Source organism: Oryx dammah, unplaced genomic scaffold (assembly GCF_014754425.2).
Source record: "Oryx dammah isolate SB20612 unplaced genomic scaffold, SCBI_Odam_1.1 HiC_scaffold_27, whole genome shotgun sequence".
In the NCBI taxonomy this organism is placed as follows: domain Eukaryota; kingdom Metazoa; phylum Chordata; class Mammalia; order Artiodactyla; family Bovidae; genus Oryx; species Oryx dammah.
This window is the reverse complement of record NW_024070211.1, coordinates 72,483,397-72,555,485: the sequence shown is the minus strand read 5'-3', so window position 1 is coordinate 72,555,485 and position 72,089 is coordinate 72,483,397. Positions and strand designations below refer to the sequence as shown.

Genomic DNA, 72,089 nt, shown 5'->3' with positions numbered 1-72,089 from the left:
TAAAGCTGAAACTCCAATACTTTGTCCACCTCATGTGAAGAGTTGACTCATTGGAAAAGACTCTCATGCTGGGAGGGATTGGGGGCAGGAGGAGAAGGGGTTGACAGAGGATGAGACGGCTGGATGGCATCACTGACTCGATGGATGTGAGTCTGAGTGAACTCCAGGAGTTGGTGATGCACTGGGGGGCCTGGGCTGCTGTGATTCATGGGGTTGCAAAGAGTTTGACTCGACTGAGCAACTGAACTGAACTGAACTAAAGAATGAGTAGCATAGAAGTCATTAAGAGGGATAAAATGAACACCCAGGAGCCCACCATATAACTTAAACAGGAGAATATCCCTACAACTCTGAGCCTCCTAAGTGCCCTTTCCTAATTAGATCATCTTGCCTCATCCCTATGCTCTTGTGATACCACAATCCTGAGTTTCTGTTTATCATTCTCTTACAATATGCATAGTTTTACCATGCATGTGTATATTAATAAACATTGAATCATTTGGCTTGCTCATAGAAGTTAGTAGACATGGTATTATGCTGCATATGTTTTCTGTGACTTGCTTTTATGCTTGGCATGTGTCTCTGAGATCCAACTATGTTGACACATGCAATTGTTCTTTTGTTTTTCAGGGATATATGGTCTTCCCATGTAGACATATGACTCTCTCTGGTGGGCTGCCGTCTATGGGGTCACACAGAGTCAGACACGACTGAAGTGGCTTAGCAGCAGCAGCAGCAGCAGTCAATTGATATTTGGCTAAATTGCCAAGGAGATGGGTTTGGAGAAGGATGTCTATCTCTCTTGACAGGTGCTTCAGACTCTAGATGGGAGATGGGAGTCCCACCCCAACCTAAGCTATTTGCTCCCAGGCCACTTAGAGGTTTCCCAGCACTAAACAGACTGACCCAGATAATACACATCCCAGGGCTAATGTGGAGGAGACACTTATAAGCACAGAGGAGAAAAAGGAGGGTTGGTGGTTCAAGGCTATAGATAGAAGACAGTATGGATGTCATAGGTAGATTGCAAATATGGCATTGAGGGAAAACATTTTCCCATAAGAATAAATGGCTGGAGATGTAGTACTGAGTAAGTTAAGACTACTCTGCCTAAGAAAAAGCGTGGAAAATGTCATGCAGTTTAAAACAAGCTATGTGGGCTGAGTGTGTGGGTAACTGACACTCTCTAACATTGCTAACAAGAGGATAAATTAGCAAAACCTTCACGGAAGATAATTTGGCCAAATTTACAAAAATGTAGATCTAAAATGTACCAAAAATGTACCTTTGAGCCAATGATTAAATTTCTAGGAATTTATCTTACAGATGAGTAAAATTATATATGTAATTAGTTACTTACTGCAGCATTATTTATGATAATAAAACATTGAAACAATTTAAATGTCTTTCTATAGAGAATTAGATAAATTACATTCGTTCCATCCAATGGAAAAAACGTAGCTGTTACAGAGGATGAGGTATTCTCTGAGGTACTAGTAGGGTGCAATCTCCAAGCTTTATGAATTGAAAAGGCAGAGTGTAGTGGTTTAAAAAAGAAACTGTGTTGTGTGTATTTTCTATTAATAGAATATCCTTGGTGGTTGCTTCCGTGAATCTGGATTATAGGGAATAAAGATGGGAGAAATACATTATGGCTGCCTTTTGTGCCTTTACAATTTTGTACCATATAAATGTATCACAGAGCCAAAGAGTAATAAACATAATTAGAGGTGAGAAGCTGCAGTCAAAGTGAGGGAAGCAGAGGAGTGAAGAAGATGCAAGTATAAGCTGGAGCTTTGAGGAAAAGCAGAGGGGTTTGTCCTGAAGGAGACTGTCAGAAGATATGGTGTTAAAGAGGATTTCTGAGACGTTTTGCAGACTGCTGGAGTAGTATACCATTGTTTTGCCAAGATGCCCTTTGCCTGAGGAAATCTTTATTCTTAATGCAGTTTGTGAAGTTGGATTCTTTTTCTTTTATTATTTCCATTTTGTTTTTCACCTTTAAAGTGAAAGTTGTAACAGTGGTAATAACAATAATAGTAAAATAGTGATAATACTAATATCAACAATGAAGATTGGTTACTATTTTGGCATTTAGAATTTGACAGCCATTGACTAAGACTTCACATGCTTGATCTAATTTAATTCTTGTATCAACTGTAGGAAGTCAGTGGCACTATAATTCCTGCTTCATAGATGAGGAAACTGAGGCACAAAAATATTAAGTAACATATATTAAGATTACATAGATAGGAAGTGATAGCACTGAAAAGTGAGCTCACTTTGGTCTACCTTCAAAGGCTGTGCTTCTATCCATTTTGCTGTATTCTTTTCCTAATAAATGAGAAATCCATTAGAAAGTATAGTAGCCTGAAAGCTTACATACACACACACACACACACACACACCCCTCATCTAACTTCAGATGTTAACTGCTTACAAATATCTATGGGCCAACTTTCAGGTAGAGGTGGGATAAGAATAGGGAATTGATGTTATAATCTTGTTCACCCAAGAAAAATCTAGCGATATTAGGACAATAGGCAGGGTAGTCATTTGGGGAGTGTTAGGAGGAAAGATGACTGTAAATCAACAGCCAAGCAGGTGTTGCTACCATTACTATTAGGCTACTGGGGATTCTCAGAATGTAAGGCTGAGGAGGAAATCAAATAAATACTTTGCTGACTCCACTAACTTGCAAAATATTTTCAAAATTCCAAGCAGATTATTGCCCACTGTTCAGGGATTCTCTGACTCTTGGTGATATTTCAGAGACAATGTGTTAAGCCAAAAGCTCTCACAAATCACCCCAGAGCTAAGATGAGCCAAGCTACTTCAGCTCACACGGGGCACGAAGGAGCCACTATTTTCCCTGAAAGACTAGTTCTTTCTTCTTTTCCCTTATTGTTCCAACAAAGCTGATTATTTCAGTAAGTTTTGGAGAATAATTCAAGGCCTATTTTCTCCAAAGGGAGCTGAAGTAACATTAGTATCTTTGTTACCACCAAAGGAGAAGTGTATTTCCATATTGTTCCCCACCTTAAGCTTTGATTTATTTGGACAGAAAGTTTCTAATCAGGTACTCATATTCCCATCAACACCAACACTCTTAAACTCTGGTTTAAAAAGACTAGAGTAGATTTGTGCTATTGGGGGCTATAGTCCCGATGGCTCAGTGGGTAAAGAATCTGCCTGCAATGCAGGAGACACAGGAGATGCAGGTTTTGGTCACTGTGTTGGAAAGATACCCTGGAGGAGGAAATGGCAGCCCACTCCAGTATTCTTGCCTGAAAAATCCCATGGACAAAAGAGCCTGGTGGGCTACAACTCAAAGCGTTGCAAAGAGTCAGACATGACTGAGCAACTAAGTCCACACATACACACATATATGCTGTAGTCACTAGTCTATGTGGCTACTGAGCACTTCAAATGTAGCTACTCTAATCTGAGCAGTTTTGTAAGTGTGAGATACATATCGTGGTTTGAAGACTTTGTATGAAAAAAAGAATGCAATATATTCCAAACTTTTACGTTGAATATTGAAATGATAATATAGGCAGTCCTTGTTTTACAGACAGTGCAAAACCACAAAAGTGACTTAGTAAGCCAAAACTACACTTAGTAAGCCAAAATGACTGCAATAATCAATGGAGGGAAGTTATGATTATTACATGACCTTTAGTGCTCACTTTGGCAGCACATACACTAAAACTGGAATGATGCAGAGAAGATCAGCATGGTCCCTGTGCAGGGATGACACACAAGTTCACGAAGCCTTCTGTATTTTTAGCACGAGAAAGGAAACATTCACTCAAGTCCGCTTGAAATATTCAGTGAGAGTCCCATATAGGATTACTCCAAGGAGGAACCCATCGAGACACATATTAATAAAACTGACAAAAGTTAAATACAAAAATATTAAAACCAACAAGGGAAAATCAACAAATGATATACAAGGGAACTCCTAAAAGGTTATCAGCTGATTTTTCAGCAGAAACTCTGCAGGCCCGAAGGGAGTGGCATGATAACAGGGAAATACCTACAACCAAGAATACCCCACCCAGCAAGGCTTTCATTCAGATTCGATGGAGAAATCAAAAGCTTTACAGTTAAGCAAACATAGAGAATTCAGCACCACCAATCTAGCTTTATAACAAACATTAAGGAATTTCTCTAGGCAGAAGGAAAAAAAAGAGACCACAACTAGAAACAAGAAAATCATAAACGGGAAAGCTCACCAATAAAAGAAAACATACAGTAAAAATAGGAAAGCATCCACACTCAAATATGAAATCAAAACCAGCAAACACAAGAAGAGGAAAATACAAATGTAGGAAGTGGAAGGTGAAATTAAAGAGACAAGCAACTTAAAACAACCTTGTATATAAATAGACTGCTATATCAAAACCACTGAAAACTGCAAACCAAAAAACTATAATAGACACACACACAAAGAAAAAGCAATCCAAACACAATAATAGTCATCAAATCACAAAAGAACTATGGAGGAAGGGAAGAGAAAAGCCCTACAAAAACAAATCCAAAACAATTAAGAAAATAGCAATAAGAACATATAAATTGATAACTACCTTAAATGTAAACAGATTAAATGCTCCATTCAAAAGACATGGACTGGCTGAATGAATACAAAATCAAGACTCATATATATGCTGTCTATAAAAAGACTCACTGCAGACTACAGACTAACAGTAAGGGGATGAAGAAAGATATTTCATGCGAATGAAATCCAAAAGAAAGCAAGAGTAGCAATACACGTATCAGACAAAACAGACTTTAAAATAAAGATTGTCACAAGAGATAAGGAAGGACACCATATAATGATCAAGGAATCAATTCAAGAAGATATGACAACTGTAAATATATAAGTACCCAATGTAGGAGCACCTCAGTATATAAGGCAAATGCTAACAGTCACAAAAAGAAGAAATCAACAGTAACACAGTAATAGTTGGAGACTTTAACACCCACTTATACCAATGGACAGATCACCCAGACAGAAAATTTTCCTTTTTGTCACAACCACGTTCCTCATTTCTGTCAATAAGTTTACCTTCACTAAGTTTCTGAGGCTGTTCATCTAGTCTTTTGAATAGTAGAATTGTCAGACCCCACAATTGTTCATCATCACATCTGCTTTCACTTCCAACAGTATCTTTTAAAAATGTCTTTGCTGATCTCTCACTTTATCAGGCAACTCCCTAAATGATTATGCATTTTTATAAAGTGTTATGTGGGCTTAACACTGAGCTATAAGAAGGCAACACAACTATATGCTTTACTGTCTATGCATGAATTGAATGACAGGTGTGCAGTGAACAATTACCAACAGACTTTGAAAGAAAAAAATGTTTTGATTGGTCACTGATAATGACGCTCACTTGTTGTTCAGGTAGTTGTTTGTGGACTGAAAGTCTAGTAGTGAAGTTTGTACTTTATGCAACTACTCACAGTTGTTATATCAGAATAATAGAGATTCAGATCATGTTATTGGATGACTACTTTTATTAAACTAAATGGTGATAACTGAAATTAATGCATTCCAGAACCATGCAAAGTAAAATTTGCCTGTATTTTGGATATGGCGTCAAATAAATTATATGATTAAAATTAATTATGCCTGTTTATTTTTACTTTCTGTGGCTAATAGAACATTTTAAATCACATATGTGGCTTGCATTAAATTTCTACTAGACAGTGCTGCTGTATACTGTATATTAACAAAAATGTTACAAGAACAAAAAGAAATACTCAGCTAGGAAAGAATCAAACACTGTCACAGTTTCCAAGTGAGAAGAGTAGTCACAAGCAAAGGAACAGATTCAAATCTACATAAACTGAACATAAGTGTATGGTGAAAAACAGCAAAGCTAAAACTAAAAGATAATAAATTGGGAAAACATTTGGAACAAATATGAGCCAAGGGTGAATTGCTGACATTATAAAATTACCCATTCAAATTTATTCTAAAAGTATCAAGATCTCAGTAGGTTGTAAAACAGATGAATAGGCAATTTATATGAGAGGAAATTGAAGTAGTAAGTAAACACCTAGAAAAGTATTATCTTGTCTAGTTATCAAAGATATGAAAATTATTGGAACTTTGAGTTACAATTTAGTATCCACTTTATTAACAAAACAATTACAACACCCAACACCGTGGGGAAATTTGTGAATTCATGCATGATAACTGGCATTATAATTAGATATAGTACTTTTAGTAACCAGCAATGTATAAACAGGAAGAGCCATAGAGATAGTCCCAATCCTTTGACCTCATAATGCCACCCTGAGAATGACCTGAAGGAAGTAATTCAACAAGAAGAAAAAGTTATATATATAGTAAGATACATACTGTATCTGTATCATTGCTTATAATAGCAAAAACCTGGAGATATTCTAAAAATTTAATGCAGAAAACTGCATTCAACAATGACAGGATACACAGTATTTTTCAAATGCATATCAAACATTTACTAGAATTTACTGTATGCTGTGTCATAAAGCAACCTGCAATATATTTCAAAGGATTGAAATAATTCAGAGTGTGCTCTCTAAGCATAGTGGAATTTCTCTCAACACCCATGACAAAAGCTAATTAGAAGAGTACCAACTGCTTTTAAAATTGAGCAATAAAATTCCAATCAATCCATGAATCAAATAAGGAAATACATAGAAATTAGAAAATATTGAGCTAAATGACACTGAAAATATGGCATATTGAAACATCTGGAAGATAGTTACACGATGATCAAGAAAATAACTACCAACCTGTAATTCTATAATCATCAAAAGTATCCTTTAACTTTATCTTCAGGTTAACAAAAACTGAGAGAATTTATGCAGTTCGTAGAGGAAAATTTATATTCTTAAGTGTATGTATTAGAGAGAAAATAGAATGCTATTCATCAGTTATTCAATTTTCTATCTCAAAACAAAAAGAATGGCACATACAATTAATTAGTAGAGAGAAAGTAGAAGGAAAGAAACAATAAAAAATAAAAGCAGAAATAAGAGAAACAGAAAACAAAATACAATAAAGAAAATCAACAAAATGAAAACTTTGTTCCTTGAGAAAAATTAATCAAATTGATAAAACCCTGGAAAGACTGATGTAAAAAGAGAGAGAAACAATATACTAATATCACTAATGAATAAAGAGACATTCGTATAGGTCCTATAGATATTTTAAAAATAAGACTGCAAATAACTTTATGCCAATTTAAATGAAATAAATTCCTTAAAGAATATAATGTACTGAAACTGACACAAAAAGAAAGAATAAATAGAATATCATATATCTACTAAAGAAATTAAATGTTTTATTTTAACCTCGCCACAAAGTATTCTCCTAGCCCAGATGGTTACTTTGGTGAATTCTAGCAAATAGTAAAGAAAGTAGAAACTTCAGTTTTATATATACTCTTCCAGGAAATAGAAAAAGAAGCTACTTTTCCAATATTTCTATGGTATCAGCATAATCTTGATAGCTAAATTGTAACAAAAATTAAAAGAAAGGAAAATTACAGATCAATATGCAGCAGGAACATACACATATAAAAATTTAATAGATTAGAAAAGGGAATTTAGTAATATATAAAATGGATAATGCATCACAATTAAATGAAGTTTATTCTAGGAATGCTAATAATCAGTTCAGTTCAGTTCAGTTGCTCAGCCGTGTCCAACTCTGCGAAACCATGAATCCCAACACACCAGGCCTCCCTGTCCATCACCAACTCCTGGAGTTCACTCAGATTCACGTCCATCGAGTCAGTGATGCCATCCAGCCATCTCATCCTCGGTCGTCCCCTTCTCCTCCTGCCCCCAATCCCTTCTAGCATCAGAGTCTTTTCCAATGAGTCAACTCTTCGCATGAGGTGGCCAAAGTACTGGAGCTTCAGCTTTAGCATCATTCCTTCCAGATTCATGTCAATCTATGCCAAAACCAATACAGAATTGTAAAGTAAAAATTAAAAATAAATAAATAAATTTAATAAAAAAAAAAAAAAAAAGAAATCCCAGGACTGATCTCCTTTAGGATGGACTGGTTGGATCTCCTTGTAGTCCAAGGGACTCTCAAGAGTCTTCTCCAACACCACAGTTTAAAAGCATCAATTCTTCGGCGCTCAGCTTTCTTCACAGTCCTACTCTCACATCCACACATGAGTTTACCATTAGTAGGACTTCTGGTAAAGAATCTGCCTGCCATTACAGGAGATGAAAGAGAATGAGTTCAATCCCTGGTTCGGGAAGATTCCCTTGAGTAGGAAATAGCAATCCACTCTGGTATTTTTGCCTAGAAAATTCCATGGACAGAGGAGCCTGGTGGGCTGTAGTTCATGAAGTTACAAAGAGTTGGAAACAAGTGAGTGATTGAACACACACACACAATAGTCAATATAATTCAACACATTCACAGAAAAATGGAGACAAATAAAATGATGATCTTAATAACTAGAGAAAAACTTTTGATAAAATACTGATTTATGATGAAGACTCTTAGAAAATCAAAAAGAGAAGTTAATTTAATGGCAAATTACTGAAACTTTCTTCCTGAGATTAGGAACACTAGATGGATTCTACTAACACTATTTCCATTAAAAGAAAAAAATAAGCTCTTAACCAATGCAATGAGGCAATAAAAAGAAACAAAAATCATAATATTTAGGAAAAGAAAAAATAAAACTCTCATTACTCACAGAAAATATAATTGTATATAGAGAAAAATCTTTTTAAAAATCTAGAGATAAATATCTAGAATTAACATTTATTATTCAGGTTGTTGGATCTAAGTTCAATGTATGAAATCAATTGCATTTTTACATATCAGCAACAAAAAGTTTGGAAAAGAAATTAAAGTGATAACACTTATAGCAGCATAAAACCCATTAAGTCCAAAAATGTATTTGATGATAGATGATCAGGACCTCTACACTGAAAATTGTAACACTTTGTCAAAAGAAATGGATAAAGGCATAATAAATAGATAAATTATTTTCCCTCATTTCCATGTACTGGAAGAATTTAAAACTGTTAGAATGTAAATTTTTCCTAAATTAATTTTTAGATTAAAAACACAATTCTGATTAAAATCCCAATACATCTGTGTAGAAATTGACAAGCTGATTTTAAAATTCATATAAGAATGGAAGAGGGCAAAAACTATCAAGGTGATCATTAATAAATAGAAACAAGCTGGAGGACTTATACAGCGAGGTGTCACAACAATGAAAAAGCTATTAAAATTAATATAGATTGAAGTTAGTATAAGAATAGACTAAAAAAAAAAAAACAATAGAAAAGAGTTCCACATCTCAGGGCTACCTCATATTGGCAGAGGTGGCACTGTGGTGTAGTGTAGAAATATTGCTCTTTTTAACAAATGGTGCTAGGCTATTTGGATTCCCAAATAAGAATAGTTACTCTTTACTGTCACCCTTCACAAATCAATTCTACGTGGATTATAGACTTAGATATGCAAAAGTTAAGCAAAGGCTTTTAGAAAAAAATTGGACAATATTTTTGTTAATTCAAGTAGACAAAGTTTTCTTTAATAAGATACAGAATATTCTAATCATAAAACATTAACTTAAACTATATAACTTCCCTGGTGGCTCAGATGGCAAGAATCTGCCTGCAATCCAGGAGACCTGGGTTTGATTCCTGGTGGGAAGATGCCCTGGAGGAGGCATACCCACTCCAGTATTCTTGCCTGGAGAATCCCCATGGACAGAGGAACCTGGTAGGCTACAGTCCACGGGGCCGCAAAGAGTCGAACACGGCGGAGCAACTGAGCACATATTAAAATTAGGACCTTCTTCCTCAGATGACACCATTCAGTTCAGTTCAGTTCACTTCACTTCAGTCGCTCAGTCGTGTCCGAATACATGAACGCAGCACGCCAGTCCTCCCTGTCCATCACCAACTCCCGGAGTCCACCCAAACTCATGTCCACCGAGTCGGTGATGCCATCCAACCATCTCATCCTCTGTCGTCCCCGTCTCCTCCTGCCCTCAATCCTTCCCAGCATTAGGTCTTTTCAAACGAGTCAACTCTTTGCATCAGGTGGCCAAAGAAGAGAATCAAAACTCAAGCCACACAACATTGAATATATTGGTAATTCATATAAAAAAGACTCATATGCAGGATATATAAACAACTAAACATTCAATATAAAATAGGACAAATGACTTAAACAGTCAAAGAGGATAGCCAAATGGCCAATAAACATATGAGACATGTTTAACTTCATCAATCATCAAGAAATGCAACTTAAAATGGCAAAGTAATATCACCACACATTTAGTGGAATAGCCAAAACAAAGTCAGACACTACCAAATTTTAGCAAGGGAGTAGAAGAACTGAACTCTCATTCACTGCTGCCAATTTAAGTGTAAATTCATACAACCACTTTGGAAAAATGTTTGACAGTCTCTTCTAAAGCTGAACGTATATATTTTGTATGAGCCAGTAATTTCTCTCCTAGGTATTCATTCAATAGAAATACAAACACAGGGCATCCCAAAACTTACAAGGAAGTTTATTGTACTATTTGAAATAGCTCTGAACTGAAATGATATGTATTTGCCAATAGCTGAATGTATACTTTTTGTATGTTTATACAATAAATACAAATGGTAATAATGACCCACTACTACATGCAACAAAGAGTGAATCTCTAGGAGTGACATGTGCATCATGGAAGCATAAGCTACCCCTCTTTCTCCTTTTTAAACAACTAATTAGACATCTATGCCTGAACAAAAGTGCTTGCATACATTACACCAAGGCACTCAGCAGGTTTCTAGCACACCTGTGCATTTGAAAAACAAATGAGCCGAGCCTGGGAAAGAGCTGCGGATTCAAAGGCATCAGCAAGCCTGTCCCACCCCACTCGTCATGATGGGAAGAAAGGAAACCTGAAGATTGCACATGTAGGCAGATGCCCATGGATGAGAGAGGATTTGTGGAAGTGCAACCTGCCTAAGGGGGAGAGTCTAGCATAACACTGGAAGGGAGAGGGATGAGTTTGAATGCAGCGGAGAGGGAGGAACTTGCCAAGGTGACAGCCCTCACAAGGGTGACCTTGCAAAGGGTTGGACTTTTGGTGGCAGAGAGACGTGTCCAGCAAAGGAGGAGAAGAGCATGACTTTTCCTATAGAGCAGGTGGAGAGCAAAACTGATGAGTAACTGCCCGGCCACCCCAGTTAATGAACAGAAGGAGCTCTTTACCAAAGAGAGTGAAATTAAAACAAACAAACAAACAGAAATTCTGGATCTGAGTAATTCAATGATGAGATGAATAATACAATAGAGGTCACTGGTAATAGGGCAGGCTGCATGGAAGAGAGGATAAACGACTTGTAGGATAGAGACACAAGTAATTCATTAGAAGAGGAAAGAGCTCTAAGATTTTTTTTAAGTGAAGAAACCCTACAAAATCTATTGGATTTGATAAGAAAGGTAAATATAAGAATAACTAGCTTATAAGACGGAGAAGGCAATGGCACCCCACTCCAGTACTCTTGCCTGGGAAATCCCATGGATGGAGGAGCCTCGTAGGCTGCAGTCCACGGGGTCGCTAAGAGTCGGACATGACTGAGCGACTTCCCTTTCACTTTTCACTTTCATGTGTTGGAGAAGGAAATGGCAACCCACTCCAGTGTTCTTGCCTGGAGAATCCCAGGGACGAGGGAGCCTGGTGGGCTGCCGTCTATGGGGTCGCAGAGTCGGACACGACTGACGCGACTTAGCAGCAGTAGCAGCAGCAGCTTATAAGAAGAAGGGAGGAAGAAAAGAAACAGAGTATATTTAAAGAAATAATAGCAAGAATTTCCCAAACCTGGGGAAAGACTTGGACATAAAATTCCATGAAGCTAATAGAATACCTTATTGTTTCAATGCAAAAAGATCTCCAAGACACATTATGGTGAAACTGTTAAAAACTATAATAAAATATCTTAATGGTAGCCAAACGGATAAAAGAAAGTAACCTACAAAGGAAGCCCTGTTTGGATATCAGTAGATCTCTTAGCTGAAACCCTACAGGATAGTAGAAAGCACAGTGATATGTTTGAAGTGTTGAAAGATGAATTTGTCAGGCAAGAATAATTTCAGCAAAGTTATCCTTCAGTTATGAAAGAAAAATGAAGATTGAAAAAAAAACTAACAAAATTCTGAAAAATTAGAAAAGAAACAACCAAAAGACTGAGGGAGCACACCACCACCAGACCTGCCTTGCAAGAAATAGTGAAAAAAGTTCTTCAAGCTGAAATGTAAAGAGAGTAACTGGCAACATGAGAATATATGAAGGGATACAACACACACTGGTGTAGGCAAAAGCAGATAGAATTTTAAAAATGTAATTCTGTATTGAAATGGTGTGTTAACCACTTAACCAGAGTATAAAGATTAAAGGAAAGGAATATTAAAAATAACTATAGGTACAATAATTTGTTGGGCTTCCCTGGTAGCTCAGCTGGTAAAGAATCACCTGCAATGCAGAAGACCCCTGTTCGACTCCTAGGTCAGGAAGATGCCCTGGAAAAGGGACAGGCTACCCACAGCAGTATTCATGGACCTCCCAGGTGGCTCCAATGGTAAAGAATCTGCCTGCAATGTGGGAGACCTGGGCTCAATCCCTAGTTGGGAAGATCCCCTGGAGGAGGGCAAGGCAACTCACTCCAGTATTCTTGCCTGGAGAATGCCATGGATAGAGGAGCCTGGTGGGCTACAGTCCATGGAGTCACAATGAGTCAGACATGACTGAGTGACTAAGCACAGCATAGCACTATAATTTGTTAATAAATATACAACGTAAAAAGAGATAAATTGTGACATCAAAGGTATGAAAGGGGATGAGTATAAGAGTGGAGACTTTATAGGTGAATGAAGATAAGTTGCTATCAGTATAAAACCGAATGTTTTATCTGTAAGATGTTTTATATAAGCCTCAAAATAGCTACAAAACAAAACTCTATAATAGATTCGTGAAACATAAAATAGGGCAACAGAGCTTACCAGAAGGAAAAAACAAAACAATGGAGATACCCAACAAACAGGAGGCAAACAATACCACGGCAGTAGTAAGTCCTTGTTGCTGTTGTTCAGTTGCTAAGTTGTGTCTGACTCTTTGCAACCGCATGAACTGCAGCATGCCAGGCTTCCCTGTCGTTCACTACCTCCCTGAGTTTGCTCAAACTCATGTCCATTGAATCAGTGATGCCATCCGATCATCTCATCCTCTGTCACCCCCTTTTCCTCTTGCCCTCAGTCTTTCCCAGCATCAGGGTCTTTTCCAGTGAGTTGGCTCTTCACATCAGGTGGCCAGTGTGAAAGTCCTTACACATCACTAATCACTTTAAATGTAAATGGATTAAATTTACCAATCAAAAGGCACAGAAAGGATGGATAGATAAAAAGTAAGACAACTATGTGTTGCCTATAGGAGACTCATTTCAGCTCTAAGGACCCACATAGAAACAAAGTGAATAAGATGAAAGAAGATATTTTATGCAAGAGGAAACCAAATGGAAGCAGAGATACTCGTATTTATATGACACAGATTAGACCTTTTAGGCCAAAAATGGTAACAAGAGGCAAAGAAGGTCACCATGGTTAGAGAACAGGATGCTTGGTTAAAAAAAAGGTCACGTGGAATCAATTATTTCTCTATGAAATTGTCATTATCTTCACTTTATGGATGTGGCTTAGAACTATTAAATAACCTATGACTATACAATCTAGTAATTCACTGGGGTAAGATCTGAACATGGATCTATCCCACTCTAAAGCTTATTTCTTTCATAAAATGTAGCCCATAGCTGTTCACTGTACAAGCAATTCAGTTACAGGAACTCACACAGCAGAGGGAACACTGCAGGCTGGGTTGATCTGGAAGCTGTGTGGAGGAGGGGGATACCCTTTCAGATTGGATTTAAACAGGAAACCCTTGGAGAGGAAAGAATCCTGGGTTGAGGGTGGAGGTGGTCAGGAAAGTCCTGGGAGTTTCAGTGGTCAGTAAGCAACTTGTTTGATTGAAGAAGGGGATTTTTAAGTTCCCTGAAGTCAGGGATTGTGTCTGTTGTGAGAACTGAGTTATCCCCAGAGCTTGACACATTTTAAATGCTTAATTAATATCTGTTAAATGAATGAAAGGGTAAATGAATAAAGGTTTTGTATCAAAATTGGTTTGAAGCAACCTAAATGTCCATTGACAGAGGCTTGGATAAGGAAGATGTAGCATATACAATGGAATATTACTCAGCCATTAAAAAGAAAAAGATAATGCCATTTGCAGCAACATGGATAGATCTAGATTGTCATACTGAGTGAAGTTAGAGAAACACAAATATTGTATGAAATCCCTTATATGTAGTATCTAAAAAGAAATGATACAAATGAACTTATTTAAAAAAAACAGAAACAGACTCACAGACTTAGAGAATGAACTCATGGTTACCAGGGTTGGGGGTGGGGGGAGGGATAGATAGGGAGTTGGAGCTCAACATGTATACACTGCTATATTTAAAATGAATAACCTATAAAGACCTACTGTATAGCACAGGGAACTCTGATTAGTGTTATGTGGCAGCCTGGATGGAGGAGAATGGAAACTTATGTATGTATGGCTATCTGCTCTGTACCTGAAACTATCACAATATTGTTAACTGGCTATACTCCAATATAAAACAAAAAGTTTTTAAAAATTCCGCTAAAGGTAACTGTTTATAGATGGCATAGTTCATTTACTCCATGAATAACACAATTTGACACACCAGTTAAAAAGTACCCAGAAAATAAGACGGTATCAGCCAAATTTATTGAGACAATATTCAGGGAAATTGAGCTTTCCAAGCATGACTTTGCATTTAGGTGCTGGGGGTATCTTAGAGCACAGGGTGGAGGTGGCTTGGATTAGGGCCAGCACATGGATATGTTACCCAAGGCATCTGCCTCAGCCCTTCCATCTGGGGCTTTAGAACCTTTGTCCTTCCTGTCAGAACTGCATTTCTTGGAAATTTCTTTCTGAGTTCTCTTTACACTAGAAATACAATTTGTTGAGATAATGATCTATACAATGCTACAAAATATTTCAGGCGCCACCTCTGCTTTTAGGGGGAAGATTGGCATTTCAGGTCACTGTTAAAGAATTTCTCTTTTTTGGTGTTGCAGGAACACTGCTTCTCAAACAGTTTCCTCCTGGGGGAGGAGGAGATGATGAATCTCCTAACCTCAGTGTCTCTGACATTTACATCTGTGGGCTTCAGGTAAGACTCATTTCCAAGATATCATGGTTGGTTAGTTACAAAAGGTATTGATTAATGGACCCAAGTCAACCTTGAAAAATGTTTCTAATGGATTGCAACAAGGTTCTGTGACTCTATCCATTTCATTATCTACTCATGAATATATGAAATCCAGACTTTAGACAGACAATTGGAATACATTAGTAATATATGTTGGATGAGAAATTCCAGTAAAAATTTCAGGCTTTAAAGATGTGCTGAAATTCAATCAGTACAAATGACGTCATAGGTTCACAATATCACAAATACAGCATGGGACACATGGAACTATACATCAATTAAAATATAAATGGAAAAGATAGTTTAATTAACTGCTAGTCAAAAAAAGAAACCTAAAACATTGTATTCTCTAGTAAACACTTGCATGCCCACTTGTACCACGACAAGACCTGGTTCCCTGCCCATAGTTAAGGGGTCCAGGAGTGAGCATGTGACTCAAAAATGAGATACCATTGCTTAGTTTTGATTTAATAATTATTAAGTTCATAGTAATTTTAAAAATATGATTATTTTGATATAGAGAATGGTAAGCCAGCCTCCCCCTGAAACCCTAGGTTCTGAAAGGCAAAGCTCTGGATTTGTAGGCAGCCATGTTTTCACCACTGGGGCAACAGAGGAATCTGCCATGGAGAGAACATCAGATGAGAGATGAAAAAAGAAACTTCTGTTGAAATTTGGGTTCCTTGGGTCAGTTGTGCCTGTGACTCAGCTCCATTCCTCCTTTCTTGACATCATTCTATTCTAATAGCCTAATGTGTGTGTGTGTGTGTGTGCGTGCACATGTGTGCACATGTGTCTGACTCTTTGCAAACTCATGGACTGTAGTCCGCCAAGCTCCTCTGTCCATGGCATTTTCCAGGCAAAGATACTGAAGTGGGTTGCCATTTCCTTCTCCGGGGGATCTTCTCGACCCAGGGATCAAACCCTTGTCTCTTGTGTCTCTTGAACTGGCAGACAGACTTTTTACCACTAGTACCACCTATAACTGAGCAGAACCTGAGAAATTACTTTTTAACTCAAGTTATTTAAGTTTCTGTTATTTATAATACAAAGTGTTGTAAGTAACAATACACAAACTTAAGCTCCAACTCTAGTGTCTGGAATAATGGTGGGCTAAAGTTATGACCAACCTAGATAGCATATTGAAAAGCAGAGACATTACTTTGCCAACAAAGGTCCATCTAGTCAAGGCTATGATTTTTCCAGTGGTCAAGTATGGATGTGACAGTTGGACTGTGAAGAAGGCTGAGTACCAAAGAATTGATGCTTTTGAACTGTGGTGTTGGAGAAGACTCTTGAGAGTCCCTTGGACTGCAAGGAGATCCAGCCAGTCCATTCTAAAGATCAGCCCTGGGTGTTCTTGGGAAGGAATGATGCTAAAGCTGAAACTCCAGTACTTTGGCTACCTCATGCAAAGAGTTGACTCACTGGAAAAGACTCTGATGCTGAGAAAGATTGAGGGCAGGAGGAGAAGGGGACGACAGAGGATGAGATGGCTGGATGGCATCACTGACTTGATGGACGTGAGTCTGAGTGAACTCCGGGAGTTGGTGATGGACAGGGAGTCCTGGTGTGCTGCGATTCATGGGGTCGCAAAGAGTTGGACACGATTGAGCGACTGAACCGAACTGAATTGAATCATTAAATACTAAATCTCTAGGTAGCTATAATCTGAAGCTCTGTCCTGGCCACTCTAGTATGGACTGTTGTGGTCATTTCTGGGTTCAACTTTCTACAAATGCCTGTCAAAAGGGAGAAGTTTTAGAGGAGGAGGATGCAGCTATGTAGAAAAGTCTAAAGGGCTGCCATATGGAAGGCAGAGTAGATGTTCTATTTGAGTCAATGGACAAAACTGATCCCAAGAGTAGGAAGTTAGAATGAAGATTTGGACTCAACATAAAGATAGCCTTTTATAAATGGAGACAGTAGCATGGATGCATATACACTAACATATGCAAGTAAATAACCAATGGGAATTTTCCTTATGACAGGGAACTCAAATGGGGGCTCTGTAATAACATAGAGGGTTGGGAATAGGCGGGAGGTGGAAGGGAGACTCAAGAGGAAGGGGACATATGTACACTTATGATTAATTCATGTTGATGTATGAAAGAAATCAAATCAATATTGTAAACCAATCAATCAATTAAAACTAAGTAAATATTAAAAAAATAAAGGTGGCCTTTCTAAACCTTAGAGCTATCCAACAATGCAATGGATGACCTAATGAATGATAAAGGTCTCCATCAATGGGAAGGTTGGCTCTGAACATGGACAGTCACTTATTTGGTAATTTGACAAATAGGTAGCAACTAATAGCTATAATCTGTTGAAGCCTTCCTGTATGTAAAGTGCGGTGGTTAATATACGCTTTATATAAATTTACTCATTTAGTCTTTATAACAATGAGTGACTATCACACACTAACAATTTTGCAGTACTCTTAGGACTTCCCTGGTGGCCCAGATGGTAAAGAATCTGCCTGCAATGCAGGAGACCTCAGTTCAATCCCAATCGGGAAGATTCTCTGGAGAAGGGGATAGCTCCCCACTTCAGTATTCTTGCCTGGAGAATTCCGTGGACAGAGGAACCTGGTGGGCTATAGTCCATGGGGTCGCAAAGAGTTGGACATGACTGAGTGGCTAATAAGACAGACAAGACTCATTTAATCTCTATGACAATCAAGCAAAACAGACATTTCATATCCATTTTTTAAAAAGTTACTAAATATTGTACATAGGGCAATATTTCAACAATATTTAAAGGTAAAAAATAATGTATAGAATTATACTACAGGTAGTGTCAATCTTTGTCATAAATACTTGTAATTTTACTATTTCATGGTTATTTAAGTTGATAAATAGTTCTCAACTCACTTCTACAGCAAATGGTATCCTATAAGATTTTTAAATATGGACAAGATAAAGCACTTTCATCCCCATCATGATTAATTCAATATGTTTGTCCAACAGCCTCCCTGTAGTGTCTTCAGGACCTAGTGGATAATGGCTTTTCATTTATTCCATAGTAGGAAAATTGACCTTTGTTGTCCTAATATTCACTAGTTGTGAAGCTCAAACACTTTCTTTCATAAGTGGGTAAGATAAGGAGTTAAACTGCCTGCTTTACTATTGCTCATCAACTCCAAATCTTTAATATTATCTGCTACATGAAAATTCCAAAAACCACCACTGCTTAACATCAGCCTAGAAATGAATCATTTCTTTTGGAGGATAACCTAAATTTGATAACTAACCCAACCTACCATACTCTTTATATTATAAGGAAATCTTATCCATCACACTAACTTCTAAAATATATTTTTGAGTTTTAAAATATTTCCTATAGCCATCTATTCAATTTTGCATTTACTTTTTTTTTTTTTACCAAGTACTGTAACAATTTTGCAATGATACATCAGTGTTGTTTGCCCTTATCTCTTTTCTTAGTTTGCCCCACATTCTTTTTCTTTATAAAATGTCTGTAAAAAGACTAAACATAAACATACTATGAGCCCAGCTAAGCCAGATGCAGAGAGACTGACAGTTAATGCCAGATGCTGGAGGTTCTCTTCAAATTAAATATTCAGCACCAGGTGTTTGAGTTGGCCTAACAAAGGAACATGTGCTTACGAGGGATACAAAGATGGAATTAGAGGGACCAATTCTCATTTGGATAAATTATTTAATCAAAGTATGTAAAGAGGGTTTGAAATCAGAGTAAAAATGAGATTAACTTAAATCATTTATTCACAGCTATACAAAAGGGAAATATTGCAATTTGTAAAATTTCTTTTCAAAACTCATACTTAGGACAAATGCTGATATTTATAATACAGCTAAAGGAAAAACCTCTTTAATTTGCTTTAGTGACAGCATAATATTGTCTGTTTCCAACTCCCTACAGATTGGTAATATTTAAAATAATCAATTTTTTTCATCTGACTTAAAGTAGAAATGGAATTTCTCTCAAAAATATATTTCTTTACTGAAAGATCTCACAGCTGAAATTCAGGTTGATGCCTTTACAATTGGCTACAGTAAGCGAACTGACCACACAGTATGACTTCACACAGAAACTAGTGACCTTAGCAGCATTTACTTAACACAAGTAAAGCAAGTCATCCCAAATACACTATGAAATGTGTTTAAGATAGATGTTTACACATATATGGATGATGCAGGCAGGTGAATATTGCTATTGCCAAAGCTGCCACTGTTTCAGAAAGCTATCATGAAGGCAGGATGCTAATTTTACCATAAGATGTATTTATCAAGGTAGCACTGTCATCACTTACATTTATTTCATAAAAGTTACTTTTTAAGAATATAATATAGATGAATGAGAAAGTAGCCTCTTAAAAATATTTCAGACGATATTACAAACAGCAACTGCAAATGCACAGCTGTATTGTCAACACACAGGAGTCTCCTTTCTTCTTTGCCAACCATCACCTTGCAGAAATAAGCTGAATACACAAAAGAATTGTACAAAAAATATCTTCACGACCCAGATAATCATGATGGTGTGATCACTCACACTTACCTAGAGCCAGACATCCTGGAATGTGAAGTCAAGTGGGCCTTAGAAAGCATCACTATGAACAAAGCTAGTGGAGGTGATGGAACTCCAGTTGAGCTATTTCAAATCCTGAAAGATGATGCTGTGAAAGTGCTGCCCTCAATATGTCAGCAAATTTGGAAAACTCATCAGAGGCCATAGGACTGGAAAAGGTCAGTTTTCATTCCAATCCCAAAGAAAGGCAATGCCAAAAAATGCTCAAACTATTGCACAATTGCACTCATCTCACACGCTAGTAAAGTAATGCTCAAAATTCTCCAAGCCAGGCTTCAGCAATACGTGAACTGTGAACTTCCAGACATTCGAGCTGGTTTTAGAAAAGGCAGAGGAACCAACCAAATTGCCAACATCCACTGGATCATGGAAAAAGCAAGAGAGTTCCAGAAAAACATCTCTTTCTGCTTTATTGACTATGCCAAAGCCTTTGACTGTGTGAATCACAATAAACTGTGGAAAATTCTGAAAGACATGGGAATACCAGACCACCTGACCTGCCTCTTGAGAAACCTGTATGCAGGTCAGGAAGCACCAGTTAGAACTGGACATGGAACAACAGACTGGTTCCAAATAGGAAAAGGAGTACATCAAGGCTGTATATTGTCACCCTGCTTATTTAACTTACAGGCAGAGTATATCATGAGAAACGCTGGGCTGGAAGAAGCACAAGCTGGAATCAAGATTGCCGGGAGAAATATCAATAACCTCAGATATGCAGATGACACCACCCTTATGGCAGAAAGTGAAGAAGAACTAAAAAGCCTCTTGATGAAAGTGAAAGAGGAGAGTGAAAAAGTTGGCTTAAAGCTCAACATTCAGAAAATGAAGATCATGGCATCCGGTCCCATCACTTCTTGGGAAATAGAGGGGGAAACAGTGGGAACAGTGGCTGACTTTATTTTTTTGGGCTCCAAAATCACTGTAGATGGTGATTGCAGTCATGAAATTAAAAGATGCTTACTCCTTGGAAGGAAAGTTATACCCAACCTAGACAGCATATTAAAAAGCAGAGACATTACTTTGTCAACAAAGGTTGGTCTAGTCAAGGCTATGGTTTTTCCAGTGGTCATGTATGGATGTGAGAGTTGGACTATAGAGAAAGCTGAGTGCAGAAGAATTGATGCACTCCAACTGTGGTGTTGGAGAAGACTCTTGAGAGTCCCTTGGACTGCAAGGAGATCCAACCAGTCCATTCTGAAGGAGATCAGTCCTGGGTGTTCATTGGTAGGACTGATACTGAAGCTGAAACTCCAATACTTTGGCCACCTGATGCAAAGACCTGACCCATTTGAAAAGACTCTGATGCTGGGAAAGATTGAGGGCAGGAGGAGAAGGGGATGACAGAGGATGAGATGGCTGGATGGCATCACCGACTCGATGGACGTGAGTCTGAGTGAACTCCGGCAGTTGGTGATGGACAGGGAGGCCTGGCGTGCTGTGGTTCATGGGGTCACAAAGAGTCGAATACGACTGAGCAGCTGAACTAAACTGAACTGAGAGCTTATCATTCTGGAATGGATTCTTTCAAGTTTTCAAAGAGCAGATTATTTTTATATTAAAAAAGGTAGGAAAAAAGCAAATTTCATGTCTGTTACTGATACATTGTTGGACATCCTATGGTTTACAACAAGATACACTTTAATATGATTTAAACTGGCTCTAAAATCCATCTTTTATGTCGAAAACCTTTAGAACACTGAGTCCAGCGTTCTCATGTTAGTCATTATCATTAGAGGCTGAACATGGCAGGAATCAAGAGAACATAGGATACCCCATTAGTCAAATGATAGAACTGTAAATGAAATACCATCTCTGTCATGTAAACATCATATATTTCATGATTTCACAAATATGATGATTCAAATGTGTACACTTTAAGCATACAACACTGAATATTTAAATGATATGGGATATGCTTAAAATAAAATGAAAAATACAATAATATTAGAATAATGTAAATAATAATCTTGTTTGTTACAGAATGGCTGGATAGTAACTGGTTAATTCAGTTGTAATATTATGGTAAAATATTGATCTTGCAGTCCATGGGGCTCTCAAGAGTCTTCTCCAACACCACAGTTCAAAAGCACCAATTCTTCGGCTCTCAGCTTTCTTCATGGTCCAACTCTCACATCCATGCATGCCTAATGGATAAATCATGGATTCATGGACCTTTCTCGGCAAAGTAATGTCTCTGCTTTTTATAAGCTGTCTAGGTTGGTCATAGCTTTTCTTCTAAGGAGCATACCTATGGCATACCAAGCGGTTTTCACTACCTGTGGCATACCAAGTCGACTATGTCAAAATCTAAGAAACTTAATATTTTTTAGTATTTTTACCATAATATTACCTCATTTTAAAGGTTACATGCATTTTTTAAAAAATAAGACTTGCCATAAAAACATTCAGACCCTTCATCTATGCTAACCCACCACCAACTCCCTCTCCCCTTAAGTTCAGTTCAGTTCAGTTGCTCGGTCGTGTCCGACTCTTTGCAACCCTACGAATCTCAGCACACCAGGCCTCCCTGTTCATCACCATCTCCCGGAGTTCACTCAGACTCACGTCCATCGAGTCCGTGATGCCATCCAGCCATCTCATCCTCTGTCATCCCCTTCTCCGCCTGCCCCCAATCCCTCCCAGCATCAGAGTCTTTTCCAATGAGTCAACTCTTCTCATGAGGTGGCCAAAGTACTGGAGTTTCAGCTTCAGCATCATTCCTTCAAAAGAAATCCCAGGGTTGATCTCCTTCAGAATGGACTGGTTGGATCTCCTTGCAGTCCAAGGGACTCTCAAGAGTCTTCTCCAACACCACAGCTCAAAAGCATCAATTCTTCGGCACTCAGCCTTCTTCACAGTCCAACTCTGACATCCATACACGACCACAGGAAAAACCATAGCCTTGACTAGACAGACCTTAGTCGGCAAAGTAATGTCTCTGCCTTTGAATATACTATCCAAGTTGGTCATCACTTTTCTTCCAAGGAGTAAGCGTCTTTTACTTTCATGGCTGCAATCACCATCTGCATACAGATTTCTCAAGAGGCAGTTTAGGTGGTCTGGTAGTCCCATCTCTTGAAGAATTTTCCACAGTTTATTGTGATCCACACAGTCAAAGGCTTTGGCATAGTCAATAAAGCAGAAATCGATGTTTTTCTGGAACTCTCTTGCTTTTTCGATGATCCAGCGGATGTTGGCAATTTGATCTCTGGTTCCTCTGCCTTTTCTAAAACCAGCTTGAACATCAGGGAGTTCACAGTTCACGTATTGCTGAAGACTGGCTTGGAGAATTTTAAGCATTACTTTACTAGCATGTGAGATGAGTACAATTGTGCGGTAGTTTGAGCATTCTTTTGCATTTCCTTTCTTTGGGATTGGAATGAAAACTGACCTTTTCCAGTCCTGTGGCCACTGCTGAGTTTTCCAAATTTGCTGGCATATTGAGTGCAGCACTTTCACACCATCATCTTTCAGGATTTGAAACAGCTCTACTGGAATTCCATCACCTCCACTAGCTTTGTTCGTAGTGATGCTTTCTAAGGCCCACTTGACTTCACTTTCCAAGATGTCTGGCTCTAGATTAGTGATCACATCATCATGATTATCTGGGTCGTGAAGATCTTTTATGTTTAATTTTTCTAGCTATTTCTTCTGGAATTTATTCTGAGTTGGGTTTGTGTATGTGTGTGTGTTCAGGGGTGGTGGTTAGTATGGATAGTTTTTATTTTTGTTTTGCTTTTTGGCTGTGCCATATGACTTGTGGGATCTTAGTTTGCTGACCAGGGATTGAACCCAGCCCCATAGAAGGGAGAGCGCCAAGTCCTAACCACTGGATCACCAAGGAATTCCCTCTGTATTTTGAAATAACATGTGTGTGCTATACTTATTGCTTCCTGAGAGGATGATTTAGTTTTCTGTTGTTTGTGTAACAAATGACCACAAACTTCGTGGCTTAAAAAGCACAGACTTACTATCTTACAATTCTGCAGAAGAGAAGTCCAACACTGGCCAAACTGGGCTAACATTGAGCTGTCAGCTCTGTTTTCTCCTGGGTGCCTTAGAGCAACATCCACTTCCTTACCTTTTCCATCTTCTAGAGGCCACTCACATTCATTGGCTCATGGCCCCATTCATCTGTCTTCAAAGCCAGCAACATTTTATCACTTTTCTTCTGTAGTCACATCTTCCTTTGAGAGATCCTCTGCCTCCCTCTTTCATTTTTAAGGATGCTTATGATTTTCTGGGGCTCAGTGAACCATCTAGGATAATCTTCCTGTTGTAAGGTCGGATTATTAGCAATCTTAATTCCATCCAGTAGCTTAATTCCTCTTTACCATGCAGTGTAACATATTCACAGGTTCTGAGGATTAGGATGTGGATATTTTGTGGGGAGGAGTAGGTATTTGTTTCAATTAACAAAGGCGTCATGCGGATGTCACCATCCAAAAAGAAGAGTTTTGCTCAATTTCCTTGTTTTTACTGCAACAGTCTATCTTGTCTGTTCCTGGTGTCTCTGAGTCCCTTGGTTCAATTTCTCATCTAGTCTTGGTTGCTGTGAAGGAAGATCTGACAACATGCAGCTAGAAAGGGAACATAGGATTTTATCTGCTTCCTCCACCTTCCCCCATCCCCTTCTCCCACTCTCAGCCAGGTAAGAATACTGGAGTGGGTTGCCATATCCTACTCCAGGGTATCTTCCTGACCCAGGGATTGAACCTACATCTCTTGTGTCTCCTGCATTGGCAGGAGAATTTTTTTATGCTATACCAGTAGGAAAGCCCTCCACAGTGTTATGTCCCCTCCAAATCTTGAAACTCTCTGAGGTTCTTTGTGTTGTGAATTGACTTCTTTCCCTGAAAGAAATTGGCTTCTTTCTGCTTATAAGCATTTTTGCCCATTTCCCCCTCTCTGTCTCTCATTTCTTGTGGGTAAAAAATTCTTTGCTGCAATTTATGAGAGTTTACAGAGAGAGTGGAGACAAACATGTGTGTTCCATCAGCCATGTCCAACCAGAAATTTAGGGTACTCATTTTACAGAAGAAAAACAAAGTCCCAAAGCTATCAAATAACTTGCCTATGCTCACAAAGCCAGTTAATTTGGAGCCAGAATTCCTGTCTAGGCTTTTCTGATTCTTGCATTGGGAAGAAGATAAAATGAGATTAACTTTAAGTTCTCTCCTAATCTAAGACTTTATGGATACAATTAACCACAGTGATTCTCAAGATTTATTGCCTCTCTGACCAGAAAGGCAATTTAAATTTATATACATGCCATATAATATCTATAAGATGATAATTACCTTGAGAATTTTATATATTTTTTTAACTCATGTGTGTCATAAACATAATGGTCACCTGATAAAAGAATTAAATAATAAAAAATTTTTATTTGAGAACAGATTTGATCTTCAGGGTCTCCTAATCTATAAGTCTAGAAATGGTTAGTGTCAGAGCTAGAGCTCAAATCCAGCCCTTGATATAATGTGAGGGTTACTCTATAGTAGGATTTCTGTGCTTTGTGAGTCAGCAGTCTGCTCATGTGGTGTTTCCAAGGCTCTTTCAAAAGCACATGTAAGACAAGAGGCTGTGGACATCTATATGGATTATTAGCACTTGGTATATATTGGCACAGGATCAAAATTTTGGATAATTTTTCTTGTTGACACTTTTGGTATTTGGGGCTGGAAGACATCAGTGTTAGCAATAAAGTTCTTGTAGTTTCCTATTACCAGACAGAATGGAGATGGTATTAAGCCTGGGCTATAACTTTAAAGGATTTGAGAATTGTAAAATTTATAGTGTCCAGAGAATGAGAAGATAAACCACAGAGTTGGAGAAAATATTGTCAAAATACACATCTGATAAAGAATTGTAATCCAACATATACAAAAAATTAAAACTCAACAGTATGAAAACAAACCAACTAAAACGGGGAAAAGACCTTAGCAGATACTTCACCAAAGAATATATACAGATGGCAAACAAACATATGAAAAGATATACCACATCTTGTCATTGGGGAATGCAAATTAGCACAACAATGAGTTACCACTACACATCTATCAGAATTGCCAAAATCCAGAACACTGACAATACCAAACGCTGACAAGGATGTGGAATAACAGGAACTCATTCATTGCTGATGGGAGTGTGAAGTGATACAGTCAGTTTGGAAGATAGTCTGATGATTTCTTACAAAACTAAACATACTCTTACCGTACAGTTCAGCAATCATAGAGTCTAACTGTGCAAACTGAGGCAAGTTGTGTTATTTCTCCCAACCTCAGATGCTTCAGTAACATTTGCTTTAAAATACCAACCCCTTAACACATACATACTACTATACATAAAATAGAAAACCAAAAAGGATCTATTGTATAGCACAGGGAACTATACTCAATATTTTGTAAAAACTTATAAAGGAAAAGAATCTGAAAAAAATAAATATATATGTATGTATAACTGAATCAGTTTGCCGTACACCCAACACAATATTTTAAATCAACTTTATTTCAATAAAAAAAGAAAAAAATTTTAACAAACTCATTTAAAAACTTATTTCATCTTCTATTTGTTTTTTTCTACCTGTGCAAATACATGTGTTTAAATGAATAAAATACATACTTTCTACAGATGTTTACTTAAAAAATAAAATACCAATCCCTTAGAAGGAATGTGAGGGAGAAATGGAAAAATACATTAGGAGTTAGTGCCTGCCAATAAGTATCAGTTCCATTCCCTTCTTTCCCATTATAAATAAGGGGATTCTGGTGACAATAATGCAGTACATTTTACTGTAATTTAAAAACTACAAAGCAGGTTCGTATACATTCATAGAATGATCAAATATTAGTGTTTGAAGATAATTTAAAAATTATCTCATTCTTTATTCCTATCCATGAATAAACTGGGGTTAAGAGACTCTATGTAAAATGTATCCAAGGTCACTCAGTTAGATAAGGGCAAGATTAAGATGAAAAACCTGGGTGACACTCTGTTCCTAAACACACATTTGAGTGCATTTTATCTTTATGGATGATGTAGACTAATATAATGGTAGCTATTATTTATAATCACTTACATACAGAAATCAAAGTGATTACATTCTTTGTAGCCAAAGATGCAGAAGTTATATACAGTCAGCAAAAACAAGCCTGGAGCTGACTGTGGCTCAGATCGTCAGCTCCTCATAGCAAAATTCAGGCTTAAACTAAACTGGGAAAAGCACTAGGCCAGCCAGGTATGACTTAAATCAAATCCCATATGAATTCACAGTGGAAGTAACAAATAGATTCCAGGGACTAGATCTAGTCAACAGTGTGCCTGAGGAACTATGGGCAAGGGTCTGTAATACTGTACAGGAGGCAGTGAACAAAACCATCCCAAAGAAAAAGAAAAGCAAGAAGGCAAAGTGGTTATATGAGGAGGCTTTACAAATAGCAGAAGAATGAAGAGAAGTGAAAAACAAGGGAGAGAGGGAAAGGTACATCCAATCAAATGCAGAGTTTCAAAGGAGAGCTAGGAGAGACAAGCAGGGCTTCTTCAATGAACAGTGTTTTGTTTTGTTTTTTTAATTTTTATTTTTTTATTTATTTTTTATTTTACTTTACAATTCTGTATTGGTTTTGCCATATGAACCGTGTTTAATAATAGAAGAAAACAACAAAAGGGGAAAGACTAGAGAGCTCTTCAGGAAAATTGAAAACATCAAGGGAACATTCCACCCAAAGATGGGCACAATAAAGGATAAAAATGGTAGAGACCTAGTATATGCTGAAGAGATCAAGAAGAGATTGGAAGAAAACATGGACGAACTGTATAAAAAAGATCTTAATGAACCAGATTACTATGATGGTGCAGTTAGTCACCCAGAGCCAGACACTGGAGTGCAAAGTCATGTGGACTTTAAGAAGCACTGCTGTTAATAAAGCTAGTGGATGAGATGAAATTCCAGGAGAATTATTCAAATCCCTAAAGGAGAATGAAATCAAGGTTTTGCATTCATTATGTCACCAAATCTGGAAGACCGAGCAGTGGCCACAGGACTGAAAAATGTCAGTCCTCATCCCAGTTCCCAAGAAGGGTAGTACCAAAGAATATGCTAACCATCGGACAATTGGACTCATCTCCCATGCTAATAAAGTCATGCTAGGTTTCAGCATTATGTGAACCAAGAACTTCCAGATGTCCAAGCTGGGTTTAGAAAGGGAAGAGGAACTAGAGATCAAATTGCCAACATTTGCTAGATTATACAGAAAGCAACGGTATTTCCAAAAAACATCTATCTCTGTTTCATTGACTGCACTAAAGCTTTTGACTGTGTGGATCATGACAAATTGTGGAAAGCTCTTAGAGAGATGGGAATATCTTACCTGTCTCCTGAGAAACCTGTGTGCGGGTCATGAAGCAACAGCTAGAACCCTGTATGGAACAACTGATTGGTTCAAGAACAAGAAAGAAGTACAACAGGGCTGTCTGCTGTCTCCCTGTTTGTTTAATCTGTATGCTGAGCACATCATGAGAAATGCCAGGCTGGATAAGCTGGAATGAAGACAGGTGGAAGAAACAGCAGCAACCTCAGATATGTGGGTGATACCACTCTAATGGCAGAAGGCGAAGAGGAACTAAAGAGCCTCTTGATGAGGGTGAAGGAGGAGAGTGAAAGAGCCAGCTTAAGACTAAATATTAAAAGGAAACTAAGATTATGGCATCTGGCCCCATTACTGTATGGCAAATAGAAGGGGCAAAGGTGGAAGTAGTGACAGATTTCCTCTTCTTGGGCTCCAAAATCCCTGCAACAGTGACTGCAGCCGTGAAATCAGAAGGCGTTTGCTTCTTGGCAGGAAAGCAATGACAAACCTACACAGTGTGTTGAAAAGCAGAGACATTAGGTCCATATAGTCAACAAAGGTCCATATAGTCAAGGTTATGGTCTTACCTGTGGTCAGGTAAGGTTGTGAGACCTGGACCACATGCCTTTAAACTGTGGTGCTGGAGAAGACTCCTCAGAGTGCCCTGGACTGCAAGGAGATCAAACCAGTCAATCGTAAGGGAGATCAACCCTGAATATTCAGTGAAAGGACTGATGCTGAAGCTGAAGTTCCAGTATTATGGTCATATGATGTGAACGGATGACTCATTGAAAAAGTCCCTGATGCTGGGAAAGGTTGAGAGCAGGAGGACAAGAGGGCATCAGAGGATGAGATGGCTGGATGGCATCACCAATGCAATTAACATGAACTTGGGTGAACTCTGGGATATGGTAAGGGACAGAGAGGCCTGGCATGCTGCAGTCCATGGGGGTTGCCAAGAGTCAGATATGACTGGGCGACTGAACAACAACAATTATCATTTATCAAATTCTAAGATTTTCCCAATACTTTCTCATCTAATTTCTACAACAATATTCCAAGGTGGGTACTATTATTTCCCAAGGAATTAGGAGTGGAGGCTCAGAGAGGTTGAGGAACATTTACAAGTTCACTCAGCCAACAAGAGACAGTGTAGGAATGGGTCTGACAAATTCCACAGAAGTGTTGTCAAATGGGGTTGTTAAAGGACAGTTTGGGTGGAATTAGTTGCACTGTTCAAACCACCTGTATGAGTAACTCCCTAAAACTGGTATTTATTGCTAGGAAACATGGTAGTGAAAAGTCTGTCTGCTTTGGAGTTAGGCAGACCTGGGTTGGAGTTGGAACTTCAGAGGAGATTTTTTGAGTGGAGTGGTTGAGTATGGTCTCTGGTGTCTATCTGACCCATGTTCCAGGCCTGGAACTGCCACTGACCAATTATGTGACTTCCAATTATGTGCTACTTGTCCTCTCTAACCTCTTTCTCCCCTCTGTGAAATAGGCATAATAATAGTATCTACCTTGCTGGGCTGTTGTCAAGAAGAAATGAGACCAAGAATGTTTAAGGAAACAGTAGAGACACAGCATTTTGTACCATGCTTGTTACCTAGAGGGTGCTTACTGAATGCTAACTCTCATTATTATTGTTTTCAATAATTTCCTGACCTCTCTGAGTCTTGGTTTATCAGTAAAATGGGAAAATGATATCTGTATTATAGTATAATCATTAAAGAAATGTATGCAAAGTACCTGGCACCAAATAAATGGCAACTCACAAGTCCAGAGTGCCCTAGAGACTTTTATCACTGAGTCTCTGCAGATAAATACTAAGCATTCAGAAAAGTGTAGATAAGTAGTCTCAATGCTAGTAATGCTGTCCCAGATGGGAAGTTGCTTCCTTATACTCATGTTCTTGGAGAAGGAAATGGCAGCCTACTCTAGTATTCTTGCTTGGGAAATCCAGAATGGACAGAGGTTCCTGATGGGCTACAGTCCATGGGGTCACAAGAGTCAGACACAACTTAGTGACTAAATCACTACCACGGCCCATGTTCTATTTTGTAACACCAACTATCAGAAGTAAATGAAAAGCTACAGATTAGGAAAGATGTCAGCCTTGCCTGGGACTCATTTTTTTTAAATGGCTGAAATGCTCTCAACCCCAAGGTTGAAAAGAAAAATCTGTTGTTCTTTTGCCTTTCTCCAACATTCACTGACAGCTGAGTTTGCTGAGACATTAGACTTAGCTTATAAGAAAAATGATTTAAACTAGTTAAAATAGCAATAGTTCCCGAGGGCTCTTGAGGAGGGAATAAAATGGTGGGAGTTTCATGGCTTTGCAAAGAGTGTTGAGTGTGATGCCTTTTCTCAAGCATGCATTTTGTGCCGCGTGATTCACGCTATGTGGTGAGGTACTGCTCATATCACACCCAAGTGGCTGAGTCTTCTCCTCATGCTTCTTGGCAGGCAGAGAAACAAGTGGTTTTCTGAAGCTAGCGTCTGCCTGGGGATGGGGAGGGGCTGCAAATAGCATGGTGGGTTGGGAGCAGGGGTCCTGGATCGGAAGTTCCCTTGAGTGCACAATGGGTAGGAAAAACTGTACATCCCCAAGATGCTGTCATGGGTTGTAAGCAGAGAGACCACTCAGGAGAGCCCTGATGGGAATGTAAACTTGCTGGGTGCCTCTGCCTTTAGCCACAGCGCCCTGAGGTCTCCCTACCTAAAGCCTAAGGAAGGCTTAGTGGGGGTGGTTCCTGACATCATGGTAGCCCTTCTCCTTCAGATTCCCCCAGAGAGGATAGGGTGCACAGGGATAGAGTGGGATGTCAGAAACCACTGGGAAACAGAGAGGGCATAAGGCAACCCCCAGCTCAGTTTTTTATCAGCTGGGGACCCTGGGTTAGTAAATAAATCAACACCCCTATGTTGCTCCCTGACTCAACCATCTGTAAAATAAGAACTGTGAAAATGAAACGCAGAAATGTGTTTGCTATGATGTATTGTGGGTGCACCAAAAATGTCTAAAAATCATTAATGTTAAATGTTGGAGAAATAGAGAATATATCATAAACAGCAACAACAAAAACAAAACAAAACCCCTGAGCCAAAACCAAACTTGAGCTTTCCATGCCTCTTGTTCAAAGCATGAAATAACACCCAGTGGATTGTTTTGATGATTGCCTCAAGTCTAAATTGGTAGTACTGTTTAAAAAATAACCATTGATTTAGATTTTACTGGCTTAAAACTCCCTTGAAAGACGTTTTCATCAGTGACATACTCTTTCTAAATTAATTTGAGAGATTAAGTCATAGGGCTGTTTGAAGTAACTTAAAAACAATTCTTCTTGAACACTTGTTATCTCAATAAATAAATGAATTTCTAACTTTGGTATTTCAAATTAAGTAATCATCTATTGTCTAGAAAAAAGTCTTTCATGTTTCTGAAAAGCTTCCTACTATCATCTTAATTATGACAAAGTATTTAATTTTGTAGGAATATTGCCCTTTTCACAGCTCACATGATTACACAAAGATCAATTAATGGATTCAGAATCCCTGATTTACATAGTTTAAGGCCATAACTACAAAGACTCAGAATATTCTTTTTTATAAGTTAGCTCATTTCCAACTCCAGTACTCTTGCCTGGAAAATCCCATGGATGGAGGAGCCTGGAAAGCTGCAGTCCATGGGGTCGCTGAGAGTCAGACACAACTGAGCAACTTCACTTTCACTTTTCACTTTCCTGCATTGGAGAAGGAAATGGCAACCCACTCCAGTGTTCTTGCCTGGAGAATCCCAGGGATAGGGGAGCCTGGTGGGCTGCCATCTATGGGGTTGCACAGAGTCAGACACGACTGAAGTGACGTAGCAGCAGTAGCAGCTCATTTCCAAAGAGCAGCCAAAACTGGATCCCCTGACTATTCCAACCTTTTCTTATAGGAAATAAAGGTACAACAAATACATTTCCCCAAATAGAATTTGTAGGTTTCCATATAGAAAGGCAAAATCTGCACCTCCCCAAAATAATAGTGCCCAAGAAGGAGAGGAAATAGTATTTATTGAGCATCTGCTTTGGAATCTAAAAGCATTAGATGCTTGATCTCATTATACTTTCACAGAATCCATTTCGTTTTAATCCTTACAGCAACATTATGACATAGACATTACTTCCATTTTTCCGCATCCTGCTTCCCAAACCTGTCTCTCTCCCCATTCATCCTCCCTGCTTCAACTTCAGGTAGACATTACTTCCCAGCATTTTCATATCGTGGCATTTGTATGGCTCATTGAAACAAACAGCAGAGTCCTCTGAGGCACTTCAGATAAGTCTTGGTGAAATATACATATATAAAATAAGAAAAATAAAATACATATATTATAGAAGATATTAAACATGGAATTTGTACTATCCTTACAAATTAAAATTTTTTGAGAAACTTAAAGCCTACTTTTGCAAACAATACTTCATTTTTTATTGGAAAAGTTTTATTGAGGCTTAACATTCAGTGAAATATACTGATTTTAATACACTTTTGATCATTTTTGACAAGTGAACAAATACTTACCTCTCAATTGAGATACAGAACATTTTTTCACCCTAAAAAGTTTTTTTGTACTAGCAATCAGTCAATGGCTCTAGAAGCAGCCCCTTTATCTGGTATCTATTACTGTGGAAAGGACTTCATACAAATGGAATAAATCAGTGTATACTCTTTAGTGTCTGACTCCTTTTATTAAGCTTAATATTTTAAAGATTCATTCAGTTTGTTGCATGTATTGGTAATTTGTTACAGGCATACCTCATTTTATTGTGTTTCATTTTATTATGCTTTGGAAATACTGCTCTTTTTATTCCCACAAATTAAAGACTTGTGGCAACCTTGTGTTGAGCAATATTGGCACCATTTACCATTTTTTCAACAGCATTTGCTTACTTCAGATCTCTGTGTCACATTTTGCTAATTCTCGTAGTAGTTGAAACTTTTTCATTATTGTTATAGTTGTTATGGTGATCTGTGATCACTGATCTTTGATGTTACAATTGAAATTTTTTGAGGCTCCGTGAACCATGCTCATATAAGACAGTGAACTTAATAGATAAATTCTGTATGTGTTCTGACTGTTCCATGGATCAGGCTGTTCCCTCATCTTTCTCCCTCTCTTTGGGCTTCCTTACTCGCTGAGATACAATATTGATATTAAGCCAATTAATAACTCTATTCTGTCAAAGGAAGAATCACATGTCTTTCAATTTAAATCAAACCTAGAAATGATTAAGCTTAGTGAGGTGGGTGGTGGTGGTTCTCGCTAAGTCGTGTCCAACTCTTGTGACCCCATGGACTGTAGCCCACCATGTCCCTCTGTCCATGAAATTTCCTAGGCAAGAATCCTGGAGTGGGTTGCCATTTCCTTCTCCAGGGTATCTTCCTGACCCAGGAATTGAACCTGGGTTTCCTGCATTGCAGGCAGTCTTCTGCACTGCAGGCGATTCTTTTCTGCTGATCCACCAGGGAAGCCCAAGCTTAATGAGGAAGGCATGTCAAAGCTGAGATAGATCAAAAGCTAAGTGAATGTATGGCAAAAACCACTACAATATTGTTAAGTAATTAGCCTCCAATTAAAATAAATTAATTAATTTACAAAAAAAAAAAAGCTAGGTCTTTTTCACCAAACAGTTAGCCAACTTGTGACTGCAAAGGAAAAGTTCTTTGAAATTAAAAGTGCTAGTCCAGTGAATACATGAATGACAAAAAAGTAAAACAGCCTTATTGCTGATATGGAGGAAGTTTTAGTGATCTGGACAGAAAAGCAAATTAACCACAACATCCCCTTAGGCAAAAGACTAACCCAGAAGAAGACCCTAACTCTCTTCAGTTCTATGAAGGCTGAAAGAGGTGAGGGAATTGCAGATGAAAAGTTTGAAGCTAGCGGAGTTTGGTTTATAAGGTTTAAGGAAAAAAGGCATCTCTGCAATATGAAAGTGCAAGGTGAAGCAGCAAGTGCTGATGTAGAAGTTGCCTATAAGATCTAGCTAAGGTAGCTATGGAAGGTAGCTACACTAAACAACAGATATTCGTTGTAAACAAAACAGTCTTGTGTTAGAAGAAGATGCCATCTAGGACCTCCATGGCTAGAGAGGAGAAGTCAATGCCTGTGTCCAAAGTTTCAAATGACAGTGTGATTCTCTTGTTAGGGGCTAATACAACTGGTGACGTTAAATTGAAACAAGTGCTCATTTATCATTCTGAAAACCCTAGGACCCTTCAGAATAGTGCTAAGTCTACTCTGCCTATGCTGTATACATGGACCAACAAAGCCTAGATGATAGCACGTCTAGGCTATCCAGTTTACTGGATATTTTAAACCCTCTGTGAGACCTACTGCTCAGAAAAATGGTTCCTTTAAAAATGTTACAGCTCACTGACAATGTACCTGGCCACTAAAGGTCTCTGATAGAGATGTACAAAATTCATGTTGCTTTCATGCCTCCTAACACATCTATTCTAGAACCCATGATCAAGGAGTAATTTTGACTTTCAAGTCTTATTATTTAAGAAATACATTTTGTAAGGTTATCATTGCCATAGAGAGTAATGGATTTGGGCAAAGTAAATTTTAAAACTTCCGGAAAGGATTCACAATTCTTGATGCCATTAAGAAAATTTGTGATTCATGAGAAGAAGGCAAAATATCAACATTAGCAAGAGTTTGAAAGAAGTTGACTCTAGCCCTCATGAATGATTTTAAGGGGTTCAGGACTTCACAGGAAGAATTAACTGCAGATGTCATAGAAACAGTCAGAAAACTAAAATTACTAAGTGGAGCCTGAAGATATGAAGATGATAAAACATCAATGGATTCAGTTCAGTTCAGTCGCTCAGTCGTGTCCAACTCTTTGCGACCCCATGAACCGCAGCACGCCAGGCCTCCCTATCCATCACCAACTCCTGGAGTTCACCCAAACTCATGTCCATCGAGTTGGTGATGCCATCAGCCATCTTATCCTCTGTCATCCCCTTCTCTTCCTGCTCCCAATCCCTCCCAGCATCAGGGACTTTTCCAATGAGTCAACTCTTCTCATGAGGTGCCCAAAGTATTAGAATTTCAGCTTCAACATCAGTCCTTCCAATGAACACTGATCTCCTTTAGGATGGACTGGTTGGATCTCCTTGCAGTCCAAGGGACTCGCAAGAGTCTTCTCCAACACCACAGTTCAAAAGCATCAATTCTTCAGCACTCAGCTTTCTTCACAGTCCAACTCTCACATCCATACATGACCACTGGAAAAACCATAGCCTTGACTAGATGGACCTTTGTTGGCAAAGTAATGTCTCTGCTTTTGAATATGCTATCTAGGTTGGTCATAACTTTTCTTCCAAGGAGTAAGCATCATTTAATTTCATGGCTGCAATCACCATCTGCAGTGATTTTGGAGCCCCCAAAAATAAACTCTGACACTGTTTCCACTATTTCCCCATCTGTTTGCCATGAAGTGATGGGACCAGATGCCATGATCTTCGTTTTCTGAACATTGAGCTTTAAATCAACTTTTTCACTCTCTTCTTTCACTTTCATCAAGAGACTCTTTAGTTCCTCTGCACTTTCTGCCATAAGGGTGGTGTCATCTCCATATCTGAGGTTATTGATATTTCTCCAGGCAATCTTGATTCCAGCTTGTGCTTCTTCCAGCCCAGCATTTCTCATGATGTACTCTACATATAAGTTAAATAAGCAGGGTGACAGTATACAGCCTTGATGTACTCCTTTTCCTATTTGGAACCAGTCTATTGTTCCATGTCCAGTTCTAACTGCTGCTTCCTGACCTGCATATAGGTTTCTCAAGAGGCAGGTCAGGTGGTCTGGTATGCCCATGTCTTTCAGAATTTTCCACAGTTTATTGTGATCCACACAGTCAAAGGCTTTGGCATAGTCAATAAAGCAGAAATAGATGTTTTTCTGGAACTCTCTTGCTTTTTTGATGATCCAGCGGATGTTGGCAATTTGATCTCTGGTTCCTCTGCCCTTTCTAAAACCAGCTTGAACATCTGGAAGTTCATGGTTCATGTATTGCTGAAGTCTGGCTTGGAGAATTTTGAGCATTACTTTACTAGTGTGTGAGTTTTGCCAAGAGAATGCATTGGTCATAGCAAACAGCCTCTTCCAACAACATAAGAGAAGATGGACATGGACATCACCAGATGGTCAACACCAAAATCAGATTGATTATATTCTTTGCAGTCAAAGAGGGAGAAGCTCTATACAGTCAGCAAAAACAAGACTGGGAGCTGACTGTGTCTCAGATCATGAACTCCTTATTGCCAAATTCTGACTTAAACTGAAGAAAGTAGGGAAAACCACTCAGAGAAGGCAATGACACCCCACTCCAGTACTCTTGCCTGGAAAATCCCATGGATGGAGGAGCCTGGTAGGCTGCAGTCCATGGGGTCGCTAAGAGTCAGATGCGACTGAGCATCTTCACTTTCACTTTTCACTTTCATGCATTGGAGAAGGCAATGGCAACCCACTCCGGTCTTCTTGCCTGGAGAATCCCAGAGACAGGGGAGCCTGGTGGGCTGCCGTCTAAGGGGTCGCACAAAGTCGGACACGACTGAAGTGACTTAGCAGCAGCAGCAACAGCAGGGAAAACCACTAGACCATTCAGGTATGACCTAAATCAAATCCCTTATGATTAATGGATTAGGAGTTGCTTTCTTATGAATGAGCAAAGAAGTGGTTTCTTGAGATGGAATCTACTGGTGAAGATGCTATAGGGTTATTGAAATGACAACCAAAAATTTAGAATATGACATAAATTTAGATGATAAAGCAGCATCAGGGTTTGAGAGGATTGACTCCAGTTTTGAAAGACATTCTATTAATACTGTGTGTAAAATGCTATCAACCAGCATTTCACGCTACAGGGAAATTATCCATGACAGGAAGATGTGGCTTTGCCACAGTCATCCCAAACTTCAACAGCCACGGTTAGCAGCCACAAATATCGGGGCAAGACTAAAACCACCAACAAAAGAAATTCCCTCAACATTCAGATGTTGGTTAGTTTTTTTTTTTTTTTTAGCAATTAAGTATTTTTAAACTGGGATAATAAACTGTTATTTTCAGACATGATGATATTGCACACTTATCATGTAGTGGACTACAGTCTAGTATGAGCATAACTTTCATAGGCACTAGGAAACAAAAAATATTGCATGACTTACTTTATTGCAGTATTGTGATCTTTACTTTACTGAATGATCTGGAACCAAACCTGCAATATCTCTAAGGTTTGCCTGTATATAGATATCCAGTTGTACATCCATCGCACTTTAATGATACTTTCCTTTTCTCTTTGAATTTCTTAGGTACCCTTGTCGAAAAATCATTTCACTATGTATGTGTGGGTTGCTCTGTTTTGTTCCAAGAATCTATTTGCCTATCTTTTTAGCGGGTGGCTCATAGGTTAAAGCATCTGCCTTGCAATGCAGGAGACCTGGGTTCAATCCCTGGGTCGGGAAGATCCCCTGGAGAAGGAAATGGCAACCCACTCCAGTATTCTTGCCTGGAGAATCCCATGGACAGAGGAGCCTGGTGGGCTACAGTCCATGGGATCGCAAAGAGTCGGACATGACTGAGTGAATTCACTTTCACTTTCACTTTAAAAAATATCACACTGTTATGATTAATGTAGCTTTTAAGCAAGTACTGAAACGAAGCTAAGTCCTCCAAGCTTATTCATCCTTTTTGAAAATTTGACTCTTGTAGATCCTTCTTGTTTATGTAAGTTATATATGTATAATTTTTTTCCCTTTGGCTGCATCTCATGGCACGAGGAACTTCCCCAACCAGGCATCAAATCTGCACTCCCTGCAGTGGAAACGGAGTCTTAACCGCTAGGCCGCCAGGGAAGCCCTTTGTTGAAGTTTTAGAATCAACTTGTCAATTTCCACTCATAGTCTGCTGTTATTTTGACTGGGTAGCACTGACTCTAGAGCATTTGAGTAGAATTCCCATAGTAACACACTGAATCTTCCCACTCAAGAACATGGAATTTTTTCCATTTATGTCTTTAATTTCTCTTAGCAATGATGTTTAGTTTTCAGTATAAAAGTGTATCTTTTGTTAAATTGATCCTTAAGTGTTCTATGTTTTGGGGTGCTTTTATAGGATGGTATTTTAATTTATATTTTCAGCTGTTTATTGTTAGTATATAGAAAAATCATTTGATTTTGTATATTTTTTTATACTTTGTATTCTGTTGTTGTTGTTGTTTAGTTGATAAATCGTGTCCAACTCTTTTGCAATCCCATGGACTATTACCCACCAGACTCCTCTGTCCATGGGATTTTCTAGGCAAGAATACTGAAGTCAGTTGACATTTCCCTCTTTAGAGGATCTTCTCTTGACCCAGGGATTGAACCTTCATCTCATGGTTGGCAGGTGGATTCTTTATCACTGGGCAATCAGGGAAGCCCCTTGTATTCTGTACCTCTGTTAAATTTTACTTATTAGTTCTGATAGAGTTTTTGTACATTCCTTAGTATATTCTATACACAAAATTATTCCACCTATGGGAAAAACTGCTACTTATTCTTTTACAAACTTTATTCATTTTTTGAAAATAAACTTTATTTTTGATGATCATATTGTGCTGGGTAGGGCCTCTAGTAAAATCTGTGATAAAAGATAAAGTAGTAAACAAAACATTCTTATCTTGTTTCCAATCTTAGGAGGAAAGCATTTAATAGGTCATTGATATTAGTAATAGGTTAATCATAGATGACTTTTATTACATTGGGAATTTTACTTTGATTCCCAGGTTAAGATATTTTTGGTTTATGCGAAATAGTGTTGAATTTTGTCAAATGATTTTCTGAATTCATCAGGAGAATCATATGATTTTTTCCCTTTAATCTGTTAATGTGGTTAACTACATTGATTTTCCAAGGCTTAAACAGACTGGTTCCAAATAGGAAAAGGAGTACGTCAAGGCTGTATATTGTCACCCTGCTTATTTAACTTATATGCAGAGTACATCATGAGAAACGCTGGGCTGGAGGAAGCACAAGCTGGAATCAAGATTGCCCGGAGAAATATCAGTAACCTCAGATATGCAGATGACACCACCCTTATGGCAAAAAGTGCAGAGGAACTAAAGAGCCTCTTGATGAAAGTGAAAGAGGAGAGTGAAAAGGTTGGCTTAAAGCTCAACATTCAGAAAACGAAGATCATGGCATCTGGTCCCATCACTTCATGGGAAATAGATGGGGAAACAGTGTAAACAGTGTCAGAGTTTATTTTGGGGGGCTCCAAAATCACTGCAGATGGTGATTGCAGCCATGAAATTAAAAGACACTTACTCCTTGGAAGGAAAGTATGACCAACCTAGATAGCGTATTCAAAAGCAGAGACATTACTTTGTCAACAAAAGTTGGTCTAGTCAAGGCTATGGTTTTTCCAGTGGTCATGTATGTATGTGAGAGTTGGACTGTGAAGAAAGCTGAGCGCCAAAGAATTGATGCTTTTGAACTGTGTTGTTGGAGAAGACTCTTGCAAGTCCCTTGGACTGCAAAGAGATCCAACCAGTCCATTCTAAAGGAGATCAGTCCTGGGTGTTCATTGGAAGGACTGATGCTAAAGCTGAAACTCCAATACTTTGGCCACCTCATGCGAAGAGTTGACTCATTGGAAAAGACCCTGATGCTGGGAGGGACTGGGAGTAGGAAGAGAAGGGGATGACAGAGGATGAGATGGCGGGATGGCATCACCAACTTGATGGGCATGAGTTTGGGTGAACTCCAGGAGTTGGTGATGGACAGGGAGGCCTAGCGTGCTGCAATTCTTGGGGTTGCAAAGAGTTGGACATGACTGAGAGACTGAACTGAACTGAACTGAAACAATCTTATATTCTTCCAATAGACTCCACTAGTTCAGAATGCATTATTCTTTATGTTATACATATATGTATATTTCATATTTTTATATGTATCTTTATATTTTATATATACCTGAGTTCAATTTGCCAATATTTTGTTAAGAATTTTTGCATTTACATTCATGAGGACTGGGGTTCTTGTAGGGAAATTTTAATTGACAAATTCAATTTATTTAACGGAGCTAGGAATTTTCTCTTTTTTGTTGTGTTAAAAATGCTTTTCAGAAATATGTTTGTATCATTTGAGTTATCAAATTATTAGAATGAAGCTTCTCCTGATGTTCTTTTATTATCATTTTAATGCCTGGAGGATATAACCTGCTTCCTTCATTATTGATATGGGTATGTGTGCTTTTTACGTTATGGTAGTCGTTTATCACTCTTTTCAAAGACTCTACATTTACTTGTTGATTTTTCTCTATTGTTTCTTTTCTATTTTTTTGGCTTTGTTGTAATCTTTTCCTTTTATTTATGTAATTTGAATTAACTACGCTACCTTTTTTAGCTTCTTAAAGTGGAAGACTGGATCACTGATTTTAGATTTTTACTCTTTCTTAATATAGACATTTATTTTTTTATTAATTTATTTATTTTTTATTTTACTTTACAATATAGACATTTAAAACTATGAAATTTCCTCTAAAAACTTTTATCTGTGTTTCATAAAATTTGAAATTATGTGTTTCACTATGATTCTGTGAAAAATATCTTCTAGTTTATCATGCTGACTTAAAAAAAACCATGTGTCATTAGAAATGTATTGTTTAATTTCCAAATATATGAACATTTTTTACTTTTCTACATTTTTACTATCCAGTACAGTAATCACTAGCCATATGTGTGTATTTAAATTTTTATTAATGAAAAGGATTAAAATTAAAAATTCAGCTGCTAAGTCACTCTAGTCAAATTTATAGTGCTTAACAGTTACACATGGAAAGTGATCACCTTATTGAGCAATACAGATACATAATATTTTTATCATTACAGAAAAATCTATTATAATATTTTATTGTTATAAATTTCTAATTTAACACATTGCAGCCAGAGAATACTGTATATGATTTTGACTTTTTGAAATTTATTAAGATGTGTTTTATGGCCCAGAAAACAGTCTATCTTGGTGAATTTTTCATGTGCACTTGAGAAGATTATACAGTCCTTTTCTATCATTGGGAGTATCTGTCAGTTAAGTTGGGTTACATCTTCCATGTCTTGGGTACTTATTCTTTTTGTCTAGTTGTCCTATCCATTGCTTAGAGAAAAGTGTTAAATTCTTCAATAATTGTATATCTATATATACTTTTATTTAGCTCTGTTTCATTTAAACCTGTTGTAGTCTTTTTTTCTTCGATGTGGACCATTTTTAAGTCTTTATTGAATTTGTTACAATATTGCTTCTGTTTTATGTTTGGTTTCTTGGCTACGAGGCATGTGGGATATTAGGTCCAGGGATCGCTGCATTTAAAGGCGAAGTCTTAACCACTGGACCACCAGGGAAGTCCCCTGTTACAGCCTCTTGATCACCTATACCCTTTATCATTGTGAAATGCCTCTCTATCCCAGGAACACTCTTTACCTTGATGTCTGCTTTGTTACTAAGTAATGGTCGATTTTTAGTGATTAGTATTTGCACAGTGTATCCTTTTTCATGTTCCACTATTTTACTTTCAAATTTTCCCTGTCTCTATGTGTCAAGTGTGTTTCTTGTCAACAGATGCACTTTGGTCTTGTTTATTTTTAGCCAGTCTGACCATCTCTGACTTTCAGTTTGGCTCTTTAGTCCATATTGCAGCTGTTGGTGTGTGTGTGTTTGTGTGTGTGTGTGTTGAGTAGCTTCAGTTGTGTCTGACTCTTTGTGACCTTATGGACTGTAGCCCCCCAGGCTCCTCTATCCATGGGATTCTCTAGGCAAGAGTACTGGAGTGGGCTGCCATGCCCTCCTCCAGGGATCTTCCCGACCCAGGGATTGAACCCACAGCTCTCCCATCTCCTGCACTGGCAGGCGGGCTCTTCACCACTAGCCCCACCTGGGAAGCCCAAGTTATGTGAATTTTAATCTACCGTAGTGATCATAGTGATCTTTGATTTATATTGTTCCATCTGTTTTTTTCTTTGATTCCTCCTCTTCTGCCTTTGTGTGTGTGTGATTTAATTATTTTTAAGTATTCATTTTATTTTTATTTTCCATGCTAGTTATTATCAAGTTATGTCTCTCTTTGTTAAAATTTTAATGGTTGATCTAGAGATTATCATAGACATTTCTAACATGCCACATCTACAATGAAAAGTTGTTTACTACTTTACAATGTAACAATCTCAAAATAACATGCTTTAATTATTATCCTCTCACTCTTTGTCCTCTTGTTATATATTTTACTTCTAAATATGCCAGAACCTCACACTACAATGTCATTATCTTTACTTTAAAAGATTAATAGTCTTTTTAAAATGTGTATTTTTGTGTATGTGGCTTCTAATGTCCTTTATATTTACTGACATGTTTTCTCTTCCTTCTCAAAGAACTAGTTCTCTATCAGGTACTGTTTTTATTCAGCTAAAATAATTTTTTGCATTCCTTATAGTAGAGGTCTCTATGCCACAGTTTCCTTCACGTTTGTCTGTTTGAAAATATCTTTATTTTGCCTTTTTAATTTAACAATGTCTTTATTTATTATTGGAGGACCCCAGTATTGCTCCTAAGTCTCTTTATCTATTTTGGGTAATCCCCAAGAAATGTCTCCATAAGCTCACAAAACTGACACTAGCCAATTTTCTTATCTCCTGCTTCAATGCTGAGATCTCAGAAACTCTCAAAAAATTTGCCAAGGCATTAATTTCCCGAATTCCCAGAAAAAGGCCTCCAGCTACAGCCAAGGTTGTTGCCTCCTGTGTCTGCTTTTTCCGAGTCTCTTGTGCCAGCCCTAAGAATCTGCTCTGATGCAGAACCATGTGTGTGCGCTCAGTCCCTCAGTCATATCTGACTCTTTGTGACTCCGTGGACTTTACCCTGCAAGTCTCCTCTGTCCACGGGATTCTCCAGGCAAGAATACTGGAGTGGGTTGCCTTTTCCTACTCCAGAGCATCTTCCTGACCCAGGGATCAAACCCATGTCTCCTGCATACATATATTTCCTCTTTTTTTGATTTCCTTCCCATTTCGGTCACCACACAACATTGAGTAGAGTTCCCTGTGCTAGTCAGTAAGCTCTTGTTAGTTATCTATTTTATATGTAGTCGTGTATATATGTCAATCCCAGTCTCACAATTTGTCCCACCCTATTTCACTTTTCTTAATTTTTAGGAAATAATTCCACTAGACCTAGAATTCTAGATTGATTTCTTTTCTCCTTTCCTTAAAGATGTCATTCCATTGTTTTCTCCATTGTTGAGAAGCTATGATTTCTATTGTTGTTCCCCTAGATGAAATGTGTCTTATTTCTTCTGGCAGCTTTCAAGATTTTCTCTTTATGCTTGTTTTTCAGCAGTTTGGTTACAATGCTCTAAAGGTGCTTTTATCATTATTTCTTTGTATTTATCTTTCTTTGGATTTGCTGAACCTATTGAATCATGGGTTGATGTCTTTCATACATTTTAGAAAGTTCCAGGCCATTCAAATAGTTCTCCAGGAACTCAAATTACATGTTTATTTGGGCATTATATATATCCCAGGTATGTGTGTGTGTGCTAATATATACTTTAGTGCAAACAGAATTCAAAAGTGAACTATTTTCAATTTTACCAATTCCTTCTGCTGTGTCCGGTCTGCTAATAAACTCGTTGAAATGAATCTTTATCTCTGGTACATTTTTTATGTCTAGCATTTCCACTTGGATATGAAATTGTTCATCTGTTCAAACATGTTCACATTTTCTGTGTTATCATTTTATATATGTATTGTTATATAAAAATGCCTGATCATTCCAGCAGCAATGCTATTATTTACTAGGTCTGGTTCTATTTACTGTTTTCTGTTTAAGGGAAGAGTCATTTTTCCATGTGCCTTGTAACTTGATTTTGACTGAATTCAGACATGATAAATGATCAATGAATAGTAGAGTCTGAAGAAATCAATAGACAAAGGTAGACCTTTTTTTTTTCTTTTCTGACAGACCATTAGGGAGAATGTTTGATACAATCCAGTCTGCCCTTGATTCAGGTCTGGAAGTTTTGCTGCTGGAGTTAGATTTAGTTCACCATATACTTCACGTTAATGAGAACCTTTCCTGTAGCAGGGCTTGGAATATGAGTGCTTGAGGGTATGTTATCAGCACTTTGCCTTGTGCTCATTGCCGCATCTGGGGGTTTCTCTCAATAGCCCTGTTCTGCCCCTGGATTCTAGCTGGCCCTATGCACTTATGTTCAGAGCAAGGTGTCTTCCTCAGCTCACCAGCTCCTCCCCTGGCAGGGAGAAGGATGGAATCTGGTAAGGTAAGGTCCTTTAGTGTCTGTGGAATTTCTCTCCCCTTTCCTTGGACTCCAGCAGGCTTCACCCAGCTGCATGTGGGGAAGCTTTCCTCAGCTCTCCAGTTTCTCCCCCAGGAGTAGGCAGTTACTCCTCAAAATCTGCACCAGGATCTTAGAGCTGAGGGAGGTCCCTAAGTTCTCTTGTGCAGACTTCTGCAGTCTCTACACGCCTGTGCACTGGGGGTCTCTCAGCAATCTTACCATACCCTAGTCTGTCCTGAATACACTCCGTGAAGGCTTGTAGAAAGAGTTGGTGGGGAGGGGCAGACCCCTCTGTGTCTGAGCTCCTGAGGCTTTAAACACTTTTGAAATTGCACTAAATACATGCACCTCAGTATTCATAGCAGCACTGTTTACAAAAGCCAAGATACAGAAGCAATCTAAATGTCCACTGACAGATGAATGATTAAAGATGTGGCACACCTGTATGTTTTCTTTGGAGAAATGTCTGTTTAGATCTTCTTCCCGTTTTTGATTGTTTTTTTTTTTAAATTGATCTGTATGAGAAGTTTGTATAGTTTGGAGATTAATCCCTTGTTGGTTACTTCATTAGCAAATATTTTCTCCAATTCTGTGGGTTGTCTTTTGGTTTTGTTTATGACTTCCTTTGCTATGCAAAAGCTTTAAGTTTAATGAGATGTTTAACAAAGATGCTCATTTGTTTATTTTTGACCAAAAAACACATGAAAAGATGCTCAACATTACTAATTATTACAGAAATGCCAATTAAAACCACAATGAGATATTCTCTCATATTACATATAGATATCTCATATTATGAGATATTACACCAGTCAGGATGGTCATCATCTAAAAATCTGTGAAAACAATAAGTGCTGGAGAGTATGGAGAAAGGTGAACACTCCTATACAGTTGGTGGTAATGTAAATTGGTACAGCCACTTTCTTTCTCATGAAATTTCCTTAAAAACTAAAAATAGAGCTACCATATGATCTAACAATCAGATTTCTGGGCATATATCCAGAGAAAACCATAATTCAGAAAGATACATGCTCCCCAATGTTCATTGCAGAACAATTTACAATAGCCAGGAAATGGAAGCAACCTACTTGTCTATTGGCAGATGAATGGATAAAAAAGATATGATAACATATATACCATGGAATATTACTCAGCTATAAAAAGAATGAAATAATGCCATTTGCAGTGACATGGATGCACCTTGAGATCGTCATAGTGAATAAACTATGTCAGACAGAGAAATACAATTATCAATGATATAGCTTATATGTGGAATCTTAAAAATGGTACAAATGAACCTATTTACAAAACATAAATAGAGTCACAGTTGTAGAAAACAAACTTACGGTTATCAAAGAGGAAAGGTGGGGTGGGGGCAGGTAAATTGGGAGATTGGGATTGACATATACACACTACTGTATATAAAATACATAACTTATAAGGGCTTACTAGATAGCACAGAGGAGAAGGAAATGGCAACCCACTCCAGTACTCTTGCCTGGAAAATCCCATGGATGGAGGAGCCTGGTAGGCTGCAGTCCACGGGATCACTAAGGATTGGATACAACTGAGCAACTTCACTTTCACTTTTCACCTTCATGCATTGGAGAAGGAAATGGCAACCCACTCCAGTGTTCTTGCCTGGAGAATCCCAGGGACGGGGGAGCCTGGTGGGCTGCTGTCTATGGGGTCACACAGAGTAGGACATGACTGAAGCGACTTAGCAGCAGCAGATAACACAGGGAACTTGACTCAGTACTTTGTTATGACCTGTATGGGAAAAGAATCTAAAAAAGGGTGGACATATGTATATGCATAACCAATTAACTTCGCTGTACAACAGAAAGCAACATTGTAAATCAACTATATTCCAATAAAAAGTAAAAAAGATAGATAATGGAATATTGCTTAACCACAAAAAGAGAATGAAATAATGCCATTCATAGCAACATGGATGGACCTAGAGATTATCATACTAAGTGTCAATAAGTCAGACAGAGAAAGACAAATATCTTATGCAGTCACTTATATATGGAATCTAAAAAAATAAAAGAAATGAATTTATTTACAAAACATACTTATGGTTACCAAAGTGGGGAGCAGGGGAGGGAGGGATAAATTAGGAATTTGGGATTAGCAGATACAAACCACTTTACACAAACAACAAGGTGCTACTAAATAGCACAGGGAACTACACTCAATATCTTGTAATCACCTGTATGGGAGAAGAATCTGAAAAAATATATATGTGCGTGTGTGTGTATATATATATGAATCATTTTGTTGTGCTCTTGAAATTAATAGAACATTGTAAATCAACTGTACTTCAATAAGAAACATTGCCCTCAAGATTCAGCTTTTTTCTCATCAGCTTCCTCTCACATTGACAGTGCTGCCAAGGATAGAAGAAGCTCTCAAGAAGGATGTTGTTACTTTTTGGACTTGGGTTCATTAGGTTTCTTTATACTCATACCAGCTTTCAAAAATTATGACTTTGTAGATTATCTTGCTTGTTCTTATTGTTAGGGTGAGAACAATGTTCTCCTGTGACTTTCCATATCTCAATAGAAAGGGAAGTCAACACAGCTTTTTCTATTAAGTTTTATGTTGCAGTCATTATAAGCAAATCCTAATAGGCTTTTTAATGTGTTCTTGTCAAATCCTCATCATCACCATTGAAAACAGAGTTTCATGTAGAGATGATAAAACAGTTGAAAACATGTTTTACAATCATTCAAACAGTTGCAAGAGTTAAAGCTCCTTTAAAAACTTTAATAGTGCTTCCCTGTATGGTATGGACAAAGTTATGTTAAATTTTGTTTTGTAATAATGCAACCAGAGTTCAAATGCAAACTATCTTTGGCATATCAAGAATTTGAAAATAATAATGAGGTTTTAATTTACAGAACATACATAGCAAAGCCTTTACCAGGAAAATATTTGGATTGCTCGTAAGAATACTTCAGCCACAAAGCAACACTTTCTAGACTGTGTGAAAGAGGTTTGGAACTACACTATCCAGTCTCCTAGGGCCCCGGCCAACAAGTTGCCCCTTGGCCTATAAGCCCTGTTCTGTGGGCATGTGGAATACCCCTGGCCACCTTCACTGCAACAAGCTATACCTTGACCTATGACCCCTGTTATGTGGGCACTTAGAATATGAACCTTAGTGGGTCCATGGGTTCCGTGGCTGTGATGGGCAGCTGAGTGCTTTACAACTGGCTGCTGATATAGAGGGCCACCTGGAACAACCTGGATGCTACCTGAGGAAACCAGGGGCCCACCATTAGACCTCATCATGCCTTCATCACCCTTCAAAAAGCCCTGGAAGAGACTTCTATGGCTACAAGTGCCTGGCCTTGTGTTCACCTTCACCCACTGGCACGTACCAATTAGGGAACTCAGGGGTAGAAGTGGCCTCGCACTGCTTCCAGGCCTCCCGGCCTCCCTTGCTCTTCTCCACTTAACCCTGTGTTCTGAGCTTGGTTCTCACTTGTAAGGTCGCCAAGTAAAATGCTGGAAAAAAAATCAGGTAAACATAGATAACATTTCCCTATGTCTCAAACATTGCAGGAAACATACTTTTACTTAACATAACATTATTTTCTATCTGAAATTCTAATTTTACTGGGAGTCCTATATTTTTATTTGCTAAATCTGGAAAGGCTACTCACTTGGAGATTGCCCTATTATTGGCTATCTCTTGCAGATAGCCAGTAATAAGGCAATGTCCTGGTTATTTTAGTCTTTGATTAGCTATAATGAGTTGGCCAACACACTCAACCTCTGTATCCTAATTAGCTACACCATTGAACAGAGTTGGGTAAGATTCAAATGAGATAACACATGTGAGTGCTGTTGGTGTATTATGAACTTCTCTACAGAAGCAAGGCAGCATAAAGATTACAGAAATGACAAAATCTAGTTAAATGACTAATTGTAACAGAGAACAAACCTGACGCCATAGTGGATCTATTAGCTCTGACCCTTGTGCTTTGTTGCCTGTGCTTAGTCATGCTGGCCCTGCACTTTTGTAAAAGAATATTGCCCATAGCTTGAAATATCTCAGTGCTCTGCCTTTAAAGGTATAACAATTCAGTCTTAGCCTTTAAAGGTATAACAATTTTCCATTCTTACAGAGACAAAAAATCACAGAACAGAAATAACAATTGTTTTGGAAGCTTATAGGAACGTTGTGACCAGACTTAGCAGGACAGTTGCAAGAACAAAGGATTCCAGCACCAAGAAATTTGCAACAACTAGCCACACCTCCTCCCCTGTCTGCAGAAAAGAAGCCTGAATTCTAATTCTGGTAATATAGTTCTCTGGGACACTAGTCTACCATCTTCTCAGACTGCTGGTTTTCTGAACAAAATTGCTTTTCCTTGCTCCAACACTTTGTCTTTTGATTTATTACCCTGTCACGTAGAGAGCAATATGAGCCTGGACTCTAACACAGCCATTTAAAAAAGTCTTTTTACACTGTTCTCATTTCAGGCCGCATGTCTGTCTGTGGGGGAGACAGGATAGCGAAACTGGGGAGTTCTAAATTTGAGGCCTCAGTTTGAATCCTGACTCTTCCAGTTAACTGGCTGTGGGATGTTGGACAAACAATCTGTTATGTCTGTGCCTCAGACGCCTAGAGATCCTGTTAGTAACAGAGCTCCCAGGGTGCTATGTAATCACGTTTAGAATAGCATCAGCAAGTAGCAAGTGCTCAGTGTGTGAGCAGACCCTCCCTCTTTTGCATCCAACAGGAGATTGCCTCCTCTACCTTTGTACAAGCATTTTCCTATGATATTAATAGATGTTCTGAGGAAAAAAAAGTTTATGTGATTAAAAGTTTGGGAAGTGCTACACATTACAAGCCCCTTTGAATCTTCATAGCATATATTTGCATATCAAAGCTACTGAGATGATCCACTGTAGAGAAACTTATTCTATTTATTGATCCAGGATTTCTAAACCTTATTTATACATAAAACACCTTTAAAAAAAATGGTTCATCTATTAACAGCCTGTGTAACTGTGTTCATCTGTCAACATTCCTGTTAAAAAATCCTTCCAATGCAAGGGAGAAGGTCAAGAGGTATTATTATTTGTGGACAATGGAACAAGACATAATGCTGTGGAATATATGACTTAAAGTGACAAAAATAATCAATAGAGGAAGTACAAACAGTGATAAACCTCTACTGAAGCTAGGAATTGGGATGATTTTTATAGTTGAGCTAAATCTTCATCTACTAAAGAGGGTCAGGAGATCTCTTAGATTATCACACAAAGCAAGAGTGACAGAAACATGTTTTTCTAGGCAAGATAGGAACAACCCAAATAACTGAAAACAGGGGTGTGGGGTGGACAGGGGCAGAAATGTTTTCTTTTATTACCAATTCCTTGGTAAAAGCCTGACTTTTTAAAGAATATATGCTTGTACTATTTGGATAAAAATTTAAGATAAAAACTTTGAATCCTCAAAGTTTTCAGGCTTGGGTAACTCTAAGTGGGGCCTACATCTGATGAAAAAGGAATTTCTTGGGACTAAGACCCCCCACCGCACCCCACCCCACCCCTCTCACCTCCACCACTTTGACAACAGAGCTGTGATCAATCAACACCAGCCAGCTGGAACTTCATGCACGGCTTTCTCCTTGCTCTGTTTCAATTTTGTGCTTACTCTAATACTCTTCCCTCCTCCCTTCTCTCTTTTTCACATTTCACGCCATCCTGCGGTTCTATATTGTGGGGTAAGATTAAAAAGAAACTAATAAGCCCAGGGCAACTGGCTGATTGGTGAATTCAGCTACCATACTATCTAGACAATATTATGACTATTTTTCCTCCAGCAACTCCACATATGCCTGCTCCTTTATGGCTTTTCTTTTCTTTTTTTTAGTGAAAAGATGCTGAAAAGTCTTAGTAATCCTAAGATAAGAAGAATTTCAAGATGCAGCAAACTTTAGAAATGGCATCCAGATGCATTGTTTAAGCCCCCTGACATCACCAACGTAGCCTGCCTGACTGATTAAATGATTAATTCTGCCTGGATTTAATTTCTAGCTCTTTTAGAATTCCGCTGTGGTCTAGATTAAAGCATTAGTCTTTTACCGAGAAACATGAATTTGGTTTACATGTGCAGCTCCCACTAGGAACTAGTTCTCATCCATCAAATCTCAGCTCATAATTCACCTTCTTTCTCAACTCCATTTCCCTCCGCCTCCTTTGAGTTTACTCCCAATTGCCTATAGGTCTCATATGTACCTTTTGTGGCAACACTTCCTATGCTATATTCCAACCTTTTTACCTGTTTATCCTCACCTTACTTACTACAAGTACATTTTAGACACAAGGTGGTATATAAATAGATGCATATGGCCCTCTCCCCCTGAGCATAGGCAGGACCTGGGAATATGACATCTTATCACTCTGTCGACCCGGTTACTTTACAGGGCAAAGGTGATGGGAGAGTCCCTCTGTGATTACCTTATGTTGTATAAGACTCACAGCAGATAGCAGGGACCTGCAATGCTGATGCCTTGGTTTTAGCCCACTGAGAAAGATCTTTGGACTTCTGATCTTCAGAACTGTAAAATAATAAATGTGTGCTATTTTAAGCCACTAAGTATGTGGTGATTTGTTACAGTAGCAACAGGATAGAGATTTCAACCCCACTGCCATCCTATATTCTCTTGGTGACTATCAGTCACTGTGCTTACCCTGCTTCCTCTCCAAAGAGAAGACAGGATTCAGATTTCCTATCCTGGAATATGAATTTTAAATGAACTGAGACCAGGATCAGAAACGGAAGGCTTCCGGAGCTAAATCATTCCAGGGCAACACCCAGAATAAGGCTCTTAAACAAATTCCAATTGCTGAGATCCCTATAGGTGCATCATTCTCAAGGTTGATAGTTTTGATTACACTTTGAGCCAGTTAGTGCCGCGGCATCTTTAGAAATTCCTTTTTTTTTTTTTTTTTGGCTTAAGCTAGCCAAATGCAATTTCTTTTACTTGCAGCCCCAAAAAAGCCTAACCAACAAACAAAACCCTACCAGCTATCACATGGTCATCACTTATTCTCTCTTTCCTCAAATATTCTCTCCAGCTTGACTTTCCCTCCCAGGTATTGTGCTTTGTCCTTAATTATATTTTAACTCTATTACAATGAGGGCAGGAGGAGAAAGGGACGAGAGAGGATGAGATGGCTGGCTGGCATCACCGACGTGATGGACATGGGTTTGGGTGGACTCCGGGAGTTGGTGATGGACAGGGAGGCCTGGCTTGCTGCTGTTCATGGGGTCGCAAAGAGTCAGACACGACTGAGCGACTGAACTGAACTGAACAATGATTAACTCTTTATAGTAACTCATAACTTTAGGATTAGCTATTCTTAGTCATTTCACTGATGGGAAACAGACACAAAGGATTAACTTGCTCAGTGCCACATGGCTATTTCATGGCAGCACCTGAATTCGAACATGGATCTCTTATTCTGAAGGTCCATTTGCCCAGCCATGAAGCTATATTGCTTTAAAATAAGTGATGTTTGTTGAAGAAAGATGAAAGAGGCACTCCTCAGAGGGAACAGAAGAATCTAAGGTTGAGGGCAAGGAATAGCCTATGTAGATGTTGTAGCTACAGAAGCTAAAGTGAAGTGAAAGTTGCTCAGTTGTATCCAACTCTTTGTGACCCCATGGACTATACAGACTATGAAATTCTCCAGGGGGAGTCTATTTTCAAAGGGCAGGAAAACTCCTGGTTAGAGGATGAATCTATTAACCAGTGTAAGCTGTTCCTCTCAGTATTGTGTTCGGTGCTGTGATATTTGGGCCCCATATTGAGCAAAAGAATTATGAGGAGCAAAAGAATTATGAGGAACAAAAGGCATAGTTTCTGTTCCCATGAATATCAGTAATCTACTTTTGATGACAAAAACTAGTGGTAGCAAGGGAAAGGGCTGTTGGAGAGAGCAGATTACAGGAGATAATGCAAGGAAATCTCTCAGCAAGGTGTTTGGCCAGTATTGAGGCTAAATAAATGTTTGCTCTAATTCTAGGACTTCGAAGCCCTCTGTTAAGGATGAGAGTTTCCCTTTAGATATGGTAGTGCCTCCACCTGAGATTTGCCAGAGCTTACAGCCCTGATCCAATGCTGGTTGCTTCCTGTTTGTGTGTTTGAAGGCTATTTTATTTTTTCCCCTGTCAGTTCCTCAGAGGACTTTTCACTTTGGGTTCTCACACACTGTTACCAATGCCTATGGGATAATGTGGCAGGATGAAGCTTTTTCCTTTCACCCAAGGCTCTCCCATCCTTTCTTTCCCCAACTGTGTGGCCAGAAGACCATCTTTTATGAGACAAAAAAATGTGAACATAGCAATGCATCAGAGCTATCCTTCTAGCAATATTAGTTAGAAAGGTTGGTTGTCTTTGAAGATTCCCACTTACACTGGGTTATTCAACCTAATATGCTCCAGAAAGAGTGAAAGTGAGTGTTGGTTGCTCAGTCATGTCTGACTCTTTGTGACACTATGGACTGTAGCCTGCCAGGCTCCTCTGTCCATTGAATTCTCCACGCAAGGATACTGGAGTGGATTGCCCTTCTGTTTTCTAGGAGATCTTCCCAACCTAGGGATCCAAACCAGATATTCTGAATCGCAGGCAGATTCTTTACCATCTGAGCCACCAGGGAGCCCTAAGGAGTAGAAGGATCTAAAATCTTCTCCAGCACTCTCTAGGGGAAACTATTGCAGAGTTGGGGTCTAGAGGGAGAGATGAAGAATGGGGGAAGAGCAGAGATTAAAAGACTGAAAGAAACAGAGAAGAGAACTGCGTAGGACAGAGATGAAGTGGAGTGAGAGACAAGAGGGACACGTACACTCCATTCATTCTATGAATATTTGGGGGGATCTACCACATTTCAGGGAATGTGAGCATGGCAAAAGAAGGCCCCAGACCTCAAGGAATTCACGTGACAGTGGGCAATAAACTAGTTAACAACGGATGAACTAGGTGGTTACAGAGAGTGGTAAATCCTAAGACTAATATACAAGAGAATGATGTTATGGAGAGCATCTGGGGATGAGAGGCAAGGGAGTGATATTGGTTTGGGGGCCTGGGAAGGCCTCTGAAGAAGTGGTGGGTAAGCTAAGATCTGAATGATGAGCAGGCAGCATGTGAAGATGAAAAGAAAGAATGTTCCAGGCAAAACCAAAACTGCAAGTCAACATGGAGGTACAGAGAAAGACTGATCCAAATAAGAGAAGGACCAAAGTCTCAGTGGTCATGGACCTGCTGTGGTCAAGCAACGTGAAACAGACTTCAAGCAGAGGAGTTCCTGCTCCTTCACTTGGAGCACAGGTACAGGTAGCATGGTCCATGGTGAGAGTTTTCTGTAGTGGACTCCTCTCCACTTTCTCAGATAGTACCCTTCCAAATATTCAGGGGAAGCACAGGGATAATGATGTGCTTTTTAACAGGTGAGAAAACCTAGGCACAAAGTGAAGATGGCACTCCCAGAGAAACAGAGCAAATGAGTGCCTGAGCCAAGGGTTCAAAGGTATCACAGCCACATGATGTATCCCTTAAGCCACACAGATGTTCTCTGGGTTCAGCTGTTGGGTTGCCTCCTTCTAAAAAATAAACTTCTCTCTTTTCACTAACACCCTATCTGCCATGGATGTTACAATTTCTTTATTTGGCTACATCAAGTCTTTTAGTTACATTAAGTAACCAATAGTTAAACTTACTTTTTCAAAAATTTTATTTTAAAAGTATTTATTTATTTTTATTGGAGTATAATTACTTTACAGGGCTTCCCTCATAGCTCAGATGGTTAAGAATCCACCTGTAATGAAAGAGACCTGGGTTCAGTCCCTGGGTTGGGAAGACCCCCTGGAGAATGAAATGGCAACCCACTTCAGTATTCTTGCCTGGAGAATTCCATGAACAGAGGAGCCTGGCAGGCTACAGTTCACGGGGTCGCAAAAAGTCAGATGTGACTGAGCAACTCTCACACACACAATTGCCTTACAATGTTGTGTTAGTTTCTGTTATACAGTGAAGTCAATCAGCTGCATGCGTACATATACCCCCACCCTCTTGGACTTCCTCCCATCCCGCCACCCATCTAGGTCATCACAGAGCACCAAGCTGAGCTCCCTGTGCTTTAGGGAATTTTCTAAGTGTATCCTTGAAGAGCCCTTGAAATCTGACAGGTATCGTATCACTTGGGTCAGATAGCTCTAGTGCTTCCTGGCTGGGCTTCGTCTCTGAGACCTTAGGGGAAAGTATGGAAGGCTGTGACTCTGGTGTCAAATGTCCACCCTCTCTTGGTGGTCAAGGAGTTCTTCCCGCTGTCCCACCTGGCATTGTTCTTCTGGAGGCCTCAACAGAGCTAACTAGGGAAACAAGAATTCCTCTCCTTACCCACTAGAGAACCACTCAGGAATCTGCATTTAATGTAAGTTACCTTAAAGAATTCTGATCTAGGTGGTTCTTGGACTAGCTTCCAGTACCACTGCCTTAGGGAATATACTCTGGGTTCGTTTGTTCTCTCATTCATTTTATTCTTTCCTTCATTGATTCACAAGTGTTTACTGACCCCTACACTGTTCCAGGTGCTGCTTTAGACACTGAAGAAGCAGCAGTGATCAAAGCAGGCAGAAATCCTGCCCTCGTGGAATTTCATGTTTCTCTGTTTTCAGGCAGGCAATAAACAAACTAACAGAGAAATACATATAGCATAGGGTCAGGCAGTGATGGAGAGAGGGATGCTGGGGAAAGGGAAGAGGGGCCGGGGTGCTACTTTGAAAAGGGTGATCAGGTCTCCTGGAGAAGATGTCACCTGGGCAAGGCCTGGGGGCAGTGAGGCTGTTCTCCAGGGAAGAGAGTCCTGAGCAGAGACCAGCATAGGTCTGAGGCTGGGGTGAGCCAGGGTCTCTGTGGGAGGCCAGATAGGACAGCTGGAGCAGGAAAAGCAGGATGAGGGGGCAAGAGGGGGAGGACTGAGTTACACGGCCGGGCAAGGCCACTCAGGAGGTCACTGGAGCCTTGTTGGGGGGATTCAGATTTTTATGGATTTCAAAGGATGGACCTCTTTGGATGCTGGGGATGATCAGAGTGCATGATGCTGGTGCCCTGCAAGGAGTCTCTGGAACTTCCTTTCCTTGCTCTGTGTGTCCATCCCTCAGCTTCTGTGAGTGTTCAGAGGACTGCCCAAGCACCCTGTAGCCATGATCCCAGGGAGATCTGGAAGGGCTACAAGAACTTGAAAGCTTGCAGCCTGCCTGAGAGCCGTGGCCCCAAACCAGTGCTGACTGATGTGGTTAACAGAAGTCCGCCTCCTCCCCTTCCCTAGCATGCTGCCTGCCCACACTCTCTCACTGATGTTGTGTCACTTGTACTAAATCTTTTGTTCAAGTTCTGCTTCTGGGATGAAGTTCTGCCATGACAACCTCCGGGTAGGCTGATACTCAGTGAGCCCTCTCTTTGTCAGATCAAGTCCCTCGTCCCCTGTGGCAAGCAGGCTGGCAGCCTCCAGCAGTGATTCTGTGTAATTCTCACTTGCCTCCTATTCATTTGGCTTTATCTTCCTGATCCTTCTGATTTTCAACATCTCCCTGTGACTGAGAGTTCAAAGTGTAATTCTGGGGTGGCAGACTTTCCAAGAGAGTTTCGGTCTTGGCTCTGACACCAGCTGCCTGTGTGGCCTGTGCATCTGACTTGCGGTTTTCTCTTATGGAAAGTGGTAACAATCAAGCCACCTGGCCAGGTGGTTGTACAAGTTAAATGCCACAAAACATGTGAAGTGCCTGGTTCCCAGGGTTTGCTCAGCAAATGCTGTAACTTTCCTCTCCTGTCCTACCCTTACAGCTTAAACTCTCCTCTCCTCGCTCTCCTCAAGGAGCTGAAGAAGGCTTTTGAAAACGATTACACAATAGCAAACGTATTTGCATATTGACTAACATCCCAGAAGATTGTTAAACACTTTGCACATGGTTTCTCTCTGAGCTCTCTTGTGTTAACTGTGATTTACCTGAAACTTTTGAACCAACGTATTCTTGTGATTCACTTGAAACTTTTGAACCAACGTATTCTTGTGTGTATGTGTGATTGCAGTTAACCAGTTGCCTGGGGGCAGCTGGCATTCCAATGTGGGCTGAATGGCCAGAAGTGGTCTGTAAGCACTCTACCCAAGAGGTCTCTCCAAGGGCTAATGCAGGCTTTTGTATCTGCATCTCCATCAAGCTCAGATGCATTGCCTATTAGCTCAGAGAATGTCAGAAATGTTTCCTTACTGGTAAAATTAATGGCTTGTTAAGTAACATAGCAAGGGCTTCCCTGGTAGCTCATACAGTAAAGAATCTGCCTATCATAAAGGAGACTTGGATTCAATCCCTGGGTTGGGAAGATCCCCTGGAGAAGGGAATAGCAACCCACTCCTATATTCTTGTCTGGAAAATCCCATGGACAAAGGAGCCTGGCAGGCTACAGTCCAGGGATGGCATAGAGTTGGACACGACTGAGCAACAAACACTTCACTTCAAATAACATGGAAACTCTTAGATATGTATTTCAATGGGGAAATAAAAATCTTCAAGATGTTTGGGCTGGATAAAACATTTTAGAAATGCTCTACAGCCTGACTCCTTAGAAATAACTCACAAGGGCTAAATCTCTAATCTGTCTGATGTCCAGCTTAAGCAAGGAAAAGTCTGGTGCCTGGTGCCAGTTAGAACATAAACCAAGTCCCTGCCTCAGCAGTCACAGTGTGTCTGCCCTGAAGGAATCTCCCAAGCAGAGGTGGAAACACAGAGGGACCGAGAACTTCATGGAGCTTACAGACAAGCACCCACTGCGAATTCCTTTTGGGTTTGCTTTCTAATAACTGTGTGGCAGAATTGTAAAATCTCCTTACTTTTTAACCTGGTTAGCTTGTAGAGGAGGAGTTGGCCAACTCTTGTCTACCTTAACCCTCCTTTACCCACATCTACTACCAAAAAGAACCCAAGAAATGTGCAAGATCATACTCCATTAAAAGTTATTACAAGAAAATGGATGAAATTCTCTGTGCCATAAAATATACCCTTGTTGCTTATTTTGTTCTATACACAGTAGTTTGTATCTCTTAATCCCCGTACTCCTAATTTGCTCCTCCCCAGTCCCTCTCTCCTTTGGTAACCACTAGTTTGCTTTCTGTATCTGTGAGTCTATTTCTGTTTTATATGTACATTTGATTTTACTATCAGACTGTTTCAGATGAACCGGGCTGAGATGCCTTCTGCCTATTCCTTTAGGAATAGAGGCTGCTTCAGTGAACTGTTCGGGGAACTGCTTCAGTGAACTGCTTCTGCCAGTTCAGCCATTGGCCTGTTCCTTTGGAATAGGGGCTGCTTTCTGGAAACTGGCTGATAAAGCTTTTGGTCCAGCTCCTCCCAGACCAAGCTGTCTCCTTAGAACTGGCTGGCAAGTTGCTTGAATTGAGTTGTTTCTACTGTAAGCTTTTTGAACATGATTTTTCTACTCTGTAGGGGAAAACCTCTGAGAAATGGGATCCCAATTATCTAATATTTAAGTGAATACACCCCGTAGGGACTCTGGCTGATTTTATGTTTAAAAACCATGATTCTTCTTCATGCATATTTCTAACTAATTGGATTGACCTAACCAAAGGCCACTGGCCTTCCCTGTGGCTCAGATGGTAAAGAACCTGCTTGCAATGAAGAACACCTGGGTTCGATCCCTGGGTTGGGAAGATCCCCTGGAGAAGGGAACAGCTACCCACTCCAGTATTCTTGCCTGGAGAAATCTATGGGCAGAGGAGGCTGGCAGGCTATATATAGTCCATGAGGTTGCAAAGAGTTGGACATGACTGAGCAATTCACTTCACTTCCAAGTAATAAACAATATTATTATTCTTCAGGTTTCTTAGGTCGTGCAGCGATAAAGAATCCGCCTGCCAGTGCAGGAGACACATGAGAAATGGGTTCGATCCCTGGGTCAGGAACATCCCCTGGAGTAGGAAATGGCAACCCACTTCAATATTCTTGCCTGGAAAATTCCATGGAGAGAAGAGCTTGGCAAGTTGCAGTCCATGGGGTCACAAAGATTCAGACATGCCTGAGCATGCATGCACACACACACACATTATCCTTTAACACTCTTTTGCTTCTAATCCTCATATATTACCAACATCCATTCTCACCAGAAATAAACTTGTTACTGTAATTGATTTAACACAGTGCATTCTTTAGTATTGCAGTTGATGAAGCCAGTCGATACCTTTTGGCTTTCACTTGGGAAGAAAATAGTTCACCTGGTCAGTAATGCCTCAGGGTTTTACTCAGTCCTTCTTGCTTCTTGCAAATTCTAAAGGCTAACCCGGATGATATAAGGTTCCCTAGAGGTTCTACTTTCTTGTAATATCTGGATGATTTGCTTCTTTTCTCTCCTTCTCAAGCTTCCTCAGAGGAAGACAGCATCTAATTGCTAAAGCTTTTAGCCTTAAAGAGACATAGGGTCACCAAAGGACTTTGCAGATCCATAGAGACTTCACGGTGTCCTAAGTTTCCCCAAACCCAAAACTAAGTGCCAACTGCAAGGTTTTCTCAGGCTAGCTGGCGCTGCTGAAACTGGATCCCAAACTTCTCTTTTGACTAAACCTCTATGTGTTTTACTCAACAATAACAAGCCAAAAGCAGTTTTATGGGAAGACCAGGATGATATTGCCTTTAAAATCTTAAAGAGAGAATTTGATGAACTCATCTACCTTTGGGCATCGAAATGATCAGATTTCCTTCCTCCTTTCTGTACATGAAAAAGAAAGGAATGCCCTTGGAGTACTCACTCCAAAAGACAGGGATCACCATTGACCCCGAGGCAATTATAGACAGCAACTGGACCCTGTTTACGGGGATGCACTCCTTGCCTCAGAGTCATTACTGCTCTTTTGGTTAAGGCCACTGAGAAAATTATTGTGGGCTCTCCTTTAACCACTACGTGTGCCATATGCAGTAGAGGTTCTTCTGAATTCACATCACATTCAACATTTCTCAGCCAGTCACCTCACCTTCGAGGTGGTCCTTTTGTTAAGTGTTCTTCACATAACTCTTTTATTGCAGTAACCTTAAAGTCTGCTACTCTTCTCCCCTCCCTCACTGACAAAGTCTCTCATGACTGCTTAATGCCGACGGACCACCTCCTGACTCTGTGATGATCTACGTGAAATTTTTTGGGGGGTAGTTTTGATTTTTCATGGATTGCTGATAGTTCTTACTTAGAAGGTGGCAATGGTCCAACTGTGTTGGACATGCTATTTTTGATATTGTTGATGCTGTAGCTTTACATATGGCTATTTCAGCCTAACCAGTTGAATTATTTGCTCTTACTTGGGCTTGTACTTTAAACAAGGACAAAACTGGCAATTCTTATACTAATAGTAGTATACTTTTGGAGTAGCTAATGATGTTGGAATATTGTAGAAGCAACATGACTTCCTTACTTCCGGCAGGGGGAGGGGGGGGAAGAAATGTCTGTTTAGGTCTTTCTCCCACTTTTGGATTGGGTCGTTTGTTTTTCTGGTATTGACTTGTAGCAAGCTGCTTATATATCTTGGAAATTAATCCTTTGTCAGTTGTTTCATTTGCTCTTATTTTCTCCCATTCTGAGGGTTGTCTTTTCACCTTGTTTATAGTTTCCTTTGCTGTGCAAAAGCTTTTACCTTTAATTAGGTCCCATTTTTTCTTATTTCCATTACTCAGGAGATGGGTCACTGAGGATCTTGCTGTGATTTATGTCATAGAGTGTTCTGCCTATGTTTTCCTCTAAGATTTTTACAGTTTCTGGTCTTAAATTTAGGTCTTTAATCCATTTTGAGTTTATCTTTGTGTATGGTGTTAGGAAGTGTTCTAAGTTTATTCTTTTATATGTAGCTGTCCAGTTTTCCCAGTACTACTTATTGAAGAAGTTATCTTTGCCCCATTGTGTATTGTTGCCTTGTTTGTAAAAAATAAAGTCCCCATAGGTGTGTGGATAAATCTCTGGACTTCCTATCTTGTCCCATTGGTCTATATTTCTGTTTTTTGTGCCAGTACCATACTGTCTTGATGACTGTAGCTTTGTAGTGTAGTCTGAAGTCAGGAAGGCTGATTCCTCCAGCTCCATTCTTCTTTCTCAAGATTGCCTTGGCTATTTGATGTCTTTTATGTTTTCATATGAATTGTGAATTTTTTGTTCTAGTTCTGTGAAAAATGCCATTGGTAATTTAATAGGGATCACACTGAATCTGTAGATCGCATTTGGTAGTATAGTCATTTTCACAATATTGATTCTTCTAACCAAGGAACATGGACTTTCTCTCCATCTGTTTATGTCGTCTTTGATTTCTTTCATCAATGTCTTACAGCTTTCTGTATATAGCCCTTATGTCTCCTTAGGTAGATTTATTCCTAGATATTTTATTCTTTCTGTTGCAGTGGTAAATGGGATTGATTCCTTAATTTCTCTTTCTGATTTTTCATTGTTAGTATATGGGAATGCAAGTGTATTGATTTCTGTGTATTGATTTTGTATCCTGAAATTTTGCTAAATTCAGTGATTAGCTCTAGTAATTTTCTGATAGTATTTTTAGCATTTTTTGTGTATAGTATCATGTCCCCTGCATACAGTGAGAATTTTACTTCTTTTCCAATCTGGATTCCTTTTTTCCGCCCTCTGATTGCTGTAGCTAGGATTTCCAAAACTGTGTTGAATAATATTGGTGAGAGTAGGCACCCTTGTCTTGTTCCTGACCTTGGAGAGAATGCTTTCAGTTTTTCACCATTGAGAATAATGTTTGCTATAGGTTTATCATATATGGCCTTTACTGTGTGGAGGTAGGTTCCTTCTATGCCCATTTTTTGAAGAGTTTTTATCATAAATGGGTGCTGAATTTTGTCCAAGGCTTTTTATGCAACTATTGACACATACAGATGGCTAATACATACATGAAAAAATGTTCAACATTACTCATTAATAGAGAAATGCAAATCAAAATTACAATGAGATATCACCTCACACCAATCAGAATGGCCATGATCAAAAAGTCTACAAACAATAAATGCTGGAGAGGGTGTGGAGAAAAGGGAACCCTCTGGCACTGCTGGTGGCAATGTAAACTGATACAGCCACTAAGGGAGACAATATGGAGATTCCTTGAAAAACCAGGAATAAAACCACCATATGACCCAGCAATCCCACTACTAGGCATATACCCTGAGGAAACCAAAACTGAAAAAGATCCATGTACCCCAATGTTCATTGCCATACTATTTACAATAGCTAAGACATGGAAGCAACCTAAATGTCCATCGATAGATGAATGTATAAAGAAGCTGTGGTACATACATACAATAGAATATTACTCAGCCATTAAAAGGAACACATTTGAGTCAGTCCTAATGAGATGAATGAACCTAGAGCCTGTCATACAGAGTGAAGTAATGGACACGACTGGGTAGGGGATGAAGGAGAGGGTGGGAGTTATGGAGAGAGTAACATGGAAACATACATTGCCATATGTAAAATAGATAGCCAGTGGGAATTTGCTGTATGATTTAGGGAACTCAAACTGTGCCTTGGCAACAATTTAGAGGGGTGGGATGGGGAGGGAGGTGGGTGGGATGCTCAAGTGGGAGGGGACATAGGTAAACCTATGGCTGATTCATGTTGATGTTTGGCAGAAACCAACACAATTTTGTAAACCAATTATCCTTCAATTAAAAATAAATACATTTTTTAAAAAACAACAAAAAAACTAAGATCATGGCATTTGGTCCCATCACTTCATGGCAAATAGAAGGGGAAAAAGTGGAAGAAGTGACAGATTTTCTTTTCTTGGGCTCCAAAATCACCGCAGATGGTGACTGCAGCCATAAAATTAAAAGACGTTTGCTCCTTGGAAGGAAAGCTATGACAAACCTAGGAAGCATATTAAAAAGCAGAGACATCCACTTTGCCAACAAAGGTCCATCTAGTCAAAGCTGTGGTTTTTCCAGTAGTCATGTACAAAAGTGAAAGTTGGCCCATGAAGAAGACTGAGTGCCAAAGAATGGATGCTTTCGAATTGTGGTGCTGGAGAAAACTATTGAGATTCTCTTGGACTTCAAGGAGATCAAACCAGTGAATATGAAATAAAAAATGGTCTCTATGTTCACACTGACTCAATGGATATGAATTTGAGCAAACTATGGAAGATAGTGAAAGACAGGGAAGCCTGGCATGCTACAGTCCATGGGGTCGCAAAGAGTTGGATACGACTTAGCAACTGAACAACAACAAAGTTCACAAATTACCTGCTGATGCAATATTTTACCTGCTGATTTATCTGTTAAGATTCTCAAGTACTCTAAACTTCACTCTCTAGATGCTAAGGGAAATTAACTTGCTGTTATTTCTGCAAAGAATGCTGCTTTTAAAAAGACCACCAGCAGCCAAACTACTACCACAGTCCAAAGGCATATTTTCCCAAATGATAACTTACAAAAACTGGCTACAGAAGCCCGACAATTGACCTCTGAAAGGGAAAAACAAGATTGGAAATCCAACAATTGTTGGTTGATAAAAAGAGAAAGCTCTGGTTTGGACCAAATAACAACTCAGTCCTAAAATCCCCACTCCTCACCACTGTACAAGCACTAAGCCAGAGATCTACTGACACAATGATAGCCTCCATGAATCAGTACTGGTGGAGAAACGTAAACAAGACTGTAGAAGTGCTACCACACTCATTCCAGTTGTCTGAAGTATAACCCAGGGACGAGTGTTCTTACTACTCCCAGATGTTTTAAACTGCCTAATGGGCCATGACGGTTCTGGAAAATAAAATTTATACCACTTTCTCCATCTTGTGGATATAAATATGTTTTAGTCATGATCTGTATGTTTTCACACTGGACTGAAGCCTTCCCTTGCAGACAGGGTACTGCCTGTTCTGTGGCTAAAGTTCTTTTAGAAAAGATTATCTCTACACGTGGACCTCCCCTTGAACTTCATAGTGATCAAGGGACCTGTTTTACTAGTCAAGTACTTCAGCAAGTTTGTGCTGTTTGGCCTGTTTTACAACACTTTCACTGCTCTGGTTTAGTCAAATGCACTAATGGCATTGTTAAAACTAAGCTGACAAAATTTGTACAGGCGTTCTAAATGCTTTGACCAAAAGCGTTGTTGTTGATCTTTCTAAATCTTAAATTCACCCTCTTAAAATCTCTCTTGATAGTCACAGGGCACCCATTGGACTTTGCTCCTGCCTTTTTTTTTTTTTTTTTGACCTAAAACTGATAATAAAAAAAAAAAGAGCTATTCCAATATTATATACAGAAGTGAAAGTCACTCAGTTGTGTCCAACTCTCTGCGGCCCCAAGGACTATATAGTCTTTGGAATTCTCCAGGCCAAAATACTGGAGTGGGTAGCCTTTCCCTTCTCTAGGGGATCTTTCCAACCCAGGGATCAAACCCAGGTCTCCCACACTGAGGGCAGATTCTTCACCAGCTGAGCCACAAGGGAAGCCCAATATTGCAAAAACCTAACTGTTTCTATTGAAATTCACCATATTTTGATAGAGCACTCTTTACAGTGCATTCTCAGGAGATGAAGACCTGAAGCATCACATCTTGCAACCTGGAGGTTTTGTCTTTTGGAAAAGATCTCTCCAAAAGTGTTCTCTTCAACCTCATTTGAGTGGCCACTCTCAGGTATTGCTAACCTATCCTTGGGTCACCAAACTCCAAGAAGCAGACAGATGGATTCACAAGACACTCCTAAAGAAAGCACTGAATCCTGACTGGACTGCATGCCATCTGGTGATTTAAAAGTGAAGTATTTCCTGGAGTTGAAGCAGGTAACATCTGTTAAGATCGTTTTCCCTGGAGATCAGAACCAGGCCTGTTGGAAGTTTATCCCCACATCTTTGATGATGACATATTGCTTCATATGATCTCCAACATCTATGATCTTGAAAATATATGGACTTTAGACTAAAAAGTGCCTGAGAATTCTTCCTTGTGCCCCCACTTTTAACTCAAATGTGACCTTCGTAGGTTTCCAATCTGTGTATTTTCCCTCTGACATGGACACTAACCTACAAAAGATCCCTTCTGACACTAAGGGACAAAAAGCTGCTGAAACTGCAAGAGCTAACTTTGATCAGTGATGCTTTCAGAGAAAACTCTTAATCAAGAGGGAGAAATGCAAAAAACTAATAAACAGAAACCTCAATTAAGCAGAGTTGGGTGGCCAGAAGGGACAGCTCTTATGCCCTGCAATGGTAGCAGAGCCCAACTGAAAGTACAAAGACTCCTCTTCTTTTCTGGCAACAACTTGGCCAGTGAAAAGTTATGGAATCTTTGTTTACTATCGCACTCTCAAATTCCTTTCTCCCCTCTATAAAAGAGTTCTGCTTCTCCTGTAGCATGAAGACTTGCATGTGGCTCACCACAGTTGAGGACCTTGAATTGCAATTCTCTGCAAATCCCAAATAAACCCATCTTTGCTGGAGAAACACCTTGCAGTCTATTTGTTTTAGGCCAACAGGACAAAGAGGGCTCAATTTTCAAAAACTTTCTAAACAGATGAAAGATATTATTTGCAGAGACAGAGAGAAAAAAGAAAGATAGGAAAATAGATACTGAGAAAAGAGGTATAAAAACCATCTAAGTGTTCACAATCTCACCACATCTGTCTTATTTTATATTCTCACAACCACTATGTAAAGTATATGCTATTAGCCTGATCGCCCCTTCATGGATCACTACCTTGTCATGGTGAAGGCGTTTGCATAACTCCATGAAGCTATGAGCCATGCCATGTAGGCCCATCCAAGACAGATGAGTCATAGTGAAGAGTTCTGACAAAACGTGACCCACTGGTGGAGGGAATGGCAAACCATCCCAGTATATTTGTCGTGAGAACCCCATGAACTATATAAAATGAGAAAAAGATGCGACACTGAAAGATGAGCCCCCTGGGTTGGAAGGAATCCAATATGCTACTGCAGAAGAGCAGAGGACAACTACCAATAGCTCCAGAAAGAATGAAGTGGCTGGGCCAAAGTGGAAGCAGCACTCAGTTTCAGATGTGTCTGGTGATGAAAGTAAAGCCCAGTGCTGTAAAGAACAGTATTGCATAGGAACCTGGCATGTTAGGTCCATAGATCAAGATAAACTGGACACGGTCAAGCAGGAGGTGGCAAGAGTGAACATCAACATCTTAGGATTCAGTGAACTAAAATGGATGGGAATGAGTGAATTTAATTCAGATGACAATTATATCTACTACTGTGGGCAAGAATCCCAATGGAGTAGCCCTCATCATTAACAAAAGAGTCCGAAATGCAGTACTTGGGTACAACCTCAAAAATGACAGAATGATCTCAGTTTGCTTCCAAGGCAAACCATTCAACATCACAGTAATCTAAGTCTATGCCCCAACCACCAATCCCAAAGAAGCTAAAGTTGATTAGTTCTGTGAAGACCTAGAAGATCTCCTAGAACTGTAGAAGGTTCTATAGGACTTCCTAATACCAAAAAAAAAAAAAAAAAAAAAAAGATGTCTTATTCATCATAGGGGATTGGAATACAAAAGTAGGAAGTCAAGAGATACCTGGAGTAACAGGCAAGTTTGGCCTTGGAGTACAAAATGAAGCAGGGCAAAGGCTAATATAATTATAGAGAACACACTGATCATTGCAAACACCCTTTTTTCAACAACACAGGAGACAACTTTACATATGGACATCACCAAATGGTCAATATCAAAATCAGATTGATTACATTTTTTGTAGTTGAAGATGCAGAAGCTGTGTACAGTCAGCAAAAAGCAAGACCTGGACTGACTGTGGCTCAGATCATCAGCTCCTCATAGCAAAACTCAGGCTTAAACTAAAAGAAAATGGGGAAAACCACTAGGCCAGTCAGGTACAACCTAAATCAAATACCCTATGAATATACAGTGGAGGTGACGAATAGATTCAAGGGATTAGTAAACAGAGTGCCTAAAGGACTATGGACAGAAGCTCATAACATTGTACAGGAGGCAGCGACCAAAACCATCCCGAAGAGAAAGAAATGCAGGAGGCAAAGCGGCTGTCTGAGAAGGCCTTACAAATAAAAAAGAAGCGAAGTGTAGAGGAAGGGAGAGAGAGAGAACCATCCCAAAGGAAAAGAAATGCAGGAGGCAAAGCGGCTGTCAGAGAAGGCCTTACAAATAAAAAAGAAGGGAAGCCTAAAGGAAGGGAGAGAGAGAAAGATACACCCAACTAAATGCAGAGTTCCAGAGAATAACAAAGAGAGAAAAGAAGGCTTTCTTCAATGAATAATGCAGAGAAGTAGAGGATGACAATAGAAAGGGAAAGACTAAGAAATCTCCTCACAAAATTGAAAGTATCAAAGGAACATTTCATCCAAAGATGGGCACAATAAAGGACAGAAATGGTAAAGACCTAATAAAAGCAGAAGAGATCAAGAAGCAATGGCAAGAACACTCAGAAGAACTACACTGAAAGATCTTAATGACCCAGATAACCATGATAGTGTGGTCACTCACCCAGAGCCAGACATTCTGGAGTGTGAAGTCAAGTGGACTTCAGGAAGCACTGCTGCCAATAAAACTAGTGGAGGTGATAGAATTCCAGCAGAGCTATTTCAAATTCTAAAACATGATGCTATTAAAGTGCTGCACTCACTCTGTCAGCAAATTTGGAAAACCTAGCCATGGCCACAGGACTGGAAAAGATCAATCCTCATCCCAGTTCCCAAGAAGGGCAGTACTAAAGGACGTTCAAACTACAGGACAATTGAACTCATCTCCCATGCTGGTAAGGTTATGCTCAAAATCCTTCAAGCTAGACTTCAGCATTACATAAACTGAGAACTTTCAGATGTTCAAGCTGGATTTAGAAAAAGCAGAGGAACAAGAGATCATATTGCCAACGTTTGCTGGATCATAGACAAAGCAAGGGAATTCCAGAAAAGCATCTACCTCTGTTTCATTGACTGTGCTAAAGCCTTTGACTGCGTGGATCACAACAAACTGTGGAAACCCTTAAAGAGATGGGAGTACCAGACCATGTTACCTGTCTCCTGAGAAACCTGTATATGGGTCAAGAAGAAACAGTTAGAACCTTGTATGGAAGAACTGACTGGTTCAGAATTGAGAAAGGAGTATGATACGGCTGTTTATTATCACCTCTTTATCTAGCTTATACACAGAGCACATCATGTGAAATGCCAGGGTGGATAAGTTACAAGCTGGAATCAAGACTTCTGGGAGATATAGCAACAATCTCAGATATGTGGATGATACCACTCTAATGGCAGAAAGTGAAGAGGAACTAAAGAGCCTCTTGATGAGGGTGAAGGAGGAGAGTGAAAAAGCCAGCTTAAAACTCAATATTTAAAAAACTAAGATCATGCCATCCAGTCTTGTCACTTCATGGCAAATAGAATGGGAGAAGGTAGAAGCAGCGACAGACTTCCATTTCTTGGGCTCTAAAATCACTGTGGATGGTGACTGTAGCCATGGAATTAGAAGATGATTGCTTCTTGGCAGGAAAGCTATGGACAGTGTGTTAAAAAGCAAAGACATCACTTTGCCAATGAAAGTGCATATAGTCAAGGCTATAGCCTTCTAGTAGTCATGTATGGATGTGAGAGCTGGACAATAAAGAAGGCAGAGTGCTGAAGAATTGATGTTTTCAAACCGCGGTGCTGGAGAAGACTCTTGAGGGTCCCTTGGACAGCAAGAAGATCAAACCAGTCAATCCTAAAGGAAAATTAACCCTGAATATTCATTAGAAGGACTGATGCTGAAGCTGAAGCTCTAAATCTTTGGCTACTTGGCGCAAAGAGCTGACTCACTGGATGAGACCCTAATTCTGGGAAAGATTGAAGGCAGAAGGAGAAGAGGGTGACAGAGAATGAGATGGGTGGATGGCATAACTGATTCAACGGACATGAACTTGGGCAAACCACGGGAGATGGTGAGGGACAGGGAAGCCTGGCACGTTGCAGTCCATGGAGTCATGAAGAGTCGGACATGACTTGGTGACTGAACAACAGGCCTCATTTTAGTACTAAGGAAATGAAAGATCCAAAAGTTTAGATAATGTTCCTAATGCCACAGAGCTGATAATAGAGGAGATCGAAATCTAGTACTCTCCAACTTTAAAGGCCATGCCCTAAAACACCGCCTAGCAGACTTTAACTCTCAATGCTGGGGCACTGGGTTAATAGGGCAGGAGATATCTGCCTTGGGACAATGTTTCTCAAACAATCTGCAATGGGGGCAAATCTGTTTCAGATCAATAAGTGTGTTTATCGCACAGGACCCACTCCCATCTCATGCCACAAATGACTTACTAGCAAGTGAGCAACATCATGACTGTTCCAAACCTGAATGGATCACAGCCTGTGATGTTACAGCAAGGTCAAATCACCTTACCAGTTTCTAAGGCTCACTCTCACCCTCTGTTTTTACCTTCTTGTGACGTGGTAGCAAACCATTTACAGAAAAGAAGCACTTTGTGAACCACACTCAGTATCGGTGGTGCAGGGCCCAGCTCTTGCAGGGAATCCAGGCCTCCGGCAGGGCCCTGAGGTCAGGGAAGAGACACTGCCCAACGAGCTATCATTCTTCCTGCCAGCCACGCAGTAGCAATCTCTAGGCATTTTACAACTCAGCGGATGCACAGCTGGCTCTAGATAAATAATTTGACAATGTCCTCATTCATGGGGAAGAATATCTATGACTCCTTTGAGATGCTAAATGAAATATTTTCAAAGTTTCCTTTGCTCTCCGTGTGATGTTAATTATAGTGTATTTATGGCTGTTGCTATGCGTTTTTGCCTAGGAGGCAGTTGAATCATTTAAGAGCTGCCATTTCAACAAGGACTTGTTAAGGTGTTTGGACATCCTCACTGTTGGTGATTGTGCCTATAATTTTTCTTTTCTTGGAGCACCCGCGGGGATTTCTGTGTGCTCCTGGTAAACACGTGTATTTAAATAGTCTGCTTCTCACAGGATTATGATTTTTCACTGGAATACAAACATTAGGATTTGCTGCTATCTTTTTCTGTCATCATTCAACACCTGAGGAAACGTGTTTTACAATCTGCTTCTTGGACCCTTGGCTTATTTCCTCTGGGCGGCTTTGCCTTCCTGTTTGCATTCGGTTCACCTCCACAAAAGCCTCAGAGCAGAAAACCACTGTACTTGCTGGCTTTTGTCTCAGACGTGCTTTTTTGGTGCCACCTAGTGGCCAATTGGAGAAGGCGCTGGCACCTCACTCCAGTACTCTTGCCTGGAAAATCCCACGGACGGAGGAGCCTGGTGGGCTGCAGTCCATGGGGTCGCTAAGAGTTGGACACGACTGAGCAACTTCACTTTCACTTTTCACATTCATGTATTGGAGGAGGAAATGGCAACCCACTCCAGTGTTCTTGCCTGGAGAATCCCAGGGATGGCGGAGCCTGGTGGGCTGCCGTCTATGGGGTTGCACAGAGTCAGACACGACTGAAGCGACTTAGCAGCAGCAGCAGCAGCAGCAATAAGTAGCCAGTTAGGTTGATTTCAGGTCTTGGAATTGTGACTGGTAAACTTGGCCTCACATTGTTTAAGGAACACCTCAAATGTCTGAAAAATGGACGTCTAGAATTGTTTTTTTTTTTTTTTTTTCCCCTCCCCAAAAGACCTTACTAAAAGCAGAGTTTTGAGAACCTGAAACTCATAGTTTTGAGTCAGGTTTGGGTTTGAACATTGACCGAGACTTGCTACCTGGGTGACACTGAACACATTACTTAACCTCTTCCTGGCTTACTCATGTATAAAAAGGGGATAATACATGCTGCTGCTGCTAGGTCACTTCAGTCGTGTCCGACTCTATGCGACCCCAGAGACAGCAGCCCACCATGCTCCGCTGTCCCTGGGATTCTCCAGGCAAGAACACTGGAGTGGGTTGCCATTTCCTTCTCCAATGCATGAAAGTGAAAAGTGAAAGTGAAAATGAAGTCACTCAGTCGTGTCTGACTCTTAGCGACCCCATGGACTATAGCCCACCAGGCTCCTCCATCCATGGGATTTTCCATGCAAGAGTACTGGAGTGGGGTGCCATTCCTTCTCCGTAATACATGCTAGTGAGGATTAAACAAATATTTCTGGGATAAATAGGGCTTGGAAGAACAGTCAGACTTGCACCCAGGAGAAGCCTGGAAACATTTGGTAGATGACGCAGATGAGAGCCCTGCTGTCAGAGCTTCAGTTCAATCTAAGAGCAGACCATCTCTGCCCAGGTAACCTCAGGCTCAGTGCATTCAGGTATATAGGGGTTTGTACGCACATCTTCATAAATTCAGGACAGATGCAGAAAAAGGAAGGGCATGGAATTAACTTTCCACACCTGCCTTCAAACTTACCTATTCAATTCTTGGGCAGTGGGGTGGTCAGAGGCAAGGAGGACTCTGCCTACAGACTTAATAAGTTAAGAAAGGGCTGAGGAGTTTCACAGAAGCATCAAGAGAGGTTCTTTGGTCTCCCCCACCCCCAGTCCTGATCTCTCTACTTGAGGGGTTCATGTGACCAGAAGGAAGGGGCACTGCCCTAACCCAGGCTCTCCATGCCTCCTCCAAAGATTCCGAGAACGCATAGGAACAGAAGTCTGCTACACCTGACACTATGGGTTCCTCTGCAAGGAGAAGGGTGTCTGCAGGCACCAGAGGGGAAGACTCGGGTCTCACTCCAGGAGCTGCTCCGAGGGTTCCTCTTCCATATCATTAAAAACAAAGTGTGACCTCAGATGTGATGCTATCAAGCGGGGAGTGTACAGTTTCTTGCGTGGCAGAAGCAAGCTGCACTTTAAGGAAAGGACACATGAAACTGGAGATAAATTAAGGACTGGCTCTTTGCTCTATGAAAGGGTGCTTTGATGTAGAAAGAAGATTTGTCATGAAATTTAAGATATTGGATATGACCTGAGCTACAAAATCTCAGTTTGTATGTAACATTACAAGAACACAAGTCTTTTTTATTTAAAGCTCATCTAAATATTGGAAGCTGAAGAATAAGAGGCCATTAACATAAAATAATAGAAACTGAATCCAGATAGGGAAAAGTCATGGACTTTGGGTCATGCAGAAAGGTGCTGAACCCTGTCTCTGCCCTTTACTCTGAGTCAACTGGTCTTAGAGAGGATGCACGTCTAAATTTCTTCAATGTGCAGGAAACCACATACCTCAGGGTCTCATAAGGAGGCCACAGGCATGTAGCTTTAAACTGGCACTGAGCCGGCTCTTAGCAAAAGTTTATTTTTTTCCTGTTCCCCAAGGAGTTGATCAGCATGGTATTCTCACTGCGTTTGTGTCTGTGAATGTGACTGTGTATTAGAGTCTGTGTATGTGTCTCTAGACAGATTTGTCTGGTTT

The 72,089-nt window shown here is 39.6% G+C and overlaps 1 non-coding gene and 1 pseudogene across 1 annotated transcript; both read left to right on the top strand.

The window, feature by feature from the left end:
- The first annotated feature begins 3,681 nt into the window (after window positions 1–3,681).
- LOC120855263 lies at window positions 3,682–3,788 on the top strand. The gene has a single exon (XR_005719226.1). It is a non-coding gene; the product is annotated as a U6 spliceosomal RNA (small nuclear RNA).
- A 26,844-nt stretch (window positions 3,789–30,632) lies between these two features.
- LOC120854129 lies at window positions 30,633–52,786 on the top strand (annotated as a pseudogene).
- The last annotated feature ends 19,303 nt before the right edge of the window (window positions 52,787–72,089 follow it).